General features: G+C 43.7%; 2 protein-coding genes, 1 long non-coding RNA gene, 1 other non-coding gene and 1 pseudogene across 4 annotated transcripts; 2 read left to right on the top strand and 3 right to left on the bottom strand.

Moving 5' to 3' along the window:
* Positions 1-26,055: 26,055 nt before the first annotated feature.
* LOC141041399 (uncharacterized) lies at positions 26,056-26,385 on the top strand. Its single transcript, XM_073507546.1, has one exon. The coding sequence runs from the start codon at positions 26,056-26,058 to the stop codon at positions 26,383-26,385; it is 330 nt and encodes a 109-aa protein (XP_073363647.1).
* Positions 26,386-37,765: 11,380 nt separating this feature from the next.
* Positions 37,766-37,837, bottom strand: TRNAT-CGU (transfer RNA threonine (anticodon CGU)). The gene has a single exon. It is a non-coding gene; the product is annotated as a tRNA-Thr (tRNA).
* A 3,057-nt stretch (positions 37,838-40,894) lies between these two features.
* LOC109746015 (WAT1-related protein At5g64700) lies at positions 40,895-46,098 on the bottom strand. Its single transcript, XM_020305129.4, has 7 exons — positions 44,759-46,098; positions 44,619-44,681; positions 43,837-43,953; positions 42,027-42,267; positions 41,785-41,943; positions 41,417-41,565; positions 40,895-41,336 (listed from the first exon to the last, which is right to left on the bottom strand). Exons 1-7 carry the CDS (start codon positions 44,929-44,931, stop codon positions 41,123-41,125), a joined length of 1,116 nt encoding a protein of 371 aa, XP_020160718.1. The 5' UTR covers positions 44,932-46,098; the 3' UTR covers positions 40,895-41,122.
* Positions 46,099-46,117: 19 nt separating this feature from the next.
* On the bottom strand, positions 46,118-51,415 carry LOC109746012 (WAT1-related protein At5g64700-like; annotated as a pseudogene).
* Positions 51,416-52,447: 1,032 nt separating this feature from the next.
* On the top strand, positions 52,448-53,755 carry LOC120973879 (uncharacterized). Its single transcript, XR_005769464.3, has 2 exons — positions 52,448-52,909; positions 53,020-53,755. It is a non-coding gene; the product is annotated as an uncharacterized lncRNA (long non-coding RNA).
* Positions 53,756-72,089: the final 18,334 nt, after the last annotated feature.

Here is a 72,089-nt window from a genome sequence, read left to right as displayed (position 1 = left end):
CTGTTGCCGTGTCTGAGCAATGGCTGGTGGCTCACGGATGCTCGTAGTCCTGATGGTACTGGTTGCTGGATAGCTACCATGAAGCGTATCATTGCTGGTATCTCCTTCAATAAGCTCGGCCGGTTCACGCTCTACAAGTGTTCCACTCATTCCCGTTCTTGCTAGATTGTTGCATGGCAAACACAAAGTGGGAAAATGTGGAGTTCTAGATGGGGATAGAGCTCATCCATGGGGGATGCTTTGGTGCGACTATAAAATAGGGTGTTGTTTGGCTTGTCCATACCACCACTTCTTGTGGCCAAAGGATGGTCATTCTTCTTCATCCCGACCAAGGAGGTAAAAGGGAGGCATCACTGCTTCTCCAAGGAGCTTACGACATGGAGTCACAGAGGTCTTGCCGTCCCAAGTTGGTCGTCCTCGACAATTGTGAGGTTGTGCTTGTACATAACGTGTTTTCCATCATTGTTCTACGGACCTCTTTGTAAAAAGAAGGGACTAGTTAGCCACTTTTTAGTTGTGAGTCCTTCTGTGACTTGGTACCTCCATACTTTTATTAAATACATGTGCATGCTCTAGAAGGACATCGGTCTCCACATTTTTTTATTAAATGCACATGTGTCATGAAGTACTAATTAATATCTTGAATTCTAATAAGCACAAGTTTGGTATATTCAAATAAAAAATGGTACTATGTAAGAAACCTTAGAAAATAAGTAGGAAGTCCTATTTATATAAAATATTTTCCAAAAGAACAAATAGGATCAATATTGTTTTAAAGACGACGCTCTACGTCGATCGATCGCCGCGATCTCCCAATTGGTTGCATCCCGCACCGTCTGATGTGTCGCCTCCCAACCATAAGTTGAGCCCCCTCCCCCACTTTGCCCCCCCCCCCCCCCCCTGCGCGCCATTGCCGAAGAAAAAAGCTTGATGTGCCGGCCACTACAAAAAAATGCTCGTGTGCTGCAATATGTGAGGAAAAGGCAGCCATTGCTGAGAATCAAGTGATGTGCGTGCTTCTGAAAAAAGGAGGAGGCCGCCACGGGCTAGATCGACAGACGAATGACTGGGTGAGTTTTCCCAATGGATAAGGAAAAAGGAAGGGCAGTGCATGGGCGCCACCAGCATGTGCATCGCAAGCGAGGCATCCTAGCTCGCTTGCGCCATCAATTCACCGATTTAGATGTTTTTTTCCTTTTTAAATGGTATGGCTAAAAAATCGCCATGACATCCATAACATGCTAGTTATGCACGGTTGCATGAGATCGGACCATGCTCAGTTACATCACGAGCTAAGATATGCGCCAACACATTGGTATGTTATTATGGCAAAAATAAGAATATGTGCAAGTTTCAAACGTTAAAATTGAAGTTATAAGCCTAATAATATAAATATAAAGTTTTGTTTAGATGAATTTGATTCAAAAGAATATACAAATATTATTTTTATGTTCTAAAGTCGGCCACACGAGCGAGCGAAATCGTGACTACTCCCTCCCAGTTTTTTCTAGTTGGTCCTCCCAGTTTTCCCCACCTCTCGAGATCGTGCGGTCGACCCTCCTCGTTTCCCTCGTCCCTCCCGAACCGCTGCCTGGCGCCTGCACGTTTTCCTGTTCCATCCACTATTTCTCAGCTCCCTCGCCTCTCTCCAAGGATCTCCCGGCCATTGCCGCACCTAACCAGAGCCGGCGCCTAAATAGCCCACCTCTCCCTGAAAGTGTGGCCGGAGCTGGCGCAGGCCTACCGTAGATCCGGCGGCCTTGAGCTCCACCGTCACCAACAGCGGCGACAACCGTACGGAGGCCAGACGGGATCTGGTGGCCTGAGAATGGTGAGAACCAGCAGCAGTGTTCGGCCATCAGATCCGGTGGAAGCTCATCTTGGGGCGGAAGCAGAGATAGCCACGCTGATTCGGTCGGTTCCTCTCTTGCAAGTTGCAACTCCGGCCAGTTCCTCTCCTCCTCTTGTTCTCATGTTTTATGTATTCATGTTCAGGTTGCACGAACTATTTGCAGCTCACACGGGATCCGACCTCGAGTTTGACTAGAGCCAGAGGTGATGGACTGCGCAAGGTCCGCACCCCCGCATCAACAACCTGGACATCCGTCTCCGGCGTCATCGGCGAGCTGCAGCCGGACGACCAGAATTCTGTCTTCCTCTATAATGAGCTAGATCATGATGTCAAATGCACGACTGCCAATGGTGGCCTCATCGGTGGTGCCATCTTGGTAAGAATTTTTTGATGTGCATAGCTGGCGTGCATTCCCTTGTAGGGGTCTGTGTGAATGTCACTTATGATTTTTGTCCTCTGAACTCAGAAAATATTACTAGAATGTACCGCCATTTTGTTTGCTCAGGTTTGGCATGTGCATGTGTTCTCCGTACTTAGATTTGTAAGAGCATTCACATTTACGGGCCTTCCTTTTTTAGTCTTGGAGATGCACACTAGGAGATTGCTTGATTTAACTACATATGAAGAAAATTAAACGTCAGGATCAGCTTGCTAAACGTAAATGTCATATCAAAGAAGTACATTAGCATTTGTGCTGTCTTTTTTAGCCAGCCACTGTCAAATTATTTATGAAGCCTGCAACTATTGTACAATATAACATTATCTATGATTTAGTTGCGGGAAATCCTTTACCTGTAGACACATGCGTTGAAACCTATATGGTAATGTCAAATATTCTATATAACATAGTTAAACAGTGCTTTGACTATGAGAAATGTACTTCAAACATCCATACTATAGTAAGGGAGCTTGTGCTTAGGTGCCAGTTTTCTTGTGGCACTAAGAGTATAGGGTTCCCGTTCACATTATGTATTCCTGCTAGGGATGGCATTTCATTCATTTACCTCTTTTATTATCTGCTTTTTCATGTGACATCTTGCTCCCATAGATTCAATTACTTTGCATGCTAGATATCAATTTTCTGCTACTTCAGTTTATATTCGCTTAGTTATGTCAACATTTAGAATAGAAGGATATAAATGTAGTAATGTTTCTTTTTTCTTTCCATGTATTAATTTTGACATGCTGTTTCAACTTTTCCATTCATTTCCTAATTTGACAACTACTCTTATCAACTCTTAGCGAGAGGGAAGCAACATTGGAGGCAGTCCGAACCGTGAGAATGATCACGATGCTAATGAGAACATGGATGATATGTACGGCACGAGGAGATGATACATATAGCGATAAACGTTTTGACCCATATAGTGATGAGCATTATGATCACTATAGAGATGATGGTGACGAGTCGAATGAGCTGCATAGTCGTGCAACAAAGTGAAGTTCCGAAATTTACGACAATTTAGGTTATATAAACTGTTCGGACCATTGTATGGAGTATTTTGTTTGGCATTACGATCTATGTATTCTGGATGAAAGACATTAGGCTTTTGATGATATATGCGTATGCACTTGGTCACAAGTCTTGGTAAATATAATACATGTTATTTGGTCATGTGTGTTTGTGTATGTATTTGAAATGCCAACAATTAAAAATATTCTCATGCTGAATCACACTTTTATGTTATGCAACACCACTTGGTGAAAGCAATTCGTGAGAGGTTAATAATAGCCGATGACCGGGATTTAGATTATCGATGATTTCCTAATTTGACGATGTTGTTGAATTCCCGAAGGGGTGTATCCACCATTAGTAATCATATTAACCAACGGTTTGACATTCCTCTTGGTCATTAATTATCGATGGGTCAAATAAGCCGTTGGCTATTACAAAAAGCGACAGGAAGCAAGCACCGTCGGAAATTAAATAACCGACGGGGGACCTTCGGCTATGAGTTTCGTCATGTAATGTGAGTAGGGTGTTGGCCACAACATGGTTGACGGCTCACCGTCGGCTTTATAACCGTTGGCCATGCAACAGTACCGTCGGTTATTAGTGCAATGGCCGACGAAGAATAGCCGACGGGAGATGGCCGACGGTGTACAGTCGGTTATAGCTTTACCCGACGGTGAGCTTAAATAATCGAGGGTAATTGCACCCTCGGTTATAATGGGATATCTAGTAGTGGGGGTAAGGTTATGGCTCGTGCCCTTGTGCAGCTGGCAAAGGAATTGAATCGGAGGGGGCTATATTAAAGGTTGCTTCATTGGACTAGATGATTTATTTACGCACATACGAGATGTGTTTGGCTCACTCGATTAGTACGAAATTTTCATGTTATAATTTGACTAAAAAAATCAACTGCACAACATAATCATGTTGTATTCCATGCCAATTAAGGTTTCGTGTGATTTGGTACATACATAGAGCATTGATGCCCCAAGAGAAATATAATTTGCTTTAGTTATGGTTTTTATTTCCTAATAACAAATTTAGCTAATAAAGCAAGGTCAATAATCATCCCCAAAATATTGTTGATCTGATTCTTAGCCGTGCAAATTAGTTCCATGACATCCAGCTTGTTTCCACAAACACAATATGTTTACAACTATAATGTATTTTACTTGGGCGATGGTAGGTGCCGGTCGACCGGTTCCAGTCTCAACCGACCGCCGTACATCCACACGGTCGAGCAGATGAAGGACGACCTCGATTAATTGACCAAACACTCAAGAAGGCATGGATGTGCAAAATGCCCCTATTATCTCAAGGCTGCTTTCAAAAGAAAAGACGATTGAGCTTGACAAGGTCAGAAGGATGAAAGGGAGGGCATGCAAATATACATTTGTGCTTTGTTAAATAATTTAATTTAACCTATTAATACACACTATTTTTTACTATCCTCAAGTGAACTCTAGGTTTAGCACAACATGTACTAGAAAAAATTGCTTTGTGTGGTGGATCATGGCGGTGAAAGATAAGGAACCCTAGGACAGGGGCTGGTTCTCACATATCGTTGACCAATGATCTAGCAACAAGATGGAATCTTAATCATACAATAGTACTTGAACAAATATCTGGTGTAAATTCCATTCTAGACCACCATTTGTCACCCCATTGCAATTTTCATCTTCATGCTAGAGCTCATAGTGCCGGTATCGTAGTATTCATGCACGTCATCCATGTCTTAATAGACAGATTGCTATAGATACCAATTGAGGCACAAAGGGACAACTTAAGTTTTTTTTAAAGTGTAAGTTGCACTATTTTGCACGCTATTACACCCTACTAGGCAAGTGGAGCAAACTCTTGCTGCAAGTCATTGTTAGTGAATTCATTAGGAAAGTTCATTATGTACAAATTTGTAAATATTCTACAGCCAATCTGTTGACCAACCAAAATATGTTTGCCATTTGCCAACATACCAATTAAGCCAAGGATAGCGTCCTTGCACATTATGTCATTTGAAATATGAGTAAAATCATATCGTTTTGATTAGCCATTTGAATGAGATACCAATTTACAAGAAGGAGTTGTGCCATATATATGGTTGGGAAACACAAGGTAAGAGGCAAAGCATTTTGTTTCTAGCTTGTGCCCATTAAATTCATAATATATAGTCTAAAGAGTTATTTACGAAAAGATACATCTTTACCACAAAACCCATCCCCCCGCTATAATCCTTCTGCATGACTACTTTGGGTCCTACTTACAAGAAAGGAATAAAAACAGGAAAATGATTGCAAGTCATATGCAACACACAAAACTCCAATTTATAGGAAAACCAAAATGTTGATATTTGGATTCATGGTACAAAAATACATAGCAATACAGTTGATATCCACTATACCTTTTTCTTTGAAGTGTCGTTATTTATCATTTACACTATCTGCTACATAGCAAAAACAAAGCAAAGTCAACTGTCCACCTACATAGCCCATCTTTAGTTAAGGTCGCATGCACCAACATTCATCAATGAACTCTTATATAGCATTTCCCTCGATGTTTGCTCCTATTTTCTCCTTTGTTACTCGACAAGCCGACCGGTGGTCAAAGTAATGTTGCCAGTGGCCTCGATTCTTTGACCAAGGACTCAGGAAGGAAAGTCTGTGTGCAAGAAGCTTCTATTATCTCAAAGTATCCTCCAAAAGAAAAGTAGTTTGAGCTTGAAAATTCTGAAAGGATGAAATGTAAGGCATTCTAATATTCATTTGTGCTCTGTTATACGTCTCCGTCGTATCTACTTTTCCAAACACTTTCGCCCTTGTTTTGGACTCTAACTTGCATGATTTGAATGGAACTAACCCGGACTGACGTTGTTTTCAGCAGAATTGCCATGGTGTTATTTATGTGCACAAACAAAAGTTCTCGGAATGACCTGAAACTCCAAGGAACTTATTTTTGGAAAATATTAAAAATATTGGCGAAAGAATCAAGGCCAGGGGGCCCACCACCTGTCCACGAGGGTGGGGGCACGCCTGCCCCCTGGGCGCGCCCCCTGCCTCGTGGGCCCCTGGAGCTCCACCGACCTCAACTCCAACTCCATATATTCGTGCTCGGGGAGAAAAAAATTAGAGAGAAGGATTCATTGCGTTTTACGATACGAAGCCGCCGCCAAGCCCTACACTCTCTCGGGAGGGCTGATCTGGAGTCCGTTCGGGGCTCCGGAGAGGGGAATCTGTCGCCATCGTCATCATCAACCATCCTCCATCACCAATTTCATGATGCTCACCGCCGTGCGTGAGTAATTCCATCGTAGGCTTGCTGGACGGTGATGGGTTGGATGAGATTTATCATGTAATTGAGTTAGTTTTGTTAGGGTTTGATCCCTAGTATCCAGTATGTTCTGAGATTGATGTTGCTATGACTTTGCTATGCTTAATGCTTGTCACCAGGGCCCGAGTGCCATGATTTCAGATCTGAACCTATTATGTTTTCATGAATGTATGTGAGTTCTTGATCCTATCTTGCAAGTCTATAGTCACCTACTATGTGTTATGATCCGGCAACCCCGAAGTGACAATAATCGGGACCACTCCTGGTGATGAACATAGTTTGAGGAGTTCATGTATTCACTATGTGTTAATGCTTTGGTCCGGTACTCTATTAAAAGGAGGCTTTAATATCCCTTAGTTTCCATTTGGACCCCGATGCCACGGGAGGGTAGGACAAAAGATGTCATGCAAGTTCTTTTCCATAAGCATGTATGACTATATTCGAAATACATGCCTACATTACATTGATGAATTGGAGCTAGTTCTGTGTCACCCTATGTTATGACTGTTACATGATGAACCGCATCTGGCATAATTCTCCATCACCGATCCTATGCCTATGAGCTTTTCACATATTGTTCTCCGCTTATTTACTTTTTCGTTGCTACTGTTACAATCACTACAAAACCCAAAAATATTACTTTTGCTACCGTTACCATTACTTCCATACTACTTTGCTACTAAATACTTTGCTGCAGATACTAAGTTATCCAGGTGTGGTTGAATTGACAACTCAGCTGCTAATACTTGAGAATATTCTTTGGCTCCCCTTGTGTCCAATCAATAAATTTGGGTTGAATACTCTACCCTCGAAAACTGTTGCGATCCCCTATACTTGTGGGTTATCAAGACTATTTTCTGGCGCCATTGCCGGAGAGCATAGCTCTATTCTTTCAGTCACTTGGGATTTATATCTGCTGGTCATTATGAAGAACTTGAAAGACGAGAAAACAAAAATTTATCCCTCAACTACGAGGGGAGGTAAGGAACTGCCATCTAGCTCTGCACTTGATTCACCTTCTGTTTTGAGTAAACTTGCGACACCTAAACCTGCTTCTGCTATTAATTCTTATATGTCGCTTGTTATTGATGATGCCACTTCTGCTATGCATGATACTTATGATGAAACTACTTCTATGCTTGATACTACTGTGCCACTTGGTGAATTTCTTGATGAACAACTTGCTAGGGCTAGAGAGAATGAAATTATTGAAACTGATAATATTGAAGATAGTGATGATGAAGACTCTCCCCCTAATAAATATGAATTGCCTGTTGTGCCTGAGGACTATGTTATGGATGAAGAAACTAAAAGAGACTTTCTTGCTTGCAATGATAGAAGTGATCTTAAGAAATTATTAGCTAAGCTGAAACAAAAAACTCTGAATGCTAGAATGAAATATGATCCTGCTTATGCTACTTCACCTATCTTTGTTACTGATAAGGATTATGAATTCTCTGTTGATCCTGGTATAATTACTTTGGTTGAATCTGATCCTTTTTATGGCTATGAATCTGAAACTGTTGTGGCACATCTTACTAAATTAAATGATATAGCCACCCTGTTCACTAATGATGAGAGAACTTGCTACTTCTATATCCGTAAAATATTTCCGTTCTCATTAAATGGTGATGCTAAGATATGGTTTAATTCTCTTGATCCTGGTTGTGTGCGTAGTCCCCAGGATATGATTTATTACTTCTCTGCTAAATATTTCCCTGCTTATAAGAAACAAGCTGCTTTAAGGGAAATATATAATTTTGTGCAAATTGAAGAAGAGAGTCTCCCACAAGCTTGGGGGAGGCTTCTCCAGTTACTTAATGCTTTGCCAAATCATCCTCTTAAGAAAAATGAAATACTTGATATCTTTTATAATGGACTAACCGATGATTCCAGAGATTACGTGGATAGTTGTGCTAGTTCTGTTTTCAGGGAAAGAACACCGGATGAAGCTGAAATTTTATTGAATAATATGTTGACAAATGAAAATAATTGGACACTTCCTGAGCCAGCTCCTGAGCCTATTCCTAAACCAACTCCGAAGAAAAGAGGTGTTCTATTTCTTAGTCCTGAAGATATGCAAGAGGCAAAGAAATCTATGAAAGAAAAAGTTATTAAAGCTGAAGATGTTAAGAATTTACCTCCTATTGAAGAAATATATGGTCTTAATTCATCACCTGTTGAAGAAACACATGGTCCTGATAACCCGACACAGGTAGTAAAGGTAAATTCTCTCTATAGATTTGATGAAGGTGATATTCCTCATTATAAGTCTGCAAGACAATGCTTAGATGAGTTCGACAATTTTATTGTTAAACAAGAAAACTTCAATGCTTATATTGGTAGATAGTTGAAATATAATTCCGATACGCTTGAACACTTGGGTGATTCTATGTCTAGAGTTAAAGGTGAACTTAAACTCATTAGTAAACATGCTTCTATGGTTACCACTCAAGTAGAACAAGTACTTAAAGCTCAAAATGATTTGCCCAATGAATTAAATAGTAAGAATAATGACTATGCTGTTAGAGTGGCTACTAGAACTGGTAAAATGACTCAGGAACCTTTGTATCCTGAAGGCTATCCTAAGAGAATTGAGCAAGATTCTCAGAGAAATAATATTGATGCACCTAGTCCTTCTAAAAAGAAGAAAAAGAAAAATGATAGGACTTTGCATGCTTCTAGTGAACCTATTGCTGAACCACCTGAGAATCCAAATGATATTTCTATTTCTGATGCTGAAACACAATCTGGAAATGAACATGAAACTAGTGAAAATGTTAATGATAATGTTCATGATGATGCTCAACCTAGCAATAACAATGAAGTAGAAATTGAACCTGTTGTTGATCTTGATAACCCACAATCAAAGAATCAACGTTATGATAAGAGAGACTTTGTTGCTAGGAAACATGGTAAAGAAAGAGAACCATGGGTTCAGAAACCCATGCCTTTTCCTCCCAAACCATCCAAGAAAAAGGATGATGGGGATTTTGAGCGCTTTGCTGAATGATTAGACCTATCTTTGTGCGTATGCGATTAACTGATATGCTTAAAATGAATCCTTATGCTAAGTATATGAAAGAAATTGTTACTAATAAAAGAAAGATACCGGAAGATGAAATTTCCACCATGCTTGCTAATTACACTTTTAAGGGTGGAATACCAAAGAAACTAGGAGATCCAGGAGTACCAACTATACCATGCTCCATTAAAAGAAACTATGTTAAAACTGCTTTATGTGATCTTGGATCCGGTGTTAGTGTTATGCCTCTCTCTTTATATCGTAGAATTGATTTGAATAAGTTGACACCTACTGAAATATCTTTGCAAATGGTTGATAAATCAACTGCTATACCTGTTGGTATTTGTGAGGATGTGCCTGTTGTAGTTGCAAACGTTACTATTTTAACGGACTTTGTTATTCTTGGTATTCCCGAGGACGATAGTATGTCTATTATTCTTGGAAGACCCTTTTTGAATACTGCAGGGGCTGTTATTGATTGCAACAAAGGCAATGTCACTTTTCATGTTAATGGTTATGAGCATACGGTACACTGTCCCAGGAAACAACCTCAAGTCCACAGTATCAACTCTATTGGAAAAATTCCATCGATTATTTTTGGAGGTTTTGAATTTCCTCTTCCTACTGTCAAAAAGAAATATGATATTCTTATTATTGGGGGTGTGCATATCCCCGTTGAGGTAACATAGTGTTATTCGAAATTTCTCCGGTTTCATGTTACTCAAAATTAGTTTGTTAACAAGACTTGATCAACCTTGTTAGTGGATTCCTTTTGATGAGCATGAGATGGATGAAGTTAGAAAGCACAACCTTCTGTACCCTCCTTTTACTTTCTGTTATTTAGTTGAAATAAAGTAAAAATAGTATTTCTCTGTCTGTTTTCTGAATTATCCATGCAATATAAAAATACCCCGAAAATAAAAGTTCTCCAAATGCCCTGAAATTGAAATATGATTTTTTCTGGAATATTTGGGAATATCTGGCACTGAGAACACAGCAGGGGGAGCAAGCACCTAGCCATGAGGGTCCAGGGCGCGCCCCCTGCCTCGTGGGCCCATGGTGGCTCCCCTCCACTTATTCCTGCACCCACACACTTCTTCTTCCTTCCAAAAAAATCACCATCCAGCTCAAGCACGAGTTCTAACTCATTTTGCTGCGATTTTCGATCTCCTTTCTCAAAGCACCTCTCACAAAACTGCTTTGGGAGATTGTTCCTTGGTATGTGACTCCTCCATTGGTCCAATTAGTTTTTGTTCTAGTGCTTTATTCATTGCAAATTTGTGCTGCCTAGGTGACCATGTTCTTGAGCTTGCATGTCAAATTTATATGGTTCCAAGTAGTTCTAATGCATGATATAGGCTCTAGGCACTTGTAGGAGTAGTTGCTATCAATTTTGTTGAGGTTGGTTCACTTTTATTTGAAGTGACTAAAAATTCCAGAATTTTTTTCAGAGGAAGAAATATGTTTAGGAAAATGTACCAAGGTGGCCCTTCAAGGAAGCAAGGACCCAGGCTCGCAATGCGCGATGTCGATGATGAGCCACCAAGGAACGCTCCAGTACGGCCTTGTGAATGGCCTTCAGAAGACTTTATGGATCGAGCAGGAATCAAGGAAGAATTTAACGCGTATTTGCGTGATGCTGATCTTGTGAGCTTCGAGGCAGAAAAGTGCCGCCAGTACCACTATCTCACTAGTTCATTTGTGAGGAGGTTTGAATATTCATCTTCACGCAATTCTCAAACTGTCCTGTTTGATCTCTATGAAAATTCTTATACTATGGACTTAGAGGATTTTACCACTGCTTGCAAACTTGCACAATGGGGTAGTACTAGTGAACCTCGCAAATCTGAATTTAGAGAATTTCTTGCTAGTATAACTATGGGGGAATCTAGAGATATAGTACAAGCTACCATAGGGAGCATTCATTTTCCTGTTATACATTATTTTGCTCTCTTTATAGGTAGATGCATAAATGGTAAAGATGAAGCATGTCACATGTGTGTCGCTGACCTCAGTGTTCTTAGGAGTGTTGTGTTAGTAGATAAATCTTATAATTTGAGAGCCATTGTTGCACGTAGGTTGCATCATAATAGATTTAATGGAGATTTCTTTGGCTGAATTTATGCAACCCACTTAGCTGATTTTCTTGGTGTAACCATACGCGATGTTGATATTGAGTTGCCTCCTACTTATCTAGACTTTAATGCTATGGTTCACCATCAGGTTGTCGAGAGGAATGAACCACCTCTCCAGTACCGACTAATCTTTGACAGGCGTCACGCCGTCAATATTGTTCTCCCTGCCCCTACTCTCTTTGACTTTCAGGCAAAGGGAAGACATTTTATAACACAGGGAGGAGGCAAATGAGTATGAAAGGAGGACGAGGGCAGCTCGCCTCCAAGCTGCAGCCCACGATGCAATAGCCGCTACATCGTAGTACGACCGCAACTACAACTACGGATATCCACCAGACCATCCCTGGCAATAAACCAACTTAGGCCAAAAGCCTAAGCTTGGGGGAGTATGTATTTCTCACCGACATTACATTCATGTTCACACACTCATTGCTAGATGTCGGTTCTTATACTCTTTCATTGTAATATCCATGCTAGTTTATTTTCTTTTTCTTGCTTTCTTCTTGTGTGTTTGATAAACCTTAAGAAAAACAAAAACAAAATTAGTTGTAGCATTTAGCTAGTTTACCTTTCTTGCTGTAGTCACTAGTAGAAAACAGGGCATAGGTCACAGGGCAGTTTTCACATTAGCCCCGGTTCAGTCACGAATCGGGACTAATGTGAGCATTGGTGCCGGTTCGTGAGCCCAGGGGGCCGGCCGGGGCCTCGTGGGCATTGGTCCCGGTTCGTCCGGCCCCTTTGGTCCCGGTTGGTGGGACAAACCGGGACCAATGGGCCACGCTCCTGGCCCACCACCCTTTAGTCCCGGTTCATACCACAAACCGGGACTAAAGGACTGGTCCTAGTTGCGGCCAGTGTTTAGTCCCACCTCGCCAACCGAAGGGCGCTCACACCAGTTTATAAGCCCGTCCCTCTATGCCTTGTTGAGCTTCTATTAAAGTGAAAATAGATGCCCTTATACAGGAAATTTGACTTAAATTCATAGTAAATTTCATAGAAATTTAGTATGAATTTAGGTTGAATTTTCTCTATAAGTGCATCTATGTTCATTTTTTATATTTATAAAATAAATAAACCTTAATAAAATAAATAAAACTAAATAAACCTTAATAAAATAAACTATAGTAACTACAATAAATAAACCTTAATTAATTAAGTAAAAATAGCAACAAGCAAAATAAATAAAAATAGCAGCAGTAAAATAAATAAAAATAAAATAATTAAAGTAAAAGACATAAGTAATTAGAAATAAAATAAATAAGTTTTTTGTTGTAAGTAGAAAGAAAACCTTTTCAGAGTTCATTTGAAATGCTTTTCAATTTTAGGGTCTTATAGCTCAAAATAATTAGTAAATGCATGAAAAATAACAAATGATGATGTGGCTTTGAATGGTGCATTTTGAACACACAAAAAGTCAGGAGTTCAAATAAGTTTTAAAAAATGAAATCCCTTTGTAACAGACGAGTTTCCGGATGAAATCCTGATACTTTGAAAGAGATTGTCCGTTTTGTACAAGAAGTGCATCCAGTTTTTGCCGTAACCCTCTCAACTTTCTTGCACATGCTATGTGGATGAAATGATGATATCATGCCAACTTTCAACCTTTTCAGAGTTCATTTGAAATGCTTTTCAATTTTAGGGTCTTATAGCTCAAAATAATTAGTAAATGCATGAGAAATAACAAATGAAGTCAGAAAGGATTGAAAAATGATGATGTGGCTTTGAATGGTGCATTTTGAACACACAAATAGTCAGGAGTTCAAATAAGTTTTAAAAAATGAAATCCCTTTGTAACACACGAGTTTCCGTATGAAATCCTGATACTTTGAAAGAGATTGTCCGTTTTGTACACGAAGTGCATCCAGTTTTTGCCGTAACCCTCTCAACTTTCTTGCACATGCTATGTGGATGAAATGATGATATCATGCCAACTTTCAACCTTTTCAGAGTTCATTTGAAATGCTTTTCAATTTTAGGGTCTTACAGCTCAAAATAATTAGTAAATGCATGAAAAATAACAAATTAAGTCAGAAAGGATTGAAAAATGATGATGTGGCTTTGAATGGTGCATTTTGAACACACAAAAAGTCAGGAGTTCAAATAAGGTTTAAAAAATGAAATCCCTTTGTAACAGACGAGTTTCCGGATGAAATCCTGATACTTTGAAAGAGATTGTCCGTTTTGTACACGAAGTGCATCCAGTTTTTGCCGTAACCCTCTCAACTTTCTTGCACATGCTATGTGGATGAAATGATGATATCATGCCAACTTTCAACCTTTTCAGAGTTCATTTGAAATGCTTTTCAATTTTAGGGTCTTATAGCTCAAAATAATTAGTAAATGCATGAGAAATAAAAAATGAAGTCAGAAAGGATTGAAAAATGATGATGTGGCTTTGAATGGTGCATTTTGAACACACAAAAAGTCAGGAGTTCAAATAAGTTTTAAAAAATGAAATCCCTTTGTAACAGACGAGTTTCCGTATGAAATCCTGATACTTTGAAAGAGATTGTCCGTTTTGTACACGAAGTGCATCCAGTTTTTGCCGTAACCCTCTCAACTTTCTTGCACATCCTATGTGGATGAAATGATGATATCATGCCAACTTTCAACCTTTTCAGAGTTCATTTGAAATGCTTTTCAATTTTAGGGTCTTATAGCTCAAAATAATTAGTAAATGCATGAGAAATAACAAATGAAGTCAGAAAGGATTGAAAAATGATGATGTGGCTTTGAATGGTGCATTTTGAACACACAAAAAGTCAGGAGTTCAAATAAGTTTTAAAAAATGAAATCCCTTTGTAACACACGAGTTTCCGGATGAAATCCTGATACTTTGAAAGAGATTGTCCGTTTTGTACACGAAGTGCATCCAGTTTTTGTCGTAACCCTCTCAACTTTCTTGCACATGCTATGTGGATGAAATGATGATATCATGCCAACTTTCAACCTTTTCAGAGTTCATTTGAAATGCTTTTCAATTTTAGGGTCTTATAGCTCAAAATAATTAGTAAATGCATGAAAAATAACAAATGAAGTCAGAAAGGATTGAAAAATGATGATGTGGCTTTGAATGGTGCATTTTGAACACACAAAAAGTCAGGAGTTCAAATAAGGTTTAAAAAATGAAATCCCTTTGTAACAGACGAGTTTCCGGATGAAATCCTGATACTTTGAAAGAGATTGTCCGTTTTGTACACGAAGTGCATCCAGTTTTTGCCGTAACCCTCTCAACTTTCTTGCACATGCTATGTGGATGAAATGATGATATCATGCCAACTTTCAACCTTTTCAGAGTTCATTTGAAATGCTTTTCAATTTTAGGGTCGTATAGCTCAAAATAAGTAGTAAATGCATGAGAAATAAAAAATGAAGTCAGAAAGGATTGAAAAATGATGATGTGGCTTTGAATGGTGCATTTTGAACACACAAAAAGTCAGGAGTTCAAATTAGGTTTAAAAAATGAAATCCCTTTGTAACACACGAGTTTCCAGATGAAATTTAAACTATTCAAATTTGGAAACTGATGGATTAACAGAAAGTTTGTAATTATTCTGAGCTAAAAGCAAAAAGAATAAAAAAATAAAGCAAAAATCAAAAGAAAATAAATAATTCAAAAAACAAAAAAATACAAATAAAAAAAATGCCGCCTAATGGGCCACACAGCCTGCATACGACTAGAAACCCATCTGCACATGGGCCAGGATGCAGGCCCGCAGGCCCAATAGGCCCAACATGGCAATGACAAAGGTAGGCATGTATAATGCCTGCATATTAGAGAGGAGCCCAGCACCTGAGCTGCAGCGCAGCTTATAAACAGGTGCTGAGCTCTCTCAGCTAGCGAGGTGGGACTAAACTTCCCACCGCACCGCGCCAGCACATTAGTCCCGGTTGGTGGCTCCAACCGGAACCAATGCTCCCCTTTGGTCCCGGTTGGTGCCACCAACCGGGACCAAAGCCCTCTGCTTCCCGCCCTTTGCGCTGGTGAAAAGAGGCCTTTAGTCCCGGTTGGTGGCACCAACCGGGACCAAAGGGTGGGTATTGGTTCCGGTTGGAGCCACAAACCGGGACCAAAGCCTTTGCTATATAAGTAGCACTTTGGAAATTTTCTGATTTCCATCGCCAGTGTCCCCCCGCCCGACGACGCCGCGAGCTCGATCTACGCCGCCAGGCTGCCCCGTCGTCGTCGTCGTCGCCCGTGCCCCCGAGACCACGCCATCGCCCGTCGCCGTCGTCCTCCCCCCCCCCCCCCCCCCCCGCCGCCGTCGCTGTCGGCCTCCGCCGCGCGCCCCCGAGCCGTCGCCCTCCGCCACCCTGTGAGCGCCGCCCCGATCCCCTCCTCCTCCTCCCTGTAATGGCCGCCGCCGCTGCCGCCGCGCCCCCTAGCTGTTGTAATTTAGATGTGTAGTTAATTTAGTTTAGATTTAGTTAATTTAGATTTGTAGTTTAGATTTTTCATATTTAGAAGTGTAGTTAGATGTGTAGTTAATTTAGTTATTGTAATTTAGATGTATTAATTTAGATGTGTAGTTTAGATTTTTCATATTTAGAAGTCATTTATGTATGTTCATATTTAGAAGAAAAAGAAGGAGAGAAAAAAGGAAAATAAGAAGAGGAAGAAGGAGAAGAAGAAGAAGAAGAATAAGAAGAAGAGGAGAGGAAGTAGAGGAGAAATAAATAAGAAGATGAAAAATAAGAAAAAAAAGAGTAGAAGAAGAAGAAATAGAGGAGAAGAAGAAGAAATAGAATAATATATTATTCTATTTTTTCTTCTTCTCCTCTATTCCTTCTTCTTCTCCTCTTTTTTTCTTTTTTTTCTTCGATCTCCTCCTCTATTCCTTTCTTCTTCTCCTCTTTTTTTTCGTCTTCTTCCTCTTCTTATTTTTTATCGGGTATGTCGTTGTCGATATATGTACCCCCCCCCCTCCCCGATAACTTTTAGTAAGTACTACTTAGAAAGTGTTTAATAGAATTAGTTAGAAAAATAATAGAACTAGTTAAACTAGCTAGTTTATTTGTAGTAAGTACTACTTTATTCTATTTATAGTAAGGAAATTAATAGAACTAGTTTGTTTTTTTAGTTAAAGCAATTATTCCCGCATCGACGTCGACGATGCCTATCCCGCATCCTCGTCGTCGACTCGGCGGAGGAGGCTGGCTTGATCAGAGGGGCCATGTCCGGGACTGGGCTCCGCCGGGCTGGTTTTGGGAGGTGCTACCTTCCGGTGGGCATAGGTTGGTGAGGAACCAGCCCGTCGTTAACCCGATCCTTGTTTGGTGGCGCTCGCGTGGGCCAGTGACGGTGCCGAGGCTTCCGGACACCGCGGAGGAGGTACGTCACCGTCTCAGCGAGGAGGACCAGCACGTCCGTCGCTACATGGTTGCGTTGGAGGGCAGGTTCGACAATACCTGGCAGGTTCTTCAGGGATCTCACTAGAGCTATGATCCTGTGATGGTTCCGTCCCTTTGAGTGTCCACAGCCCGCGCCGATGTCCGTCGGGCGCTACTGTTCTAGCTGTACTAGCGATGCTATATGTATGATAGTATTCGAGGTGTATTAGTGATAATATTCGGCGATGTACGGACGCATGGAGATGATGCAGTTTTGCTTATAATTGAATGCATCCTAATTTGAATACTACTTTATTTTGTGATTTGATTTTGCTTATTGAATGCTCAGAGTGGAAAACTACTCCGATCCTACTTTGAATGCTAAAATTGGAGAGCACTATGATTAGTTGATAGCTTATAGGGTTTTTGTTTTCGCAGAAATCTAGGAGCCCCCCCCACCCCCCGGCCGCTCCATCATCCCCGCCGTCGTCCCCGTCACCGCCCCCTCCGACATCGAGGTGAGACCAGCCAAATCCTCTTTTAGAAAGATAATTAAACGATATTTCGGGTTGACTGTAAGTCTGTCGAGACTCCACCATATATGAGAGGACGAAGAATCCCGACTGTTGTCGTGGGGGTAGCTTCTCCTTCGTTCCCGTGTGCTAGACAATTTGGTGTAATGCACTCGAGAACAAAAGGAGGAGCTACCATCACCGACGGTCGCAAATGTCAGAGAGGAATCAGTGAGGGAGAGTTCCACCATATATATATGAGAGGACGAAGAATCCCGACTGTTGTCGTGGGGGTCGCTTCTCCTTTGTTCCCGTGTGCTAGCTAGACATTTTGGTGTAATGCACACGGGGACAAAGGGAGGAGCGACCATCACCAACGGTCGAATGTATACACCACGTGAGCTGAGAGTTTTCAAGAAAAGACTCGACAAACCGATAGTCAACCCGTGATGAATAATAATGATCTAACTTAGGTTTTTTAGTACATATATTTAATTGTAGATGTTTAATATTTGAATTATATATGAACATAGGAAATGTCGTACTCGGACGACGAAAGTCTCCCGGGGGAGTGCGACTGGTGCCACGACGACCGAGGTCAGTGCGACAGGCCTCACCTGGACGAAGATCGGCGCTTCAGTATTAAGCTGGAGGAGACGTTCGATGTTGAAACGGTACGCAACGACGACAAGTGTTATTTTTTCGTAATTAAGCACGACTTCAACTATTTCAACGTGTACTTTTCATCTTTTACAATTCGGCTAGCTTATCCCATGCCATGCAAGACGCTACGTCTTGGAGAGGATGGGTTTTGAAGACCATGAAAGTATGGAAACAAAGAAAATTCACCTAAGGACCCATCATGATATAGATTTTGAAGTAAAGCTGTATAATTCTGAGAGCGTAACCCATTTTGGTTGCAAAAATTGGGAAGCATTTTGCAAGATGTATGGTTTTGATGAGGGTATGCTTGTCACCATGGATCTTGGTGATCCTGACATCGAGCAAGACAATATGGACATTTGGGTCCTTGTTGATACGCCTCCAATTCTACCGCTATGTGAGTTTCTCAAACATAGTTATTAGCTAATTTATATTGTTCATTTCAAAATAGTTGACAGCTTATTTTCATTGACAGCTTATTTTGATTGTTCAAACAATGTGCGAAACATGGTAGACAGAACCTACTACACCGATGGCTCTGAGTTAACTTATAAGGAGAAAACTCATCTGGTCGGATTTTGTACTGATATTGAGAATTACAATATCTACAATCAAACTCCTCATCATTATGGTCCTCCATACGTGCCACTAGTGCACGTGTTGAACTACGGTAACTACTATGGAGATACCCTGGTAAGATTTCTTACTATTACGACATCCGTGCATATTTTGCATAGTTCTAAAACTAGTGCATTATCATTGCTAACTATGAAGTTATTACTATGTTTTTCAACAGATAATCCCAGAGGATTGTGTGCCTCATTTGATGTATCAGAATGGTAGGCTTGATGTTTTGAATATACAACCAGGTCATCCTACGAATCTCAACTGTCCATACCGGATTTCTAAAAGAAGTGGAGACATGCAAATCAAAGAATGGAAAAAATGTATGGACAGTCGCAAGGAGCTTCTTGGAAGCAAAAGGAAGCGAGGCGCAAGAATTGGAGACAGGATGATCTCCATTCTCCATAATGGAGAGTCAAGGTCTATATTATTTTATGCTCTTTTACCTTAAAGAGGGTATTTCGGTCCTACCTAATACTAATGATCATGTGCTAAGAACAATTAAGTAGGGTTGGTTCGATGACTGTGAGGATGATGATCGTATGACTTGTTATTAATAACGAGTAGAAGTTGTATGATGATGATTAGTAGGACTTGTTATTATATATGATGATGCATGATGCGTGCATGAAGAGTTATTATATATCAGCGGGTGAAATGAACATGGATTGGATTGAAGTGAAGGCAACATGCATGTGGTGCGTGTCGAAAGTAGTACAATCCAAACTTGATCAAGTCCGGATTAGTATTACTTTCGACATGCAGCACATGTTGCCTTCACTTCAATCTAAGCCATGTTTAGGCATAGCAGTACGTAGCGTTGGTAAACCAAGCACGGAGGTATAAGAGAGGACACTTCTCTCTAATAGCTACCTAATAACAACCTAAATTAACCCCCCAAAACCCCTAAACCACCCCCTTTCAAAAAAAACAAAAACCTCAGCTCCTGCCAGGTGCTGACGCGTGGATGCCTATTGGTCCCGGTTGGTGGCACCAACCGGGACCAAAGGCCCTCCTGCCTGGGCTCCCCGCACCGGCCACGTGGACGGCCTTTAGTCCCGGTTCGTGTAAGAACTGGGACTAAAGGGCTAGGGCATTAGTAACGACCCTTTAGTCCCGGTTCCAGAACCGGGACTAAAGGCCCTTATGAACCGGGGTAAAAGCCCCTTTTCCTACTAGTGAGTAGTAATAATTAAAAGAAACCCAAAAAGATTTCCTGTTCTTTTTTTGCTTGTTGGGAGCTTTCCCGTATAATGGTTTACCTTGCGTGCCAACATGCTATTAAAATGGTTGTGATGTGGTATGATAGGGTGGTATCCTCCTTTGAATGATTTAAGTGACTCGACTTGGCACATGTTCATGCATGTAGTTGAAACAAATCAACATAGCCTTCACGATATTTATGTTCATGGTGGATTATATCCTACTCATGCTTGCACTCAATGTTTATTAATTTTAATGCATGTTCATGACTGTTGTCGCTCTCTAATTGGTCGCTTCCCAGTCTTTTGCTAGCCTTCACTTGTACTAACCGGGAATACTGCTTGTGCATCCAATTCCTTAAACCACAAAGTTATTCCATATGAGTCCACTATACCTTCCTATATGTGGTATCTATCTACCGTTCCAAGTAAATTTTGTATGTGCCAAACTCGAAACCTTCAAATAAAATTCTGTTTTGTATGCTCGAATAGCTCATGTATCAACCAGGGCTGTCCTTTTCTTCCATTCTAGGCGGGTTATTCTCAAGAGGAGTGGACTCCGCTCCTCACTCACGAGAAAATGGCTGGTCACCGGGATGCCCAGTCCCGTGCTTTATGCAAATCAAATCAAAATAATTGCAAACAAAACTCCCCCTTGGACTTTTGTTAGTTGGAGGCACTCGTTGTTTCGAGCAAGCCATGGATTGATGCTTGTTGGTGGAGGGGGAGTATAAACTTTACCATTCTGTTTGGGAACCGCCTATAATGTGTGTAGCATGGAAGATATCGCCATCTCTCGGTTGTTATGTTGACAATGAAAGTATGCCGCTCAAAATATTATTTATCTCTGCTTTAAAAATCGAGCTCTGGCACCTCTACAAATCCCTGCTTCCCTCTGCGAAGGGCCTATCTATTTACTTTTATGTTGAGTCATCACCCTCTTATTAAAAAGCACCAGCTGGAGAGCACCGCAGTCATTTGCATCCATTAATATTAATTTATATTGGGTATGACTATGACTGGATCTCTTTTACCATGAATTACAATGTTTAGTCAGTCCTTGATCTTTAAAGGTGCTCTGCATTTATGTGTTGCCGTCTCAGAAAGGGCTAGCGAGATACCAGCTTGTTATATCATATCATGATTGTTTTGAGAAAGTGTTGTCATCCGAGATTTATTATTATTGCTCTTTAGTTGATTATGCCATTGACATGAGTGAACATGAGACCTAAGTGTTATTGTGAATATGGTTAGTTATAATCTTTGCTGAAAACTTGAATGCTGGCTTTACATATTTACAACAACAAGAGCAAACGGAGTTTGTAAAAGTTTTTCTTTATCACTTTCAGTTTATCAACTGAATTGCTTGAGGACAAGCAAAGGTTTAAGCTTGGGGGAGTTGATACGTCTCCGTCGTATCTACTTTTCCAAACACTTTTGCCCTTGTTTTGGACTCTAACTTGCATGATTTGAATGGAACTAACCCGGACTGACGCTGTTTTCAGCAGAATTGCCATGGTGTTATTTATGTGCAGAAACAACAGTTCTCGGAATGACCTGAAACTCCACGGAACTTATTTTTGGAAAATATTAAAAATATTGACGGAAGAATCAAGGCCAGGGGGGCCCACCACCTCTCCACGAGGGTGGGGGCGCGCCTGCCCACCCTGGGCGCGCCCCCCTACCTCGTGGGCCCCCTGGAGCTCCACCGACCTCAACTCCAACTCCATATATTCGTGTTCGGGGAGAAAAAAATGAGAGAGAAGGATTCATCGCGTTTTACGATACGGAGCCGCCGCCAAGCCCTAAACTCTCTCGGGAGGGCTGATCTGGAGTCCGTTTGGGGCTCCGCAGAGGGGAATCCGTCGCCATCGTCATCATCAACCATCCTCCATCACCAATTTCATGATGCTCACCGCCGTGCGTGAATAATTCCATCGTAGGCTTGCTGGACGGTGATGGGTTAGATGAGATTTATCATGTAATCGAGTTAGTTTTGTTAGGGTTTGATCCCTAGTATCCACTATGTTCTGAGATTGATGTTGCTATGACTTTGCTATGCTTAATGCTTGTCACTAGGGCCCGAGTGCCATGATTTCAGATCTGGACCTATTATGTTTTCATGAATATATGTGAGTTCTTGATCCTATCTTGCAAGTCTATAGTCACCTACTATGTGTTATGATCCGGCAACCCCAAAGTGACAATAATCGGGACCACTCCCGGTGATGACCATAGTCTGAGGAGTTCATGTATTCACTATGTGTTAATGCTTTGGTCCGGTACTCTATTAAAAGGAGGCCTTAATATCCCTTAGTTTCCATTAGGACCCCGCTGCCACGGGAGGGTAGGACAAAAGATGCCATGCAAGTTCTTTTCCATAAACACGTATGACTATATTCGGAATACATGCCTACATTACATTGATGAATTGGAGCTAGTTCTGTGTCAGCCTATGTTATGACTGTTACATGATGAACCACATCTGGCATAATTCTCCATCACCGATCCAATGCCTACGAGCTTTTCACATATTGTTCTCCGCTTATTTACTTTTCTGTTGCTACTGTTACAATCACTACAAAACCCAAAAATATTACTTTTGCTACCGTTACCATTACTTCCATACTACTTTGCTACTAAATACTTTGCTGCAGATACTAAGTTATCCAGGTGTGGTTGAATTGAAAACTCAACTGCTAATACTTGAGAATATTCTTTGGCTCCCCTTGCGTCAAATCAATAAATTTGGGTTGAATACTCTACCCTCGGAAACTGTTGCGATCCCCTATACTTGTGGGTTATCACTCTGCATTACATAATTTAATGTAACATAGTAATATACTTTATTTTTACTATCCTCAAATGTACCTTAGGTTTCGCACAATGTGTATACTAAAAAATGCCTTTTATGGCAGCACCCATGCCATGCACACAAATACAATGGATCAACCTTAAATACATAACTTCAATCATGGGAGATATTGCGCTACAGAGTCGGGCAGGAGGGGGAGAACGCGGGGACAAATGAGAGGTAGAGAGGGAGAGCAGAGTTGGACAAAGGAGGGCAAATACACACATGATGTAGGTGAAGGGATAATAACAGCAGAAGGGGGAGGAACCCTATGACTAGGATCATGGTTATTTCTTATATACTAGGGCCCGAGCCGCAACACTAAGATGCGCCCTTATTCATGCAATCGTGATTGAACTAATATCTAGTGTAAATGTCATTTTTAGACCACTTATTTCTCAGCCCATTGCACGTTGATCTTCATGCTATAACTCATAATTGACTGATTGTTTTGTAGATACCAATTGATTTAGAAAAGGGCAACTTTAGTTTACAGAAAATGTAAGTTGCACTTTTTCCACTTAACTAGAAATGTTCAAGTAGTGCAAACTTTTATTGCAAATAAATTTTTTCAATTCTGGGCAACCCAAATCAGTGACCAGTTTTGAACACGCCTCACATAACCCTAGCTATCCTCTATACCTTTTCTCCGCCTCTACCACTGGCCCCGACCCTACCTTCCATCGCCGCCTCCCATTCGCCGCCCTGCCAGCCATCTGCCCCTCATTCCCCCAGCCTGCCTCCTCTCCCATCTCCTCCTCACTTCGCCCGATCTGAGTTCTGCCGCCGACACTTCCAACATCCTCTTATCTTCTCCGACATGACCTCCATGTCGCCGAGCTCCACGTCCATTTGCCATCCACCCTCCTTCCCAGCTACTCCAGCCACTCCCACTATCGTTACCGCCCCAAGGTAGGCTGCCACTTTTTATTTCTAGTTTTAATGCCTTTCGTGATTTGTGATGGTGATGAATGGTTGTATGATTGTGATGAACATCAAATATATGAAGTGGTTGTAATTTTTTGCTACTGGTTGCAAATTTACATGTTCGTATGAAATGTGATGTTATAAATGAGAAGAGAGATGAGGGAAAATAGAAGAGATAAAGGGAAGAGAAAAGAGAGAAAAGAAGGAAGAGAGAAAAACAAATATGAGATTGAGAATATTGCAAATTTTCTATGTAAATTTTGTATATGTGAAAACATCATATGCCATTGCTAATTTTGCTATGTCAAGAAACATTGTATGGCATTGCAATTTGTTCCTATTGCTATTGTTTATATGTAAAGAGACATGGTATGACATTGCAAAATTTTCTTTATTTCTTTTAGACTGTGTGTTTGTTCTTAGGTAAATAGTGGAGAAATACCATCAACGAGGAACCATCAGAAAAAATGATGATTTTTTGGGTGCACGTAGGAGGTGCACTAAAGCACTAATAAGCTCATAGTTTACCCTTCTTTGTAAAGAAAATTTCACTATGTGAGTCTTTCAATGCGTATGTGTGAATTAAAAAATGATTTGTTTGGCTAAAAACCATTGTGTGTGTGTGCGCGCGCGCGCGTAGCAATGTAAAACCTTTGTGGTGCAGCATTGATGACCCACAAGTATAGGGGATTAATCGTAGCCCTTTCGATAATCAAATTTGGTCTTCAAATTATGTATCGTGGCTAATGAACCATGTCTCAAGGTTGTCTTTTTTACATACAAAAATTTCAAATTTCTTTTAGATTGTGCATTTGTTCTTAGGTAAACAGTGGAGAATCAAGGAGGAACCATGAGAAAAAACAATGATTTTTTGGGTGCACGTAGGAGGTGCACTAAAGCACTAATAAGCTCATAGTTCACCCTTCTTTGTAAAGAAAATTTCACTATGTAAGTCTTTCAATGCGTATGTGTGAATTAAAAAATGAGTTGTTTGGCTAAAAACCATTGTGTGTGTGTGTGTGTGTGTGTGTGTGTGTGTGTGTGTGTGTGTGTGTGTGTGTGTGTGTGTGTGTGTGTGTGTGTGTGTGTGTGTGTGTGTGTGTTGGAATGTAAAACCTTTGTGCTGCAGCATTGATGACCCACAAGTATAGGGGATTAATCGTAGTCCTTTCGATAATCAAATTTGATCTTCAAATTATGTATGGTGGCTAATGAACCATGTCTCAAGGTTGTCTTTTTTACATACAAAAATTTCTTTTAGATTGTGCGTTTGTTCTTAGGTAAATAGTGAAGAAATACCGTCAAGGAGGAACAATCAGAAAAAATAATGATTTTTTGGGTGCACCTAGGAGGTGCACTAAAGCACGAATAAGCTCATAGTTCACCCTTCTTTTGACAAAATTGCCTCCATTCCATTATTCTTTCCCCTCTTTTCTTTGTGGGGGATTTCATTATTTACCTAAGAAGACTTAGACGGTCAACATGAGCCGAAAGAAAAGAAGCCTAAGACTACAAGCACCGAAGCCGACGAGGCAATGACCTGCTCACGGGCTAGGCTGCTAGGAATCAACCGAGGCCAAGAGAAAAATTCAAGAAAATCAGTGAGGAAAACCAGAGTGATCAATGGTAGCATTTTCCCCGCTTAAACAATAAAAGAAACACTGCCATTGCGAAGCTATTTCCACCTTGTGTTGTGAACTTAATTATATGGTGGGTTTGCGTGAAACTTGCCACCAAAGGGGACGGTGGTAGCCTGGTAGGAGGTTTTCATCTCATTGTCCGACTCGGAGTGTGGGATTGGACCTCTTCGATGTGTTGAGCCTGTTTCCTTTTCCTATTTTCGGTTTTGTGTTTTACTTCGTGAGAACTTAGCCTTGCCGTGGAACAAAATGCTTTTTTGAATTGTTTATAATTGGTGCCGAAATATATTTGAATTTTCTCTTATTTTACTCGTTTCATGAACTGTAATCGTCTATACGGCATTACATGGCCCTGGTTCTGGCAGATAGGTAGGTTGCAACAACGAAACATCATAAACCTTAAGGACCTCAAGCTATCGATCAAAAGCACTCCGCTTGTGCTGGCCATGGCTAATGTGGACCGACCCTGAACGTCAGTGGTTGGGCTCTGCCCTACCCTGTGACGAGTCGGATATGGCGCTATTCAGAGCTTCCACCTCCATCGTGCTGGGTAACAGCCACAAAGCTCTGTCCTGGCATGATGACTGGACCGGAAAGGGGCCCCTAAGAATGTTGGCTCCCGGATTATACAAAATTGCCACAAGAAAGCAGAGAACAGTGTCCAAGGAACTGCACGAGGATAATTGGATCAGATCGGTCGCCCGCCTTCAGTCCCCCATACACCTGCAAGAATTCATCTCGATCGCATCACTGACCTCCCAGGTTACACTGTCTACGGACAGGGAGGACTCCATCTCCTGGCGTTGGACTACAAATGGAGTCTACTCCCCAGGTTCTCGCTGACGAAGATTTGGGAGGCACATGCGGAACCCAAATGCAAGCTCTTTTCCTGGCTGGTGCTCCATGGCAAGATCCTCACGACCGACATGCTCGCTATTCGCGGATGGCCGCACGATCCTACATGCCCGCTATGTCTGGGAGCACCGGAGACGGCAACTCACCTCTGCAAAGACTTTCCATTTGCGATTGCGGTTTGGTCACACGTTCAGGCATGAACCGGGGAGGCGCCGACGAACACGATGACACTTCCGCCTCCCATGGGAGTCTCCGACTGGTGGGATCTGCTCATCTCTCCCCTGTCCAGGGACGAAAGACGCCGGCGTAGCGGTCACTTCCTGTACACCATTTGGAATATCTGGAAGGAGCGCAACCGCCGGATATTCATCGGAACCCACCTCACTCACCTGGAGGTGGCGGCCATCGCGCTCGACGACATAAGAATGTGGGCTTGCGCCTTTGGCAGGGCACAAGTGGCGACGGTATTGGGTGATTTGGTTCACTTAGCGTAACACAACAGTCCTTATAGGGGTTTTGTCAGGTTTCCCTGGAAAAACCTGTCATCTTTGTACATGAACCCTCTTTTTTGTCTGAAATGAAAAGGTAGTGCTCCTGCCGGTTCCTCGAAAAAAAAAGCAATTGTGTGTGCATTTATAAGGATAAGTATATGTATGTGCGTATGAGTCTCTATGTCTGTACTGTGTTTAAGAAAAAAAGTAATTCTCTGTTTTGTTGGGAACAATATGTGATTATGACATACAACACGCCAGCGCCATCTTGACTGTGGACGCACACTAGCTTTCCTTTCAGGAAGATAAAAGCTCTCCTCTTGGTTTTCCTGGCAACTCAAAAGCGCTATCTTGATCTTGATTTTCCTTACGACCTGGTGCACGCACGGCGGCAGGCTTCACTCCTGTAGCAGCGTCTCCAGAGGGATGCGGAGGGAAATGTCCAGTGCATTACACTCACCTCTATGAACGTACACATGCATACCCTACCCTTATGAGCACCTCCGAGAGATTGAGCCGGCGTATCATCTTAAAATTTTACGAAGTCATCGTAGGCGCCTCGTAGTCGACGGGAACGTCTCCTCCCACTGAAAGCGTATCGCCAGAAAACCCTGAAATAAATCCAAGATAAATGCAAGCACCAAGAATTGAACCCTGGTGGGTTGGGAATACCACTGTCCACCTAACTATCTTAACCACAGGTTGGTTCGTGAAGATTATTGAATTATGAATATGTATTAGGGCCTCGAAGGGCTGTTTATATAAGATACAAAACTTGGGGGGCCAAGGATAGTAGAGATAGATTACAACTTGAACTACCAAATATACAAACCGAATATATACTCTAATACCCCCCCCCCCCCCCCCCCCCCGTTGTCAACATCAGGTGTAACGATGTTGAGACTCAAGCGAATGCCAGTGAATGCTGCAGTGGGGAGCCCCTTGGTGAAAATATCAGCAAATTAAGCAGTGGTAGGAACATGAAGCACACGGACCTCGCCAAGAGCCACTTTTTCACGAACAAAATGAATATCAATCTCGATGTGTTTTGTGCGGTGATGCTGAACAGGATTGGATGCCATGTAGACTGCAGAAATATTGTCACAATAAACAATAGTTGCACGCTCGATTGGTCGATGGAGCTCAACCAGAAGCTGACGGAGCCACACCGCCTCGGCCACAGAATGAGCAACAGACCTATATTCAGCTTCTGCAGAAGATCTGGAAACTGTAACCTGCCTTTTAGAAGACCAAGAAACAAGATTGCCACCCAAATAAACACAAAAGCCGGATGTAGATCATCGAGTATCTGGACAACCCGTCCAGTCTACATTAGAATAAACTGTAAGCTTGTTGGAGAGAAAGAGTTAAGAAGAAGACCATGATCAATAGTACCTTTGAGATACCGAAGTATTCTCTTGACATGAGAAAAATGAGGAACACGGGGATCATGCATATATAAGCATGCTTGTTGAGCAGAATAAGATATATCAGGACGAGTGAGAGTGGCATATTGGAGAGCACCAGTGATACTGCGATATAGAGTAGGATCAGAAAAAGGTTCACCGTCGGCCGACAACTTGGTACCAACGTCGACCGGCGTACGACAGGGTTGACAGTCAGTCATCCCCGCAAGAGAGAGCAAGTCAAGAAGGTACTGGCGTTGAGAGAGAAAGAGTGTAGATGAAGTGCGGGAGACAGTGATCCCAAGAAAGTGATGAAGAGGACCAAGATCAATCATGGAAAATTCACGATTAAGAGAAGAGATAATATGTTGTAAAAAGGAATCAGAAGAGGCAGTGAGAATTATATCGTCAACATATAGGAGAAGATATGCAGTATGAGAGGAGGAACGAAAAATAAAGAGAGAGGAATCGGATTTAGATGAGGTAAAACCTAATGTGTGAATAAAGGTGGTGAAGCAATGAAACCAAGCACGAGGAGCTTGTTTAAAACCGTACAGAGATTTGTGAAGAAGACCAACAAAATCAGGAGAAGAGGAATTCTCAAAACCCGAAGGTTGTTGACAATAGACAGTTTCACTGAGAGTGCCATGTAGAAAAGCATTTTTAACATCTAATTGATGAATCGGCCAAGAGGAGGAGACAGCAAGACTGAGAACAACACGAATGGTACTAGGTTTTACAACCGGAGAAAAGGTCTCATCAAAATCAATACCGTGTTGCTGAGAAAAACCACGACATACCCAACGAGCTTTATAACGAGCAAGAGTACCATCAGCATGAAATTTGTGACGGAAAACCCATTTGCCGGAAACAACATTGACACCGGGTGGTTTGGGAACGGGAGTCCAGGTGTTATTTTGCTGAAGAGCATGAAACTCATCACGCATAGCAGAATGCCAGAGAGGATCGAGAAGAGCACGTTTATAAGAGGTAGGAATAGGGGAGACAGTGGGAATGGCTGTGAGATTAAGACGTCGTGTAGGGAGGTGAAAGCCACGCTTACCACGAGTGCACATGACATGATCGTTGGCCGGAGGTATTATAGGAACTGCATTGGACGGAAGAGGCGGTGTGGAGGAAGAAGAGGAAGAAGGAGAAGCGACAACAGGGGAGATAGGCGTGGGAGGAGAGGTAGCTGCCGTCAAGGGAGGAGTGGTGGGCGCGGAAGGCTGTGGTGAAGGAGGAGTGGGCGGCGCGGAAGGCTGCTGTGGAGTTATGGGAGGCTGCTATGGTGGCTGTTGCTCCGCGGCAATAGAGGTAGGAGTTAGACGAGGGAGGAGAGAAGATGAAGGATGGACAGGGTATGGTTGGGGCGTAGGTGATGATTTTGTGGCAGCGTAGGGAAAAGTGTGTTCGTCAAAGACAACGTGACGGGAAATAATGACACGACCGGATGAGGGATCGAAGCAGCGAGAGCCCTTATGATCATCGGAGAGACCAAGATAGATGCAGGGTAAAGATCGAGGCTCTAGTTTATGAGAGGTCGTAGAAGTGATGTTGGGAAAACAGAGACAACCAAAAACGCGGAGAGAAAGATAGTCGGGATGTGAAAGAAAGAGGGATTGAAAAGGAGTGTAGAGAGGACATGTTTTGGTTGGTCTAATATTTAGAAGAAGTGTGGCAGTACGTAGTGCTTCAACCCAAAAACGGGGAGGAAGAGAAGCTTGAATAAGCAAAGTGCGAAGAATATCATTGATGGAGCAAAGAGAGCGTTCTGCTTTACCGTTTTGAGGGGATGTATAGGGGCAAGAAAAGCGAAGGAGTATGCCGTGAGAGAGAAAGAAAGTGCGATTGCGAGTATTATCAATTCACGTCCATTGTCACATTGAATAAAGCGTATTGGAAGACCAAAGTGGGTTAGAACATATTGCCAAAAATTGAGGAAAATTGGGTGTACGTCGGACTTGGCTCGTAGAGGAAAGGTCCAAACATAATGGGAATAATCATCAAGAATTACAAGATAGTATTTATAACCAGAAACACTAGGAATTGGAGAGGTCCATAGATCACAATGTAGTAATTCAAAAGGAAAAGTACTAATAGTAGAGGAGGTACCAAAAGGTAGTCTAACATGTTTGCCACATTGACAGGCATTACAAAGAGAGGAATCATGAGAGACACTAGAACTAGGGATACAAAATTCCTGTAGTAATGATGATAGTGTAGCTTTATGAGGATGACCAAGCCGACGATGCCATAGATCAACTGATGCAAGCATGGCGCGAGGAGTGGAAGTGGGGGCGCCATGAAGAGGATAAAGATCGCATGTGCTATTGTACCGAGCTAGAACCTCCCCTGTTTTCATATCCTTCACAGATAAACCAAAGGGGTCAAAGGCAAGAATAACTTGATTATCGATGGTAAACTGACGAACGGAGATAAGATTAGCAATTAAAGATGGGACTACAAGAATATTACGTAAAAGAAAATTGTTAGAAGAATAGGGGATGTAAGAGTCACCGGTGCAAGAGACAGGAATAGTGGAACCATCACCGATGGTGGAAGAAAAAGAAGAAGGAAAACAAGCTGACAAAAAATTCATATTTGAAGACATATGCGTGGATGCACCAGAATCGAAAATCCAATCCGTACCTTCGTTGTTGAGGGTGAAATTGTTCATGGCGGCGATGAAGTCAGCCTGATCCCAGCTTGGCGATGTTGTCGAAGGAGAGGGGGCAGGCACGTTCATTGGTGCATGCTGACCGTATGCGTACGGTGACGGGGCCGAAAGAGCACCGGGCGCATAGGGAACCAGGGCGTAGCCGGGCGGAAGCACGGGGGCGCCGGGCGGGGTCGGTGTAGTGGTGGCGGTGTAGACGTGAGCCGGCGGTCGGGGTCCGAGGAGACCAGGAGAGCCGGTGGCAGGACGATGGCCCAGGCTCCAGGATCCCGTGTATGCTGGAGGAGCGCCGTAAGGAGATGGAGCAGACCAAGGCATGGGCCATGCCTGAACCAGCCCGGTCCAGGGATCTTGCTGCGGGTGCCATGTCGGTGGAGTAGATGCCGGTGTAGACGATGATGATGACGCTGAAGAGCTGGCGGAGCGAGGCTGGGGCGGCCGATAGACGGGATTCTTCCCGCGGTAGTTAGGGCTCGGGCGCCAGCCTGGAGGCGGCTGGGCAGGTGCCGGCGACAGAGTGGATGGAGCTGGCGCCGAAGACTTGGTGGTGGCGTGAAACACTTGCGGGCGAGTAGCCTTGCGAGCTTGGTTCTGAGCCTCGAGCTGAAGGAGAGAGCGGACCTCGCCGAAGGAAGGGTAGGGCCGCAACATGGGGATGAAGGCCACCTGTTTCTCAAACTGCTCACCGAGGCCGACGAGAAGAGCGTTTATGAGGACGCGGTCGTCGATGTGATCACCAAGCTGCCGGAGTTCATCACTGATCAACTTGATCCGCTGGCAGAAGACGGTGACCGGAGAGTCTCCTTGGGTGATGGTGCGGAGCTCGGTGTGGAGAGCGTTGATACGGGCGTCGGAGTTGTCTTGAAACAACTGTTGAAGAGAGGCCCAAAGCTCGGCTGCGGTGGCGTCGTCGTTGGAGACAAGATTGAAGAGCTCGGTTGAGATCCGAGTATAAATCCATTGGATGATCGTGAGATCGTCCTTCACCCAACGAGGATTGGCAGGCTGCGGGACAGAGGATGGATGTATATGGTGGCGTAGACCGCAACGACCAAGGTGGATGTGGAAGAGATGGCGCCAGTGGTAGAATTGTGGGCAGCGAGATCAAGTGAGATGGGTATGAACGGTGCAACATCGGCAATTGTATCTGCTAGAGAGATTTGTGGTGGCGGAAGGGTGTATTGGTGGTGGGTAAGAGAACTAGGGTTGGAGGAGGAAGAAGAGACGGATGGCGATCTGGCGGCATTGAACTCAGCCGCGGTAAAGAGAGGCCACGCCGGGAGAGGTGGAGGGGCCGGCGGAGAGGCCATATCGAGGAGATAACCTAGGCGACGGATACCATGAAGATTTTTGAATTCTGAATATGTATTAGGGCCTCGAAGGGCTGTTTATATAAGATACAAAACTTGAGGGCCAAGGATAGTAGAGATAGATTACAACTTAAACTACCAAATATACCAACCGAATATATACTCTAATAGTTCGCTCTGGCATTTTGTTCTGAGAGTACAAGTGTGTGTGTCTGGTACTTGCCAGGCGGCAGTGAAGAGGTAATGTCAATTCCATTGGGCAGGTTAGCTACTGAAGAAATCGGAGTCGTTAAGGCCCTTTGCGGAGACAAGCAGGACCTCTAGCTTCATGCATTGAATGAATAGAGCCTGGGGTAGGTGCACCCTTTAAAAAAATAAAAAGAAGTAATTGCAAATATTGTTGAAATCAAGATTATTTTAACAACAAACTTGGTCAAGTGTTACACTCGCGTGTTTCTTTACGAAGAAATGACTTACATGGTATTGTTGGCGGAAAATTGGTTTTCTCGCTCAGATTTTTCACGGGAGTTATTCTTGGTCGAAAGTTTTGTACGAGTGCACCAGTAGGACAAGTTTGTTTGAAAATGTTTCGAATATTTATTTACTTTTTCCTAAATTGCTAAAAAAAAATCTTGAAAACTCTTTTATCAGGTTCATCTACAATCAGGTGTATCAGGGTATTTTCAAATGTTTTACAACATTGTGCAAAGGACACCCAAAAAAGAGAACAATACATCCAAATCTAGCCATCTTGCAGAGGACCCCAAACCATACGAGTTAATTACATGGAAGTATCATAATTGGGGTATTACACGCAGATTGACACTAAGTTTCCTAATTTTTACATGTTAGTACCATATTTGAGGCGGTATGTTACAAAATAGTCTAAGCCGCGTATAACAACGCATTGACGGTGTATCCGACCGTCAGAGCCCGCCCATCGGGTGCTGATGTGGCATGTTCTTTTGCAGATAAGACCCTCATTTTTTTATTTAATCGCGCATCAAGGATTCGAACCCGCACATTGCGTTCGAGGCGTATGCGCGCTAATCACTGAGCCACTGCGGCCCTTGCTTTAATTTGCAGGCACATTGTTCTTATCCTCGCCAGAAAAAAAATGATAAAATTAAAAGCGCGTGGGCACACGCGAGTGGCGAGTAGCAACCCAAGACGTGGAGTTCACAGCGCAACGCCGCTGCCACCATGCTACCGTGTCGTTTGATTTACATAGCACGTGTATAAAATTTTATACTTTCAGTATTGTCGTTTTTTTATATGTTTTTTATGTATCTCTTTTATATTTTCTCAGATCCTGGGTATTCTTCGGACCTTACATAGTGTGCATATTGTATATAGAAAAATCACACACACACACACACACACACACACACATACGCGAAAAAAGTTATAATACGAAAAAAGTTCCTCATATATTTAATAAATGTAATGCCGCAGTTGTGGTATTTCTATGCAATTAATTGAAACCATATGCATGCAACAAGAATGCAATTGGATCCTAACGCTAGAGACCTCGCCGGAGATGCGATGGCAACCGGGTGCGGCTATGTCTCGCTACAAACGAGACAGTGTCTGCTCTCGCTTGTCTCGCTACAAACGAGACAGAGTCTGCTCTCGCTTAAGCCACCGGCAATAAATGGGCCGGCCCAGCTCATGGGAGAAAATGGACTTTTTTTACCTTTTGTATTCTTTTTATAATTTCTTTTTGTAAACACTTCCAAAAATTCTATACATATATATTACAAAATATACTTTTCATAATGTTTTGAAAAATGTTAATCATGCATTTGAATTATTTTTAATGTGTATATAAAATTTTTTGATCATGTAAACGAAAAATGTATACAAAAAATATACAATGGGCGTGAAAAATGTTGATCATATATTTAAAATTAAACAAAAGTATTTGGAAAATGTTGACCATGTATTAGAAAATGATGAAATCTTTTGATCATGTGCATGAAAATATTAATAAATATTTTTAAAATGTTGAAAATTATTTCAAGAATGCTAATCAATCATTTAAAAGTGTTGTGTATAGAAAAAATGTTGGCCATGCATTAAAAAAAGTAAATCTTCTATTTGAAAAATGTTGATAAGCAATTGAAAAATGTGAAATGTTCATAGAAAAAATGTTGACTGTGTCTTAGAAAAATGTTAATCTTCTAGTTTAATTTTTTTGGAAATAGTTTAAAGTGTTTATAGAAGAAATGTTGACCATGTGTTCAAAAATATTAATCCTGTATTTCAAAATTGTTACTAAAGTATTTGAAAAATGTTAAAAGACGTGTATACAAAAATGTTGACTATTCATTAAAACAATGTTAAATTTGTATTGGAAAATGTTAAATGTGTATTAGAAAAATGTTGTTGACATATTAAAGAATGTAGAATAAAAACGAAATAATGAAAGAACACTGAAAAAATAAAACCCAAAAAAGAAACAAAATAAACAAGAAGAAAAAATAAAATGAAAATAAAATCAATGAAGCAAATGTAAGAAGAATTAAAAAAGGAGAAGAAAAAAGAAAAGAAACATCCTGGAGGAAACAAAAACCTGGGCTCCTTTCGCCTCAACTACATCCCGCCCTATTACATGATCAGAATCCCGACCCTATCTTGGTGGCTAGCACCATTGAAATCTATCTAAGCTCGCAGCGAGAGTTCCTACGGGATCACTTAATGCAAGAAATAGCATTCGCGATGGCACCCAGGGGCGGAGCCAGCCCAGCCCGGGCCACCTTTGTACACTGTAGCAGATGTGTACAGTAAATACTGAGTTTGGGCCTCACGCCCCAGGCCTGGGCCCTGGGGGCCTGGGCCTGGATCCGCCCCTGATGGCAACCATCTCAAGCCACGTCCATGCCATCGCATGGCAAAGCAAATAGGCCTCCCATCTGGAGGTTGAGGAATGTGATCAGAAGAACATGCCGGCAAAGCCACCGGAGGCTGGCTAACCACCAATCCACACGAACAGCTCCAATGTTGTTATAATATGAGGGGGCAATTTGTGCAGTTGTGCATCAGTGGATGATTCTATAAAGTCAATGAATCTTTTCATGGAATCTATTCATTTTAGCCAGCTTGGCGCGACAACATATTCTTTTTTTTTTTGAACTGTACATTCTCTACCCGGTCTGTTAGTCATTATTCGAAAATTAGGAAGGATTAGTTGTCCTTGCGTGTCTAACTGATGGCCTAGCTAGAAATGCACCTAAATATACTCCTTTGTTAAGCTCGCTGGAAGTAGTACACACATGATGCTCAAGGATAGGGAAAATATCAGGTCATAAAAGAGCTTTGGTGCTACCATGATATATGCTCAAGCGAGTCGTTGGATCTGAGATCTAAGGGTGCCAGTCATGCTCTTGGAGTTGCGTGTAGATATCAGATCCTTGGAGGGTTTTGCTGCAAGTTGCAGGAGCTCTGCCCTTGACCGTTGGATGTTGGATCTCAGATCCAACGGCTCGCGGGATCTCGTATCACGAGAAAATCTAAGCTCTCGTATTACCTGATACTCACTCCTCCAGGATAGTCGCCGTGGCTGTTCCCGACAATCAATCAGTCAACACTGTATTCCCGAGCGTGGTCCGACCTTCTTGCAGCATGTGTGTTCCTGCTTGCGTCATGGTGTGTTTCGGTTGTTTGCTTGTCGTCGTTAGAGCTGATGTGAGAGCATTAACGACGGTTTCCCGCTTCATCGAGCTCAAGCACTGGAAAATCAACTGAGGCCTCAGGAGTTGGAGGGTAGGGAGTTTGTGAGGACGGCGGAGAGGAGTGGGTGGAAGAAACATGTGATGTTGGGCAGGTGGCGTCCCATCTCCAATAGGTCGAATGCCACTCTAACGGCTCGTCATAATCCGGACTGGACAGGCGAAGGCCGATGAAAAACTTGGGCACTGGAATGGGTGAACAATTCAAATAATGCAGACCAGTGTTAAGGGCAACGTCAAGGCGCCAACGTATTTTGTCCGCACGCGTCCGTTTGGGTCGAAACGGACAGAAATCACGGCCAACGAGCCGACACAAACGAACAACCGTTTTTCGTTCGCCCATGACCCATTTCCGACCCAATTTGGGCCAGGTTTGCGTCGACGCGAACACTGCGTGAACACACACGACGCCCGCCCTTATCCTCCTACTGGCCTACCCGTCGGTGGCACAACACCCGTTCTTCCATCCCTCCTCCACACCCGCCACCTGCGGCCACATCGCCATCGCCCCCTGCCTCCCGCTTGGACACTGCACAGGCCGCCGCCCACATCGACACACTTCCCCCGCCTTGACGCCCCATCTGATGCCCACTCTTACCGTCGTTGGTGGTCTCCTTTCTCCGCCGTCATAGCACCTCCCCGGCCAACCTACCGCCTCGATTCCGCATGCCTCATTCCACGGCAGCCTCCACTTCGACAGTCCTGCTGCCTGTGCGGGGTTCTTCACTGGCCGACTTCTCCATCACATCCGCAAGATGTTAGACGCTTTGCCCGCAAGGTACCGTGGATAGTGGAGATGAGTTCTTTTTCAACAACTTTATGTGTTCATCGAACGATGAGGAATTTGTGGTTGTGACTATGGTTTGTCAGTGACCAAATTGCTAGGTAGCGGCGCTCCGGCTTTGAATCGCAATAGAGAGACCGGTCATTGCCTACTCTTCACCAATTACTTTCAGTGCACGTCACACTCTCCAATCCCAGGCTATTCCGGCGGCGATTCCGGATGGCTAGACATCTGTTCAACCATATTTTTATTTGGTTGTAAACTACTTGATTTAGAAACTATGGGCAATGTTTATATTTAATGCAAAAAATATGTAAAAATATGGCCTCGCAGACGAAATGTGTTGGCCGGTTGGGTGCACTATAACTAGCAAAACGCGAACAGGGCCGGACGCCGCCCCTACGGCTGACCCAAACAGACAAAAAAGAATCAAATCCATGTCATCTGCGACGACGCGTTGGACTTGCCTAAGGTCTACGTCACCAGCTACTTCTCCAGTTGAACTTGAATACAGGAGTGACTTATGTCCCTATCACTACTGATAAATATGACTGGAATTTTTATGTCACGTTATTCATATTACTGATCAAATTGATGATTAGGACTCACTCGTGAACCAAAAAACGTGAGCACCCATCACTCTTCCCGGCCGCCGTTGTTCTACTCGTCTTCTTTTCTCCGATGCAGCTGTTTTTGGAATAGTGAGAAATTTAAGAAAATAAATGGCAAGTGTGCTAGCAAAACTTACATGCCAAAATAACTAGACATGCAAGTCTATACCATGGAATATATTGTTAATACATATTGAATTTCATGCAAACACAAACACCAACGTGGAGATGATCAGAACACAAGAATTAAGTAACAAGAATGGGAAAAATATACTACCAACATCGAGATGATAAGAACATACTAAGAATTAAGAATATAAGGAATGAAAAAGCTAGATCATAATAAATATTATTAAGCCCCCGGTGAGGATCGAACTCACGACCTTTCCCTTACGAAGGGAACGCACTACCACTATGCTACGGAGGCATTGATGATGAGAATGAAAAATGCTTTAATTCAATTAAGAACACGGTCAACGTAGTGCGGCGAGGACTTGTAGTGGAGTTTGGTTTGTGCGATGTGGGTGAAAGAACGACCACAAATAACCAAAGGCAAAACGAAGATCAGAGGTACCCAAAGCAAATGGAAGTTGAAGTGCAGTAGCAGTAGCAGTACATATACATCTTTCTGTTTAGATATTGTCCGCGTGGATCGTAGGCGTTATCTACCCTACGGCTGTGCGACACGATAGCACGGCAACATTAACGTGTACACGTTATATAGTGTGACCTAGGAGGAGGGTACGGTGCACGTTTGGGCCCTTTGACGTTGCGCGTCGGGCTCCTTCCCGTGGTTATCCATCGGCAGGGGTACATGCGCTGAACTGAAGCAACTAATGGAGTTGGCGCCGGTAGTTCCTCGATGGATGGTGATGAACACGACTTGGCCACTGGTATCGCGTGTTAGACGATTGTCTCTAGTGGGCATCAAATCGTATTAGGGTGATGGTTGAGGTGTGCCCCACATCAGTGCAGGCGTTAGAATGCTCGATCTTGTTTGTGATGGCAGATTTGGTGTCTTAGCAAACAGCCGATGTGTGGAATTCATCTTGATCTACGATTCCGGTGCTGATCGAGGCATTCTAGCTAAACTTCTTCTTCAACAAGTCGGTGACGAAAACAAAGAGGACTTCTTCTTTGGTGATGCTCTTGGAGTACTTGGTCCTGAGTTGTGGGGTGAAAACCCTAGGTTGTACATAGCAGTCACGGTTTACGCTCGCTAGTTGAAGACACTGTTAGAAGGGATAGAGAGGGATTGGTGGAATCCATGATTATTGTTTGAGCCTTGTGGGCATATATATAGCAGTACATGATCTACTTGGAGTACAAGACAGGGCAGAATACTTCCTAGTTTATCCTATGTTTCGAATACAATTGCGGTACTCAACATCCTCCCACAGTCACAACGGTAGCGACGCAAACGGTGAGACTGAAGAAGAATCCGAAGGCAAGCCGACGGACACCCCCTCACAGTCGTAACGGTTAATGCATCACGGAAGTCGTGGCTGGAGTGTAAACCGACAAGGTTGCTTAAGCAAGGCGGTAGCCCTTTGTGCCGTTGTCGAGGTAGCCGAGAGCGTAGGGTGGTGTAGCCGTGGTCGAGGTAGCCATGCGAGCGACGCCATGGCCGATGTCGAGTCGGGATGGCCGGCATAAGAAAGGCTATGGGTGCCTTTTCTGCATGCAGTATTCGGTGTGTGAAGGGCCAGAGCAATTCCTTAGCGCATGAACTGGCTGCGTTAACCAGGAGCACAAGTGATCAGGTGGTAATCGCCGACGTCCCGCACAGCCTACGATCTCTGATGTTAGCTGAATGTAGTGTGTCCCCCTGAGCAGTTTTGCCCCACGTCGCCCCCGCTCGGGCGACTCGCACGGGATCGCAACCCTAGCCGCCGGGGGCTCCCAGTCCTTCCATCCCTCCCTCCGCCGCCGGCCTATAGCCCGGGGGCTGACGGCGGTGGCGGGGGTCTTCCCTCTCTCCTGCGCCATGGAGGCGGTGCGGAGCCCCGCGACGTGTGGTGGCACGGCCGATCTGGCCTTGGTGGCGTGGCGGGCCTGCCTTGACCGGCGGCGGCGCGGCGGCCGCCTCGGCCTAGGGCGGCGATGGTGGCGGGTGCGGCGGCCGGCCCTGCTTCGGGCAAGCGGCCTTGGCTGCGTTCGGCGGCGGTGACCGGGTCTGCGGCGACAGACCATCTGACCTCGGATCTGCGGTGGCGGCAATGGAGGGCCTGATGGTTGAGTCGGCGCCATGCGTGGTTTGCCCTCCGGACAGATCTGGCCTGGCCGGTGCGGCCTGCTCGATGTGCGGCGGCTCAGATCAGCGGCGACCCGTGCACATGATGCTTGATGGAGGTTCTTCGAGAGGATCCGGGTGAAAACCTCGTTCTCGGCTTGATGCCAAGACCGGTGTTGGCGGCACTCTTTTGTGTCATTACCTTTTTGAAGGCATCGCCGTGGAGAAGCTCCAGACCTCTATCCGCTACCTACGGGGGAAACCCTAATCAGTAGATCGAATGACGGCGGCGCATTGGTGTCGTTTCCTCCTTGGGGGCGTCATTCTTGGAGGCGTACACAGGATCGAGGGACCAGTGGGCGGCTTTTTTGGCGGAGTGGTGCTTCATCCTACACATTGATGACGGCGGATCTTGGCGGCGTGGCGTAGTGGAGACTCGGCGCCCGATGCGCGGTGATGGACTCGCACAGGAGGAGGTAGTTGTCTAGCGTCATGGTAGCATCGATGACAGAGTGGCCTGACAAGGTAGAAGCCTCAATATGCTCTGAAGACGGACCTGTGGAAGATGGCGGCGACGACACATGTGAGTGCGTCAGATCAGTTTATGCCCTAGACCTGGTATGTGGCTCGGCTGGGGCTTCTGGCTTTTGATGATAGGCTTAGGTGAGTGGTCTGGGTATTTGGCCCAGCTAGCACCCCTTTATCATATGGATAGGAGTAGTGGCATATGTTGCCAAGATGGCGGATTCAGACATATTGTTGTAATACTTTGTAAGGTCCTCGAGAATAATCAATAAAGTGGCCGCATGCATTTCCTAGATGCAGAGGCCGGGGGTCATCCTCCTTTTTTTTAAAGAAGAAGAAAAAAGAAAGGGGAGAGATCGAGGAAGAGAAAGGAGGGGAGGGGCGACCCTTCTTGGCGACGTTGTAGGAGAACTATTCTTTAAGAAGGCCATCGTGGCTAGATTTATTGATTTAAGAAAGGCATTACATCATCCACAAGTGTCGAGACCAGGCAGCTCGGAGGCTTCCATTCCAACTAAGAGAGGTCTTATTACAATAAAAATAGTTAGCTAGAACATACGCTGCTTTATTAAAGGGCTGCTTTATTAAGGGGCAAATGACGTTTGGGCCTGGATAGACAAAGTGAGGCGAAATCTCAATTTATTGTATTTTATCCAACTATGAACAAAAGTTTGCTATTTAATCAAATAAAAAGAAAGATGTGCTGTAGGAGCAAACGGGGCAAAGTGCCAAGGAAAGTGTGGCATTTTCTCAAATTGTTCAATCTATAACATGCAAGTATAACCTCACACAGAAAATATCCATCACACGAACCTTAAGCCCTGAACAAGCAATTAAAGCTGCTATAGCTGACTCGCAGAAAACAATATTACAGATCTCTGAATGGTTTCTGGTGGGCTGACCTGAAGCAAAAGCTTTCATACACCCATAATAACAACGCTTGCTGGTCACAGTTCAGTTTGATGTATCAGTTCTCTCTTTCGAACCTGGCACTGGCTTGATTGAATCCCGCGTTGCTGGAACTGGCACACCGCTTTCTTGTTCCTCCAAATCTAAGCATGATCCATTTTCTCCGCTACCTCCTTGCTTGCAGAGAGCTACTTGCTCTATTCTCTTCCCCCAGAGAACATTGTACAGGCCAGCAACCATGAGCGCGCCACTTATTACACTGTTAATCAGTAGAAGAAAATATGAAGATATTCTTGGGTGTAATACTTCTGGCTAACAAGCAAACATTAAGAAATGCACCTTCCAAGGGTAACAGCTTCTCCTATGAGAAGTGATAGAATGATTGTGATAACCAAAGTTAGGGGTACTGTCATGGCCAGGAATACTGGGCCGCACCTACCAATCACCCAGATTTGCAGGTAGTTTGCCAATGCAGTAACAAGTACGCCCTACAATGTAAAGTAATTTCACAGGGTCAGGATTTTATGTTCTACTTCCACGCTACCATTCTTCTTAAAAACACCATGTATGGTTTTCGGGTCCGGTTTCCCTCATTAACTGGCCCAACTCTTTTCTTCTTAATGCAACGCGGCTGGTCCCTCCCCTTTGACAAGGTTCCGAAAAAAAAATCAAGGATTTGCTGCTGCTGAGGGGCTTCTTATACTTACACAATAGATGATCGCCACAAGACCTACATCCAATCCCAACTTCCATCTTGAAAAGTCTCTCTCCATCACTAGAGCCATAAAAAATGATTGAACAGTCGCAAAGACAATCTGAAGGCTCGTGTTAAGCAGCATGGACGGATACTCCTCCAGCAAAGGGCCCTAGAAGCAACATGGAATAAATAAGCATCTGAACATGCACACACACCTGAATCTGTAACCTGTGCACACAGCAAGATGCATACCTGAAACACTGTCCAAAGGGCAAACATTACAGTCGCAAGAGACTGCAGGAGAATTCCCAATATCCAGCTCCTTGAGGGATGTGTATCAACTCGACTTGGGTGACGAAAAATAGGGTGATGGACGATAGATTTGAGCTCCGGTCCTTGGTATAACGCTAGTACAGTAACACCAGCCGCACAAATCACTATACCAGAAACTTTCACAATCCCATGGAAGCTCTTTAATTGCAAAGACTCCATTCTATCATAAGTAGAACAATAAATCACTCACTTATCCACCACTTTTTTATCATAATATTGTGTATAAAGCAAGTTTAACCTATTTTCAGTCCCACTGTCGTTACTACACTATGTTCATCAAAGCACTCACATCTACACAAAAGTAGGTTTACACTACTAAATATTGGTGGTAAAGATCAGAGTTGGCGGTGGTGCGTTCACTTCTTAAGTTATTTGAATCACCACAGTTGTCGTCCATTTTCCAGAGGTTATACATATGGTTGATTTGACTAATGTATATTTCGAGATGATGTTTTTAAAAAGAATTATGAACGCATGGGCTATGTGTCACACGTTTAACCAGCCGACAATAATATGTAGCAAAAAATAACTTCAGTAGCAGCACATGAGCATTTAGCTAGCTAGTATTTTTTTATTAAGTTCAAAGAAGCGCACGTAAACAAATTTCACAACGGTACTTAATTAGTGTCAGTTAGTGCAGAGAAATAAATAGGTATACCCTAATAAGTATCAGCACCCTAGTAAGTATCGCGTAACCATGCAATGCGACTACATACTCGGTAAGGCCGGAGAACTAAGGGTTGTTGCTCAAATTTCACACGAACGTAAACAATAGCGACTGATTAGCACTCTCACTATAAATAAATTACCACTCAAAGGTTTTATCTCCACCCTTTATAACACTCAAAGGTGTTTTCTCCAACCATTGCACACACAACTCAGCTAGTGATATCATCCGCTCTACTTGTAACTCGGCTGGACCCCTAGCTTGCCTAACTCATCCAAGCTAGGGGCCTCCTCAAAGTTATCCGGTCAAAAAAAGGATATGCAAGCTTGAGCGTGGTTTAGAACCAGCCAGGTTGGGTTTGGTAGGGCCTGGGAAGATGTGCTATAAATAGAACATATAGAATAGAATGAAGTACTTATTAAATTTCTTTCTCTGAACAAATGTAGTTTCCCTTTGCCAAAGAAAATTTATTTATATCCTTCATCAAACATGAAGAGTTATTAACACCACAATATAACCATTTTGTTCGGCTGTAAACATCTCTAAATTTTAATCTTCTATTTTTAAATAGTTGCAACCCAGTAACTATTTTTCCTAAGCATGCAACACTTCTACATCAACAAATCATGCATGTCTGCCAAATCATTTTCCATCACAGCATATTTCTCACAATTATTCACGTCATCAACCTAATATCAATGTTTTCGTCCTACCATCTGGCGGCAACGCGCAGGTTATCTTCTAGTATCAACTATCAACTATGTATGTCACAGGGTCTTCCTCTCATAATCACATATTTGTGCAAAGCTATTCTTCTGTATTCAATGCAAATAGATTATATATAGATATATTCATGGAATTTATGTGTGGATATCACAAGTACTCCCTCCATCCCATAATATAAGACTGTTTTTGACACTACACTAGTGTAAAAAATATGGGACCGAGGGAGTACAAATTTGCTGAGCTTAGTTTGATACATATTTAAATTTTAGTTACAACAAGGCAAGATAAAAATGTTCTACCCTAGGATGTAATGCAATTATTATTAAAAGCACATACCCCAACAGAAGAGCCAAAAAGAAAGTTAACACTGGTAGGAGATTTAGTACTGCAGAAGCAGAAGTTGCTGAAGCATAATTGAGGCCAACACATGATATGTTAAGGGAAGCAGACATCCTGGGAAAATGAAACAAAGGAAAATTATTACTAAGTGATTTGCATACTTAAAGAATAAGATGTGTAGCATTTATGAAAGAAAAACTCAGTAAAAGATAGCTAAGAAACACCAAGGGTCTGTTGTAAGAAAAAAAATGCATGAGATGATTCTACACTAACTATTTACATCATTCTTAGCTTTGTGCAACGCTCCTATAGAACGTTAATTAGTTAACCTGATTAAATAGCTGCTTTCTGCCCACAAGGATGAGCAATAATTTTCACAGTTAGTCAAACAATTAGAAATATATATTAATCTAGATTGCCATTGATGAAAGCGATGGCTATAATACACTGAAACCAAAAGGTCCAAGCAAGAAATTAATGAAAACTAAGTACATTTTTATATTGCAAGGGTACACATGGATGCACATACAAGAGCTTCAAACATAAGTTTCGATAAGAACCAATAGATTGATACACTATAGGTTAGGTTAGTGTCACCATTTCACACATGTATACTCCCCCCCCCCCCCCCCCCCCCCCCCCCCCCCCGGCAAAATAATATACAAAAAAGAGTGAAAAAATAACACATTGTTGCAAATAATGTTTTTATCTAACAGTGAGATTTGATAGACAAGAAGGTCAAGTGTAGAACAGCACTTCTGCCTTATACGTTGACCTACCCATATAATGCATGCACAAATAGTTTCAGACAGACTTTGTATGACAGTCGCGGGGCCGTTTTCCTGCAAAAATAAATCTCTGTGAAAATTGCCCAGATGACATCCAGATCCAGGTAAATAAGCTGCAAAAATCTTCGTACCTTTCAATTGCAAAAGCAATGGGCAGTAAGAACATGGTACCTATTAAATGCCTGTAGAAAACGAGAACGTATGTACTTGTACCTTGGTTAAAAGCAACTTTGGTAAGTATCTGCATAACTGCATAGATAAACCTTAAGAGAAATGAAACAGCATAAGGTGCTCTGTTTCCCATGACTCCCGTTTGTTAGAACTTCAAAGATGGTTGCTTAAATACTACTACTTGCCCACTGCAACACTTCGTCAAGCATTTGCCATCAGGATACTTAATCAAACCTTCGCTGTCATAAGGTTTGTTCAGAGATGACTTATAGGTATCCACTGAAGAAAAAATACATTGTACTTATGCTTTACTATCAACATGCCACACTAGCCTCTCACTTTAAAAAGGTTAAAAAACGGCAGAAAACTCCTTTTAGGTCTTACAAGTTGGTTACATCATACTTCACAACATCAAAACTTTACACTGCAAAAGAAACATTAATTGCAACTAATTAGGTATGTCAGTAACAAGGTGCTTGTGTACTTATTAGAATGGATGATGCATCCACACCCAACGCACAACTATGTTGGCTTAAATGAAAAGTCATGTGCACTGACAGTATTATTCATCATAGGTTGTTCATCTTCCTAGAGAAAAATGTCACTCAGTGACTAATGCTCAGTGAGTCATTTGCAATTGTATATTCTATAGACTTTATTCTGTTTGAAGAGGTCTTTTAGTGGTTGCAGGATACAAATGCGTCTTATGACGGGGGAGTGAGTGGCAAAAGTGACACATGATGTGGGAAAGGAAAAGGGCAACAGTAAACAAATGCATCTCTATGAACGGTGGAGAGATTAGTGGCAAAAGTGACGCATGTTGTGGAAAAGAATAAGGCAGCAGTTATGGACGACAAGGAGTAAAATCATAATAGGACAAGCTGTATTAGTGTCTATTGCCATGTAAACGGCACTAAATCCAGAGTAGCTCTTTTTTTCGAAAAGGAGGATAGCCCCCGGCCTCTACATCAAGTGATGCATACAACCATTTTTATTAGATATTAAGTAGAGTACAGGCAACCAATGCCTGAACCATTACAAGATATTAAAGAAACACCTACGACTAAGTCGACTTTTTCCGCGGCAATGCCTTCAAGAAGGAACAAACGCCCTTGTGCCATCGTCATCACGTCCGACCAAAGATGGCCTAGACAAGGATTTTCATCCTGGTTGCCGAGATCAGTCAATGAAGACCCGTACAACAGCAAGTAGTAGATAACGCCCTCGACGAGGCAATGACGCAAGTTCGTCGCTACTTCGCCCAACCAACAAAGGTAGAAACAAGAGCTTTTATACACCTATAATAACAACGCTTGTTGGGTCACAATTCTGCTTGATGTGTCAGTTCTCTCTTTCGAAACTGGCACTGGCTTGATTGAATCCCGCGTTGCGGGAACTGGCGCACCGCTTTCTTGCTCCTCAGAATCAAAGCATGATCCATTTTCTCTACTACCTCCTTGCTGGCCCACAGCCAGTTGCTCTATTCTCTTCCCCCAGAGAACATTGTACAGACCACCAACCATCAGCGCTCCACTTATTACACTGTTATCAGACAAAAAAATTCAAGAGATTTTTTGGTGTACTTCTTCTGTCTAACGATCAAACAACCTTCCAAGGGTGACTGCTTCTCCTATGAGAAGTGACAGAATGATCGTGATAACCAAAGTTAGGGGTACTGTCATGGCCAGGAATACCGGGCCACGCCTGTCAATTTTGCAGCACCCATGTGGAAGAAGAAATCTATATTTTGATACCTACCCTACTGGAAAGACCTAGATATAAAGTAATTTACCAATACGGAAACAAATACGCCCTACAATATAAAGTAATTTGACAGAGATCAGGAATTTTTGTATTCTACGTCCAGGGTAACAGTCTTCTAATGAATCAATGATTTGCTTCTGCTAAGGGGATTTTAGTACTTACACAATGGATGATCGCGACAAGACGTACATCCAATCTCAGCTTCCACCTTGAAAAGTCTCTCTCCTTCACTAGAGCCATAAAAAAGACTGAACAGTCGCAAAAACAATCTGAAGGCTCGTGTTAAGCAGCATGGATGGATACTCCTCCAGCAAAGGGCCCTAGAAAGTACCATGCAGGCTAAACTTAGGGTGAATAAATTAGCATTTGAACATGTACGCACACCTAAATATGTAACAGCTTGTGCACAAAGCAAGATGCATACCTGAAACACTATCCAAACACTAGTAGAAAAAGGACCTTGCGTGAGACACATTAGTCCCGGTTCGATTTTGGCCAGGTACTAATGGTACCATTAGTCCCGGTTCGACGGCTATGCATTAGTCCCGGTTCGTGTTGAACCATTAGTACCGGTTCGTGCCACGAACCGGTACTAAAAGGGTGGTGGCAGGCTGGCATCAGGCCGGGGCCCCACGAGCCCCTTTAGTCCCGGTTTGTGACACAAACCGGGACTAAAGGGCAATTTTCAAACTCTACCCTCCTGTATCGCCATTTCAATTTTGAAAAAACCAAAAGAAAATAATAAAAACTTCAAAAATTAAAATCCTTTGAGATGTAGTTATGTTACTACATCTGCTAGTTAGAAAAATTTAAAAACTTAAATTTGGACATGTTTTACAAAAAAATGTGATGAAAAAGTTAAACGACTATATTTTTTGGTATAATATATCAAACTAAACTCCAGAGGGTTAATATGATTGACAGCTTACTATTGTCAGGAAAACAACAAGTGCAGACTTGGAAACTAAGGGGAATATAACTCAGAAGTTAAGCGTGCTTAGGCTGGAGTAGTGAGAGGATGGGTGACCGGCCGGGAAGTTAGACGATTTGGAATGAGTGATCCACACTTGAGCAGTTATGAGGGGTGATTAGAGACTAAATCGTCAAATAATTCAGAAAATTAAAAATCAGAAGAAAAAAATCAATTTTTTTCTAAAAATTCAAAAAAAAAATCTTTCGTCCCGGTTGGTTGGTTTTACCAACCGGGACTAAAGGCCCCCCATACCACGGCGCGGGCTCGTGCCACGTGGTGGGCCTTTAGTGGCGGTTGTTGAACCGGGATTAGGGGGGGCTTTAGTCTCCACCTTTAGTGCCGGTTTCAGAACCGACACTAAAGACCCTTACGAACCTGTATTAAAGCTCCATTTTCTACTAGTGAAAGAGCAAACATTATAGTCGCAAGAGACTGCAAAAGAACTCCCAATATCCAGCTCCTTGTGGGATGAGTATCAACTTGACTTGCATGGTGAAAAAGTGGGTGATGGACGATTGAGTTGAGCTCCGGTCCTTGGTATAATGCTAGTAAAGTAACACCTGCTGCACAAAGAACTATACCACAAACTTCCGCAATCCCATGGAAGCTCTTTAATTGCAAAGATTCCACACTACCATATGTAGAACAACAAATAATTCACTGATCCACATAATTTGATCATAAAAGTTAACATTGCATAAAAAGCTGCTAGTGAACCTATTTTTCAGTCCCACTACTGTTACTACACTGTGCTCATCACAGCACTCATATCTATACAATAGTAGGTTTACACTACGAAATACTTAATTGGTAAAGAGTTGGTGGTGGTGCGTTCACTTCTTAAGTTGTTAGGAATCACCACGGTTGTCATCCATTTTCCCGAGGATATACATATGGTTGATTTGACTAATGTATATTTTTAAGATGATGTTTTAAATTCTGTGCGAACTCATGGACCATGTAGCACAATTTAAACAACTGATAATATATGACAAAAATTAACTTCCATAGTGACGCACAAGCATTTAGCCATTAGTTTTTACTAAATTCGAAGAAGCGCTCATAAACAAATTTCACAATGGTACTCAATTAGTGCGGAAAATAAAATGGTACACCATAATAAGTGAGGGATGCTGGACAAATTTCACATGAACATAACCAATAGCAACTGATTAGCACTCCCATTATAAATACATATAAATCTCTATAACTATTTTATCACAAGAAAGTTAATGAGATAAAAAGTTACAACTCAAAGGTTACACCATAATAACTATTTTATCTCCACCCTTTATCATACTTGAAGATGCTATCTTCAACCGTTGCACATTTACTCAGCTAGTGATATCATCTACTCCACTCGCAATTGGGCTAGGCCAGGGCCCCTAGCTTGCCTAACCTAGCCAAGCAACGAGCCTAGGTGGATATGGGCCTCGCCCCACAGTTTCTCACTCAAAAAACAAGGTTGGTCAAGCTTGTGCCTGGTTTAGGACTGGACAAGTTTGGTTTGGTAGGGCCCTAGAAGATCTTTCTATAAATAGAACATATAAAACTACATGATTTATTAAATTTATTTCTCTGAACAATTGTAGTTCCCTTTGCAAAAGAAAATAAATTTCTTTCATGTTAGCTAAACATGAAGAGTTATTAACATCGCAATATAAATGCCTTTGGATATATAATTTAAATAGCTGATTTATATTTTGTTTGTATCTAAACATCTCTAAACTTTAAATCAACTATGCCCGTGACAAACTTAAACTTATCATAATTCACACATTTATGCAAGATATATGTATTCTTTTGTATTCATTGCAAATAAATATATATGATGTCATATTCATGCAATTGATGTAAGGATATTACAATACAAATTAAGTAAGCTTAGTTTGATAACATATTTAAATTTTGGTTACCACAAGGAAAAGATAAAAATGTTCTATCATTAGGAAGTAATGCGTTTATCATTAAAACACATACCCCAACAAAAGAGCCATAAAGAAAGTTAAAACTGGCAGGAGATTTAGTACTGCTGAAGCATAATTGGCCAACACATGATATGTTAAGAGAAGCTGACATCCTGGGAAAATGAAAGAAATGAAGATTATTAGTAAAATAATATGTATAAATTTTATTAAAAAAAGAATCAATTAAGATAACTAAGAAATACCAAAGGTTTGTTGTAAGATAGAAAATTTATGATATGATTCTACACAATAACTATTTAGTACATAATTCTTGGTTGTGCACAACACTTCCGTTGGAAGTTAATCAATTAACCTAAGTAAATAGCTACTTTCCCCGCAAAGATGAACCACAATTGTCACAATTAGTTGAATCAGATAAACTAAAATTATCTGTCGGAAAGGCCGGATTGCCATTGATGAAGGTGATGGGTATAGTACACTGAAACCGAAACGACCAAGCGATGAATTAATGTAAATAAAATAAATTTATATATTGCAAAGGGTAAGAACCAAAAGAATGATACAATTATGGTATTAGGTATATGTCTAACAACTCCATGTCACCATTCCTCACATGATACTTTAATCCCTATAAAATACAAAAATTATGATAAAAGAATACATTGTTGCAAACAATTTTTGTAATCCAATAGTGGCATTTGATAGAAAGAAATTCAAGTGTACTACAACACATCTTCCTTGTACTTTTACCTACCCATATAATGCATGCACAAATAGCTTCAGACAAACTTTGTGTGAAAGTTGTGGGGCGGTTTTCCTGCAAAAATAGATCTCAGTGCATGCTTCCTAGATGACATTAAGATCTAGCTAACTAAGCAGCCAAAAATATGCGTACCTTTCAATCGCAAAAGCAATGGGCAATAAGAACATGGTGGCTATTACATGCCTGTAGAAATTAAGGACGTATGTACTTGTACCTTGGTTAAAAGCAGCTTTGGTAAGTATTTGCATAACCCCATAGATAAACCTTAAGAGAAATGAAACAGCATATGGTGATGTGTTTCCCATTACTCTCGTCGTTAGAACTTCAAAGACGATTGCCAAGATATGTTGGGTTTCGTCCATGGACCTATCGCATAAAAATAGACGAACAAACAGGATAAGAAACTTTTATCCAAGGGATCGTATCGTGCGCTCCTTTTCTTGTCTTCATTTCTCATTTTCTGGTGTTTCTTACACGGTGCAGCTTTCATGTGTGTATATACACAACACAGCTAGGTCCAAGACGCAAACCCATCACGTTCGGTAATGAAGTTTAGCACTACACGAACTAGTACACGTACACACCAGATGGCTACATGTCTTAATCTGACTAGTGCTAATCCTACTCATGCTAGGACACGGCCAATTCATGGCATGCAAGCCATCACACAAACGGACACGATTGCTACGTGGAAAGTAAACTGATTTAATCTAAACTTTCCTACTTTGTTAGTGCTATAATACACGTAGGCGTGTTTGGATTACTCCAACAAAATACCAGTACTTGCCCACACGTCAAATATCCGGCATCAGAAAAAAAAATTGAGGGGGCATCGGGGCGTTTAATCAAGGCTTTCCAAGTTACATAAATAGATCTAGTTGGCTTAGCGGCTCTTCTCTTGTATATCATAGTCTAGATCAATGATGAAACATGTGTATGTGACCATGTAATTGCATGTATTCGAGACTTGTAATAACTTGTACCGCTATTTTGAGACGATGATGAGAAATTTGTGTTGGATCATTATGATGATGATGATGATGATGAGACTATGTTGTAGCACATAATGATGATGATGATGACGATAACACATTCTTGTCTCATATAGTTTCAATGTATGTGTATGTTGCTACCATATAAAACATGTATAAATACTGCATAAATACACACACAAAAAAATATATATAGAAAACTTAGCAGTGGCACGAGGTAAGAGGGTAGCAGCAGTGCCAGGGCAGCGCTACTGCTACACAGAGTTAGCAGTAGCGCGAGGTTCAAACCATTGCTGCAGCTAGTTAGCAGTAGCACTTGGTGGACCCGCGCTACTGCTAACTCTATACTGCCAGAATAGTTGCAGCGTGCCCCTGCGCTACTGCTAGGCTTTTTCCTAGTAGTGGTAGTAGATGCATTTCCATGATTTGAGGGGCAAGGCGCATTTTCAAGGGGGCACGAGTTATTTTTAAACTAGGGGGTACGAGTGTAACACCCGTACTAGTTGAGAGTCTGGGTCTGTAGATAGTCGGCCTTGGGCCATGTGGACACAATGTACAAAATGCAGGCATCATTGGCTAAAGTCCCAATGGCGCGCTAGCGGCCCCTGAGTTCTTCTTTCGGTTCCCTGGCGGTGGGGGTGGTAGAGGTTGGTTGCGCGATCTCTATGATGAAGACCACCGCAGCGAGGGTTGGTCGCTCCCTTGAACCCCGTCCCTGCCCTGTCTCTGCCGACAAAGAGTTGCGCCGACGATCCCGCTCACGCCTGACCTCATCCTCGCCCGCCGGCTCTTCATCGCGTGGCCTCTTGCCATTGTTGTCGGAGAAGCACATCCTCTCCTTCTCCATCTTCTCCAACCTATCGGCGAGACCCTCCGCCCCTCTGCAAAAATGTCCGTGCGCCCGACCTCACCCTCTAATATCGCGTTTGGCAGCAGGAAACACTAGTGTGGCCTCGCTCACCGCCCTTCTATATCCACGGTCGTCGCTTTATATGCAAGCATCGCACCGGCTGCACGAGGCTGATTGAAGCTATTTGACTCACCTCCTGCACCGCGTCGGATGGTATACTAGGTCGGGTAACCAGATAAGTGAAGCTAAACCTGAAACGTAGGCCAATCGACTCCCCCCCCCCCCCCCCCCCCCCCCCCCCCCCCCCGCCCATCTCCACACCTTCGCCTCCATCAACATATTGTGCCAACCCGCACGACCCATTTTGCACCTCCATGGGTAAGACCAACGAAAATATATTTTAGAGCAGGTGCGCCCCGGCCCGCTTATCTGGTGCGTACATACGCCTCGTGATATGTGCCAGCCGCTACCGTAAGTTTGCCAGGCCACGGTTATATCGGTCGGGTTAGCAGGTCCTTCGTCCGTGATCTCGCCTACTACATAGCGTAGGGTACTGTTCATCAGCTAGAAACGAGACAAACAGCTATGGGACACGGCCCGTGACTCTGGTCTATATGCGCCCCCCTTTATCTCTAGGAGCAGGCTAGCCGGCGGGGGAGGGGGATTCAGCAGGGGCAGAGAGGCCGAGGGGACCCGATCCTGAGCGAGACGCAGGAGGTTCTGGTGCGGCGAGGAGGCACCGGGACGGGCGGGCCGCCGGGGAAACCCAGCGCCGGGGCGGCAGCGGGCACCGCCGCCCTCGACATCTCGCCCAGCCGGCCATTGTACGGATCTATCGAAGGTAAATACCTCACTTCAGCCGTGCGCATGGTTTCTCTGGTTGTCGGGATGTACTTTGCCATTGGGCGCATAGCAGGATGGTGATCATTCATGGATCTATTTGCGCTGCAGGCCAGATTGGAAACGGAGTTGGGGCAGCAATAGATCTCAGGTGTTCATCTGCAATCCGTCATCATATGCAGGTAAGATGGCAGGCTGGCTTGATCTGTATTTATCGAACGGGGTTGGGGCACATTTACTCTGGCTGTCTTGACTAGTCTTGGTAAGGTGGATCGAATGGACATATTAGCTGATACGTTCCTATCGTGGATGAATCAATGTTTACAGTTAGGCTTTTTGGGTGTATGGGATGGGCCAAGGTGCAAGTCTGAATTTCGACAATATGTAAAGCTCACCAATACATAAGGGCTATTAACAGACTAAGGTGTGCGAATAAGGTGATCTGACTTGACCGCGCCATTGCTATATTTGACTCTGGATACAAATCCTGTACAGCTTCCGATTTATCTATCCAGGGTTCTTCTGACGTGAGGCAGAGAGCAGACCAGAGTCAGTCCAACCTGGATAATCATGCAGGTACTGTATTCTTGCCCCAGTATCAGTCGCAGTGTACATGGGCTTGGTTGTGAAAGGTGTACAGAAAGTGGGTAGTTCTTGGCGCAGATGACTAGATTTTGCAGATTGCATTTATGATGTGCAAAGTACAGCCATGTACTCCTTGGATGCAAGATACAACATTGGTTGTTTTTGTTCAGTGGAGAGTGCGACACGATTGATGATGTGTGTAGCACGATTGCGGCAGTACCTCCATGTCCATCTATTTTAATGTTTATGGAAATTATACTGATGTGGAGGTTGTTGGCTCTAATTGGGATTGAGGGGCTTAACCTGTCAGCAGTATCGTACTTGGAAGTACCACAAAAATGCATGTTTCATCGTATCTGCCAGCGGCTCCGTTTATGCTATTCACGGCATATTGTTGATTTATCTCTGTTTTGTTTTTGCCCAGAATTACAGCAAAATCAACAAACTGCCCACGACCTTGTAAAAAAACTGCCCACGATACCTGAAGAATACGAATCAGACAGGGGAGATGGCTACATATAATGGTCCTACTTACTGATGTTCAGTACATTTTCACTCTTCACTATGTGAAATAAGCAGAAAAGAGTGAAACTGATTATTACAAACTGAAATATTTCTACATATTTTAAAATACTTGAAATAAGAACAGAAGAGTGAAAGTGATTATTTCACAAACTGACTACTTTGGAATAATAATTTTCATAAGAAAGAAATGCAAAACACCGATCATGTGCTTGGCACATAATGGTCATGTAGATTCAACGTTTATGGGAAAGGTACACGATGCTCGCACATGCCAGAAATAGGTTACTTGTGCGAGGTACAAAGTCGGGGGTTTATCATGTACACTAGTACTTGGTACAGCACGGGATCCATTTTCAAACGTTCATGGGTAAGGTACATGATGAAGTGATCGTGTACTTGGCACATTGTACATGTTCGAGATGCTTATGACGCCCCTGGTTTGTACAATGCCCATTATTCTTATTAAATACTCCCTCCGTCCGGAAATACTTGTCCTAGAAATGGTTGTATCTAGACTTATTTTAGTTATAGATACATTCATTTTCAACCATTTCTAAGACAAGTATTTCCGGACAGAGGGAGTATTATATATATGCGATCACACTTTTTCTATGGGGGTAAGAGCATCTACAACCGGACGTCTCAAACTGTTCAGCCTTATCCTACATGGCCACATCCACTTTCCCCCTTTCCGTGCCGCTAGCCTGATCCCATCATCCACTTCCCTCCCTCTCGCCATCCGCCTCTCCGCCATGGCCCGGCAAAAGAAGACCACCTATGCTATGCTATTTTTTTAATATTTAGAACGAAGGCTCAAGAAGAGCCCGGCTTTGAATTAGCAAAGCGGCTGATACAAGGAGCAAAGCGAAACACACTCAAAGGCAGCAACAATAGCAAGCAGATGCAACGCCATGCTGCGGCCATCACCCTACAAGACAACCTACACCAACAGGACTAACTACGGACTTGAGAGGATGCACCACTTCTTCCACCTCCAACTCCTCCTCCGGATCCACTCCATCCGGAGGTAGCCCCGCGGCGATCCGGGCTTCGCACCTTGCTAGGATCTGCTCAAGGAGTTGTAGCCGGCGCTCCGGCGATAGAAATGGGTGGGTCCCTTATCCGGTGACGTGGGGGCATGGCTATTACTGGTGGCGGATGGGGAGTGGAAAGTGGTGGCGCGACGGACGGGCGGAGCAAAATGTGGAGGGGTAGGGTTTCGGTGTCGACGGTCGGCTTAAATAGTCGGGCTAGGCACTACGCGGCACGCCGGAGCGGCGCCACACGACAACATCGGTCCGACGGAGGAGAAAAGTTTCAGACCGTCGGTTTTCCGGGCGATTCCGCATGGGACCCCGACGTCAGTCCGACCTGGCGGATGCGCCCAGGCGCCCCCCATATTCGCCCCATATTTGGGCTGGATATGAGGATGCCGGTCAGCCCGAACGTTTGAGGCCCGTTTGGTGCTCGGCCGGGTCGAAATTTTATGATCGATCGGTGACCGGGCGGGCGGCCCATCCGGGCGTTTATGGCGGGTTTAGAATTCCCGGATGTAGATGCTCTAACAGGAGTCCGTGTACATCTCTCATTTTGTTTTAAGTACACGTACGCATAGCTCAAAATAGAGTAGATTTAACTGTACGATAATAGCAATACATGAACCGCAAATGCTCAACAAAGGTTTTTTTTCATGATAGGAAACAAACACGTGACACGCCTGACATTGGCGACATGGAAGACTACGCATATTACCCTGTCCGGCCGGGCGTTGGAAAAAAGTCGTCTCAGCTACATCTCGTTTCACATGCAGCTTTATTTGATGCGGGATTCTCTATGACAAAAATTGCGAATATGATGTACAAATGACCACAGAAGATCACCAACGACTCACTGCACGCATCACGGGCCGACGGCCTCACGGGCATGGCTCCGCATACTTTGTGAGCGGAAACGACCAAACCTGTGCAGAGCCTAGGCTCGCGTCGATTCAGCCTGTCGCCTAGGCTCGTAACAGCCATCTGCCACGGTAACAGGAGTAGAGGTAATAGCACCCAGGTACCCTATCTTGCACCCAACGTGATGATTTAGTATTAAAGTTGTAAAACTTAACCAAACCATACCTCAACTTGCAACCAATGTGATGATTTAGTCCCAGGCCAATCAGAGCTCGCCAATTGGCTGCCAAGTGGCTGGACCGGTCAGCGCGCGCAGTTTTGCACAAAACCCCCTGCCGTTTCACTGAATCAACCCGCAGTATAGCACACCTGAATTAAATCTGTCGGAATCGAGTTCACGTCCGGGCGAGAGCTGGTCGCTGTCGGGCCGACAGAGCTCACGGGCTGGCGGGGCGATGGTGACGTCATCGACGGAGGCGTCGTCGCCGCCGTTCGCCGGCGGCGTGGAGACGCCGGCATCTGCTCATCTCGTCCGGCCGTTGGGTGCATTCCCTCCTGATTACTGTGAGCTCGACGCCCCGTCTCTGCTCCTCTCCTCTCCTCTGCTCTGCTTTGCTCCGCTGGGCTCGTCGCCCCGCCGTTTGCAGCTCGAATCGCGTCCATTTGTGCTCGAATCGGGGTCTACTAGTGGTGTTTTCTGAGTAGGGTAATGTATGGCGAAGTGGAGCTAGGGTTTCGGCCTAGGAATTTAGGTTTGGGTTCGACACGATAGCTCGGGTTTATGGCGGACAAATTAGATGTTAATGCCTTTGTAGTTGGCTTTTCGTTCTGCTTTAGCATGTTCTGTACTCAAGCATCTGTCCGTGTTGTGAAATTTAACTCCTTTTTGCTGTTGAAGTTGTTTTGTACAGAATATAAACTTGGCTATTTTGTTACACCATTTAGTGATTGTTTTGGTAATGCTAATGGTATGTGCAGCTAAGTTTCAGTGAATTGAATGGTTTGTGTTAATGTTGTGCTAATCTTGTATTTCATTTATGGTTAGTTTATATAAGTTCACTGAATATGTTCAATTATCTGTAGTTCAGTTACTACAGTTCCTGAAAACATTCAGTTAACTACAGTAACTGAATATGCTCAGTTAATGTTGCACTAGCTGTGATAATGTTCAGTTTGTGTAGTTAACTGAATATGTTCAGTTAACTGAATGTTTTCAGTTACTGTAGTTAACCATGTTCAGTTACTGTAGTTAACGGAATATTTTCAGTTACTGTAGTTATCAGAATTTTGTCAAGTACTGTAGTTAACTGAATCTTCTTGAGCTTACTGTAAGTTAACTGAATATTTGTTTCTCAACTGATGCATTTTGTTTTGAATACAGTGTGTGATGCAGCAAATGGAGAAAGGGTGGACAGTCCATTTTTTACACTGGAACTTGAGCATGGTGGAATTTTCTGTGGCCCAATCACAAACCTGGAGTACTGGAACCCTTCTGTTGAGGTGCTAGACTTTGTTGACTCTGGCACTTTCTCTTATGCATTCCTTGAACAACACTTGGTTTGGTTGGGATATCCTGTGAGTGAGCACATCATTTACTTCAGCAAACCAAATAAACCAATCTCAGATGGTTTGATCAGAATTAGCAGTGATGATGATGTGCAGCATATTATCAGAGCTAGTGCTGAGCATAAGATGCTTGTAGTCATGGTTGACCATACAGATTTCATCAGCAACTTCAGGTCTGACTTGGTGTGCACATTGCCCCTATCTTTCATAACATCAACAACAAGTTTTGCAGCAGGAAGTGCATCCCCTTCCCATAGCCTAGTTTCAGTCATTGTAGAAGATCCTTTGTCAGAGATTGCAGCAAATGCAACAGACCCAGAGAGTTTGCTTATTGAGGGTGCTGAGCAGAACATGCTAACTGAAGATCCCTTGTTAGAGATTGCACCAATTGGAACAGACCCACATAGTTTGCTTATTGAGGGTGCTGAGCAGAACATGCTAACTGAAGATGGAGAAACAGTTATTGAAGATGTAGTTGTTTCAGATTCTGATTTCAGTGACAGTGACTATGACATAGATGATGGTGATGATGATCTTTATGATGACAACATTGACTTTGATGTTGATGAAGAAGTTGATCAGGATGAGGATGATGTGGAGCCTGAATACTTGCTTGAGGATGAAGATCTCAACCTATCAACTGAGCAAGCAGATGAACTTAGGTACAAGCTTAAAGCTTTCAATGCAAAGGTGGACATGATTTCCCCTGTGTTTAAAGTAGGGATGGTATTTGCTGATGTGGTTGAGCTAAGACATGCACTGACTGCATATTCAGTTAGAAACAGAGTGCAGATCAGGAAGATAAAGAATGACAAGAGGAGACTTGAAGCAGTTTGTGAAAATGGTTGCCCATGGTTTCTGTATGCTGGCAATGACAACAGGACAGGGGGGTTTGTCATCAAGACTTACTATGGAGAACATATATGTCAGAAGAAATGGAAGATAAGGTCACTGACAGCAAAATTCCTGTGCAGGTATTTCATAAATGAGTTCAGAGATGACCAGAAAATGTCACTAGGTACATTTTCAAGAAAGATCACCAATGAATTTCATGTCACCCCTAACAGATGGAAGCTAGCTAGGGCAAGAACTGCAGCACTTAAGGAGATCCATGGTGATGAAGAAGAGCAGTTCAGTAGGCTTAGGGACTATGGTCATGAATTGAGGAATACCAACCCTGGGTCTACATTTCTTCTGTCAACTGATGTTGTTAGAGACAAAGATTTCCCACAGGGCAGGAAATGTCTGAAAACTCTATATTGGTCTTATGATGCATGCAAAAGGGGTTGGCTCAAGGGATGCAGGCCTATTATTTTCATTGATGGTTGTCACATGAAAAATAGGTTTAAGGGAGTGTTGCTTGGTGCAGTGGGTATTGATCCTAATGACTGCATTTTCCCCATTGCAATGGGTTGGGTGGAAGTAGAGTGCACCAGTTCTTGGGAGTGGTTTCTCACTACATTGAGAGATGACCTTAACATCACAAATAGTGCTCCTTTCACTATTATGAGTGACAAGCAGAAAGGTTTGATCAATGTTGTGCAAAAAATCTGGCCAGATGCTGAGCATAGGTTTTGTGTTAGGCATATTTATCAGAATTTCAATGAGAAGCACAAAGGAGAGCAACTGAAGCAAGATCTGTGGGCCATTGCAAGAGCACCAAACAGGGTTAAGTGGAGCCAAAACTATGAGAAAATGGATGGACACAGTGCAGCTGCCTTCCACTGGACTGAAAGACTTGATCCAAAGACATGGTGTAAATCATTTTTTAGTGTCTTTCCCAAGTGTGATATTCTGCTGAACAATAACTCTGAAGTTTTTAACAGCTACATTCTGGAGGGCAGAGAGATGCCAGTGCTGTCCATGCTGGAATACATTTTTTACAAGATCATGCAAAGGCTAGTGAGTAAACAGAGAGAGGCCATAGAGAATTGGGCAGGGCAGAGAATATGCCCAAAGATCAAGAAGAAACTAGACAAGAACACTGAGTTTGCTGCTAATTGCCATGTCTCTGAAGCTGGCCAACAATTGTTCAGAGTTCAGTCTGGTAACTCTAGTTATACAGTTGACTTGTGCTTGCACACTTGTGACTGCAGGAGATGGCAGCTCTCTGGAGTACCATGTGGCCATAGTATAGCATGCTGCAGGGAGGAGAGAATTGACCCAGTGACAATGGTTCATGACTGCTACAGTGTGGAGAATTATCTGAAAGCATATGGATACACTCTGGTTCCACTTAAAGATCCAAAGCATTGGGAGAAACAGAATGGAGACAAAGTATATCCACCAGTTTTCACTAAACAGTTGGGAAGGCCAAAGAAAAACAGGAAGAAAACACCAGAAGAGAAGAGAAGCAGGAATGGTGTTAGATATTTGAACAAAAAAGGTGTGACAATGCACTGCTCAATTTGTGGCAGAGCTGACCACAACAGGAAAGGGCACTACAAGTGGCAGGAAGCACTAGTTGCAGAAGGAGTAGAGCTTGTTGATGATAACTATGATGATCCAACATTTCTTCAGGTATGCTTCTGTTGCATCTCATTTTGCACAGTTGGCTCTAATGCATGAACTCCCAAAAATGAGCTTATCTGAACATCTTTATTTGCAGAACATCTTTCCAAGCAGGCCAGCCTAGGTTGGATCCTACTGAGTCACCAACTAGTATGGTTTTTAACATGGCCAGCAGGGAAAGAGCAAGATGACCTTCTCAAAGGGTCCATGGCCCATTGCCTGAGCTCTCTTCATTTGTTGCTGCTGCTGGGCTGAAATACCACAACCCAGGGTGACTACAGAAATGAATATTGCTAGGCAGACCAGGGCAAGAACTACAACTGACATTGCAAGAGGAAAGAAAAGGAGAGGCAGAGGAGAGGTACATCCAAATGCAAGAAGAGGAAGGGGAGCAAGTGGAGTTTCAGCTCTAGGAAGAGGTGCCAGTGCAGATGCAGGGTCAGTGGAGGGAGCAAGTGCAGGTGCTGGGAGAGGGAGAGGAGCAAATGCAGGTGCTGAGAGAGGAAGAGGAGCAAATGCAGGTGCTGAGAGAGGGAGAGGAGCAAATGCAGGTGCTGGGAGAGGGAGAGGAGGTAGTAATGTGAATGCATGGAGAGGAGAAAATTCAGATGCAGGGAGAGGAAGAGGAGGCCAAGCAGGTGAGAGGGCATGGTGGCTGATGTTTGGAGATGACATTGCCAGTCATATTCCTGACCTAAATGCTCCTCCTGATGATTTTCCTGCTGCCTGATCTAGGGGCAGTTCTCAGGCACCATTTTTTGACAAGGCCTATACTTATGTAACTCATAAACTGGCCTTTTTTGTTATGTCAAACTGTGGCATATATTGCCTCCTTGTTGATGGCAAAATGTGGCATATATTGCCTAATTTCTGGATGGCAAACCATGGCATACATTGCCCTTTTTGTAATTAAATATTATAACTAGGAGTTAACTGAATGCTGGAATACATTTGAATCTTGGAAGATAACTGAATGTTGCAACATATCTGAATTTTGTTGTTCACTGAATTTAACTGAATTCTGTGGTGTTATCTGAAGTGAATTTTGCTGCTATTGACTGAAAAAAAACTTTAAAAATTGTTTTGGAATCAATATTGTTGTTGTTAAGTGAGTACTGGAGTGAATACTGCTGTTGTTAATTAAAAATATTTTTTGAAAAAAATTGTTTGTCCTGGGTATCGAACCCAGGAACTGTGAATAGCAAACCTAACTGCATTGCCAGTGTGATAGTAGTAGTGATTTGTTTAGATAGTACCACACACTATAGTTAAGCACACCCACCGTTCCACTAGCTCGGTCGCTCCGCCGATTCGGTTTCCTAGGCCTTTAAAGCCAACCACCTCAACTCCACTAGCTCAACTCCACTCAACTCCACCTCGCTTCCAGTCCACCCACGTCGCAGCTCGCTCCTCGGTCTCCCTGCCACCCCACTCCACCAAGAAAACCCTCGCCGCCGAGCTCCACGCCGCCGCCGCCACCATGGACAACACCCCCGCATGGCAGAGGGCCATCGAGGATCTGGCCAGCGACGACGACGCGCTCCGCACGGACCTGAAGGAGATTGCGCGGTGGTTCCCCTCCGGCGAGATGCTCCTCCACCACGCGCGTGGCCTCGTAAAGGTCATGACTGACGACGAGAAGCGTCGCGCCATGCCCGCACCCGGCGTAGCTCCGGTCCTGGTCTTGCGCTTCGCGATGGCCGAGACGCGGTCCGACGATCCGAGGCAGCGCGCGCGGTGGTGGATGTACCGCTCCGCCACCATGCCATCGCCGCACCCGGATCCGTTCCGTGTTGCCTCCAGAATGCAGCGCGTCGACGACTTCGTCCTCGCCCTCCCCGCGCCGGTCAACACCGCCTACTGGGACCGCTTCAAGCCCGACATGCTAGTCCACGACGACGTCTCCGACGTCCAACCCTCCTCCGACGATGAATCCTACTCCGACGACTCCGACTCTGACTCTGGCTACAAGCCGGATAGCGAGTCTTCAGGCGAGGAGATAGAGGTGGTGGTGCTATCTGACGACGAGCCGGAAGACGTCGTCTGCTGCCTCCCGTCGTCGCCGACAACGAGGGCGACAGAGACCTCCCCATTGACGTGGACCTGCTGCCAGAGGTGCCTGACGGGCAAGCACAGGATGGCTCGAAGAAGAGGAAGAAGCCGACGAAGATTCAAGTTGCAGGGGAGGTGCGCCGCTCCCAGCGTCTGAAGGAGCTCAAGAACTGAAGAACTAAAGACTGCGGAATGTAGTTAGGTATGCTGAGTAGCATATAAGTTAGCATATCAGTATGGGTTGAACTTTTGGTATGTGTTGAACTACTGCTGCAACTGCCTATGGGTTGAACTTATGCTGCAACTACCTAAGTTATATGTATATGTTGCCATCTGTTGCTTTCATATGTTGTTGGTGCTGTTGTTAGTTGTATATGCTGCTACAAAATGTTGCTGTTCAGTTAAAATGAGTTTACTGAAACAAATTCAGTTAAGCTTACTGAATACAAATACAAATTCAGTTAAAATGAGTTTACTGAAACAATTCAGTTAAGCTTACTAAATACAAATATAAATTAAGTTAAAATTAGTGTACTGAATACAAATTAAGTTATACTTACTGAATACAAATTAGCTAAATTTAGCCAGTAACTAATATTAGCCAGTAACTAATATTAGCCAGTAACTAATATTAGTCAGTAACTAAATTGGCTTGTTTTTAATTCCCTGCCTAATATTTACCTCTGCCTACCTACCACCCACCCTTCTTACTTCTATATAAAGCATACCCAATTGGCACAAACACCAGTCAAAGCCAAATCCCTCACTTCTCCTCCCCCCAGCCGCCAGAGAGAACCCTAGGAGGACATGGATCCTGGAGAGGTAGTAGATGCAGAAGAGGTACCCAGTGGAGCTAGGCATAGAGAGGCAAGAAGGTTGCAAAGAAGGGAACTGGCAGAGAGGATCCTTGCAGCACGCAACCGCAAGGATGTACAGCAGTTCCTGGAGGCATTCCCACCTGGATCAAACCCTAGTGATGATGATATCATCTACTGGGCAAGGAGGAGGGCTAATCTCCATCCTTTTTAGGTCACTAGGATGAGGTGGACTAGGATTCTCTACCCAGATGATTGAGCTCTTAAACACCCCATTGCTCCTGGCTCTTCTATCTATGTATGAATGCACTGCATGTCAATGCAACTCTATCTATGTATGAGTGAGTGTTTTATCTATGTATGAGTGAGTGTGTTTTATCTATGTATGAGTCAGAGTTTTATCTATATATGAGTCAGTGTTCTATCTATGTATGAGTCAGTATACTCTTACTGCAATGTACTAAATCTATACTACTTATTCTCTGTTTAGTTCCAATTCTACACATTTTTACTAGAGTTCAGTTAAACTCATGTTAACTGAAACAAATACAGTTAAATAACTTATCTTCAGTTAAAGTCATGTTAACTGAAACAAATACAGTTAACTCTATAGTTAACTGATACAGTTAACTAGAATTCAGTTAGACTCATAATCCATTTAGCTATAAATTCAGGAAACTGGACATGCAAACAGAGAGAGACAAATTGAGTTAACTAAAAGCAAATTCAGTCTAATAACACCTTGCAACAACATAACTTGGGCAGTCATACAAATTCAGTTAACTAAAAGCAGTCATACAAATTCAGTGCCTTAGATGATACTGGCATACAAATCAACCAAGTTCAATAAAGAAGTACAACTAATTAATAGCTCCAACTTAAGGCAGCATTGCACCAACAATGAATTACTCAAATTCATCTAAGATCTCCTTCAACCTCTTTATCTTGCTCTTGGTCTCCTCCTTGTGCCTGAATAGATCACCAATCATGTACTCTAGTTTCTTCTTCTCCTTCTTCAGCTCATCCCTCTGTGACACCACTTTGTCCAACTCTTCTTTCATGTTGTCCATCTGTTGCTTCATCTCATCCCTCTCTTTGTCTGCCTTAGCCCTCAGAACCTGATGAATGCTAGTGGTAGATTTATCAGACATCTTCTTCTTCTCAAGCTCTTCCTTTAGGTCAGAAAGAGCAAGTCTTGCATTGCCCAATTCAGTAATTGCCTGCTCCTTGTCACCCACCATCTTAGCAAAATCTAGTTTAAAAAACCTCAGATCATTTTCCATCTTTTCCTTCTCTTTCACAACCCTAAAATTTTCTTCAGCAAGAACTACACTTTCCCTGAGCCTTAGCTTGTTCTCATCATCATACATGCCCCAAACCCTGGCTAAACTCATCTCACTACTAGAAAAAGGCCTACTAATGGCGCACCTAATCTGGCCATTAATGGCGCATTAGTGGTGCGCCATTAGTAGCACGCCATTAGTATATTTTACTAATGGCGCACCACTGGTGCGCCATTAGTATCTGGTATACTAATGGCGCACCCCAGATGCGCCATTAGTATATACAACAGTGCGCCATTAGTATGCCTCCCAGGGGGCCATGTATACCCAGGTGCTTTGGCATACTAATGGCGCACTACAGCAGGATGCGCCATTAGTAACTTCGGCATACTAATGGCGCACTGTTTAGTGATGCGCCATTAGTATCCTTTGGCATACTAATGGCGCACTATGATGTGATGCGCCATTAGTATGAATATTAGGTTTTTTTTTATTTTTTTATTTTCTGGTTTTTGCACAGGTTACAAAATGTATAATTGGACAAAATATAGACAGCACACATCAACAACAGATTCATCGAATACAATAGAAGATTAGTCTCTGAATACAATTCATCATTTTAGTCTCCGAATACAATTCATCATATTAGTCTCCGAATTGAAAAGACCGAACAAAATGTATAAGTATGAATCATTATATTACAAGTCTCGAGACCGCGAGTTTGTCTTCACATTACAAGTCTATATCGATCATCTAAACTACCATCACATAGAAGAGAGCTGCGGTCATCACGATGAGCATCATCACGATGAAACTCGTCTTCATCCGGTTCCTCCAACGCTCCCTCCCCTCTCCCGCTAGATAGCGGGCGTATCTAGATTCGGCCTCGGCCCTAGTGGCGTACCCTTTGTAACTGTTACCGCTGAATCGGTGAACCTGTCTCCGACACTCCTCCCAGTCGTCGTAGACTCCGGGAACCTTACCCTTGTACACGACATACCACGACATCGCTATGCAGTAGCCAAACGAAACGTTAGTACCAATTCACAGACAATACATAAGCAATATATAAGTATGCAACAGAACGATCGGAAGAGAAAAGCAAGACATTAATAGCATCGATTACATCTAAGTTGAAGGACTCTCGAAACCAAAGAGACATACTACAAGTTCATTAAAGTTTAATTACAACATGAGCCAATCGATGTTTCAGAACTAGACACAGCATCACTGCTTTCGACTCGACTCAAGGGACCGGAGCGTGGATGAAGCCGCCGTCTATCGTGGGAGTCATGAAACCACGGGCGTTGTCAGCCTGCATTTGTAGGATTGTGTCGATGTCATTGTTGGACGGTTGATTTCTGAGGTAGAACTGCCCCGAGGTATGAAGGACATCTTGATGGATGATTTCCGCAAACTCCGACTGGATGCGAAAGAATTCTTGTCTGATGTCCGCGTCCTGGATTGCCGACACGCTCGCGGCCCAATCTTTGAGTCTACTCGGTAGCAGTAGTTGATGATGGTCCCGTACGATCGCCCGCATGTGATGGATGGCGTTGTAGGCACCCTTCTGACCGCCAGGCGGCTGCTTGACGCAGCAGAACGTCGTGTTGTGGGAGAACACGTGCTTGCCGTACTTACGAATAGGCCTGGTGAAGGTGCCTCCAGATTTGACGTAGCCGGGGAGAACATCATCAAGAACCTTCTTGACATTTGTGTAGTCTACGTTCGACTGACGGTCCGGGTCGAAATACGTGGCCATGGAATATTTGGGGCTTAGGAGGATGAGCGTGCAATGTGTGTCACTGCAGAAAACACGGAATGTTAAAAGAAAAACGATCGAAATCTAAGAATTCATATGTTACGGGGCGGTTGAGGGGAGGACTTACTCGGGAAAGTAAGGCACGAGGAAGTTGTCCTTATCTTGGTTTGCCAGAATGACGCCTTCGAGGTAAGAACTCGCGACTTGCCGGTCCCCAGCGCTGCCCAAGATCTTGGCACGCATGTAGAAGGGGTCGACTATCACGATGTCCGGGGTCTTGTCGCGAATGATCCGCATCTCCATACTCAGCGAAAATAGCCGAACGAAGATGTAGTGCAGCGGATGAAGGTTCAACATAGCGTGGATGTCATCAAACCGCAGGACGATCGTACCCCCGATGGAGTTATCCACAAAGCCCTTGCCCTCTGGCACCTTGGCCGCGAAAACCGGGTATGCCACATCCTTCTCTCGGAGACGCCGCTTCTCCAAAGAAAGAACACTGTCATGCAGACTCCGCATAGCACCGGTTGCAGCATCGAGCATATTTCTCGGTAGCATCGGCCTACCCGCCACATGCACCCTCCTCGAGATATCCGCAGTTGAAGGTGGCCCGTCCTGAGCACGGATCGTACTCGGTGCCGGCTGGCCCGCACCCTTGTTAGTCTTTCTTTTGCGTGCCTTCTTCTTGATCTCCTGTAATGGGACCGAGTTCTGCTCACAGACCGCCTTCTTGAGTGTGTTGGGGCTGATCATATTTGGCACCTTGCCTATCTGAGGCTCGGTGAAGTTGGCAGCTGGAGGCGTCTCCTGAGAGCTGAACTGCAGACGACGCCTGTTGCAACTTGGCTTCTCCGCGGTACCAGCTAGATCGCACACGTCTTTTGTTGGGTTGGGTTCTTGAGAAGGAGGCCCCATGAAGTCGCCACCATCCCCATGATCGGCAAAGTACTGATCGACGTTGGCAAATGTATCGTCGTCGTCGTCGTTCTGATCCTGTGCCATATGCATGTTTGGATCCAGTGGCATAGGGATGTCCGGCACCGTTGCGGCGGTCTTGCCATGGGGCCGACTTGGCGCCGGCACGACTGGCGGTGTTGTCTTTGGGGTGGTGTCCCCCACCCCCAAACGAATCTGGCTCTTCGGCCAAAGCAGGGGCCAGCTCAGGCAGGCGCTGAGGTTCATCACGTCATCATCGTCGACCCCCATGGGTCGAATCGGAGGTAACACCTCGTCGCAGCCTGGCAGCACCCGAACCAGTTGAACCCTAAACAAGTTGGGTGGCATCTGGGTACCGTGGAACAAGGGGTTGCCCGGTTGAACGATTTTGCCCTTGGCGACATCGACCAACTCGTTGTTCACGAAGTGCAGGAGAGTGCACGGAACGTCGGCGGCGCCCTGCGAAAACATGTAGGGCATTAGGGATGCCCAGTCAAAGGCAAGGAGATGAAGTCCTCGGCCGAGAGAGGCTTAATTAGTTACCGTGATGATGGCGTCGAGCTCGGCTAATGTCGAGGCACCGCCAACGGCGGGCGTGCAGTTGACGGAGGGGCCGCTTGCTGCAGAGGTGCCGGCCGGCGTACACCCGGGTGCATTAAGCTCCCGTGCCGGCGTCGGAGACACCAATGCCGGCTCCGCCGGAGACACCAATGGCCCCGCCATCGCGTTCTGCGAGTTGCTGGCCGTGAAGCTAGGAATCGGGGGCGGCCCCTGTTGGCCGCCCGCAATCCACGCACTAATCCCCTGGATCAAGGTAGGCACAATGGCGGTGATCGTCGCTCCAAGTTGTTGTTGCACTTGCTCTTGGACAATCTCCGGAATCCGCGCCACCTGTGCCCTGAGTTCTTGAACCTCGCGCGCCTGGCTTTCCGAGCTGGTCTTTTTCTCCTTTCGCCCAGCAGTGTCATAGTATGACGACCATTTTGTCGACAAGCCTTTGCCGGCCACACGACCAGCTGACGTCGGCTTACTGAGCTTATCCTTGTTCTTCATTACATTCAACGCCCTATTTAGAGTGGTGTCCCAAGGGTTGCTCTTAGTCGACCCCGCGCTACTGCTTTCAGTCGCCTGCGGAAGGAATGTGAACCATTTAGAAATTTGGCTTCATTAATTAGAATGCAACCATATGGAGCTAATTACGAGGGGGTGTATTCCTTACCAGAACAAGCTGAAGCGCCCTGGTCTTCGGATCCGTGGTAAGCTCCTTTGTTTTCGGGTCCTTCTTGTACCGGGCCCTGACAAAGTTCCTGGTCTGCTTGTCACCGTATTTATCGAAGAGGGGCGGTAGGCCTTGCTCGGCACGGTCCGCCTCCTCCTTGTCCCATATAGGCTCCGCCACTCTGTAACCGCCGGGACCGAGTGTGTGTTCCCCTAAGTTCAGCTCCCGCATTTCTTTCCCCCACTTACTTGATTCGGAGTGTGCGGTGCTCGAGCAATTGATCTTGAAGTCGTTGTAGTCATCTTCGGTGATCGAAGGACTTTTCTCCTTGATCTTCTCATAACTCTCACCTTTCTCGATCATTCTCTTCACATTGCTTTTCCAAGTAGACAGGGCCTTGCTCATCTTCGTGAGGGCAGCATTGTTCACTTTATTCCCTTTGAGGCTTGTGTTTTCAAATTCAGCGGGGAACTTGTATCGTTCGTGCAGCTTCGTGAAGAGGAGGTTGCGCAAATTCCCTCGGTCAGGATGCCTCAGGTTCTCGGTGTTGATCGAGACGGTGCTCCGGAGAATGCACCCGAGTTGAAGCGAGTACCCCTTGACTATTCGTTCGGGCGCCGTTGGATTCCCGTCGGAGTCCACTTCAGCAACTTCCTCCTTGAGGGTGCGGAGCACGGTCGGGCGCCGGTCCTTCCGTTGCCTCTTCGGTTGGCTGCCATCTGTGCGTGCGCCGCCATCATCAGTGGTGGCATCCTCGGCGGCACCATCAGTGGTGGCCTCAGTGGGGTCATCCTCGGCGGTACCATCAGTGGTCTCAGGATCGGTGGGGAAGGCGGCGTCCTCATACAAGTGAGGTTGTTCCTCCATCTCCTGGGACAGCTTCCAGAATGGCTTGTCGACGCCCGAACCCCCGGCCTCATCGTTGTTGGCCATGTTTCTCTCTAAATAGGAACAAAGTTTGGTCAAAAAGTTGGTTATTGTCAAGGAACAAGATCATGGTCTCATCATTTAGGGTTTGTCGACACCGAGGCATCCTAAAAGCTAAGCTTTTATCATTGAGGGTTTTTCGACGCCGAGGCACCCTAAAAGCCTAAGCTTTCATCATTTCGGTTTTTATCGACACCGAGGCACCCTAAAAGCCATGCATTAGTCACAAGTACGCCGGGGCACTTGATCCTACTTAATTACCTACTAAGATACCCCGCCCATGCATTAGTCACAAGTACCCCATATGTCCTATTTTTAGCAAAGTCATGCTAAAATTCACGGAAAATTTCAGCATGACCTTTGCTGAAAATAGGACATATGGAGTACCCGAATTTGCCGGAACGGAAGTTAATCGACATTCCGGCAAACTCAAGGGCCTCTTGGGTGGACAAGGCAAAAAAGGCCTCCATCACAACATGGAAAATACACCAAGCAGTATCATCTCCAAGCAGTATCATCTCCAAGCAGTATCATATTTGTAATGACTGAAAATATTTAGTTCAGGAAATATTTACTACTGTAGTTTCTGTTACAAACAAAAAAAAGACTGAAGTTTGTCCTAGCTATATTTCAGGATGATTTTTCAGTTGCTCATGCTTTTTACAAATTGTAGCTACTGTTTTTTATACCTAAACAAAATTGCCCTAGCTATATTTGCTACTGTTTTTATACCTAATTTTTTGCTACTGTTTTTTTAATTTGCTACTGCTTTTTTTATTTGCTACTGTTTTTTTATACATACACCACCAAAGTCCAAAGAGTAACCACTTATTAGCTACCAGGAGTAAGTAAGTAACTAAATACACTTGTATAACAAAATAAATCAGAAACTTAGTTTTCAGTGTAATGAAACTAATTGCACATGAAAGAACAGGGGTAAATATTGTTAACAGAAGACATCCAAACAAATATATTGCTCTTTATGAGGTTATGAGGTTACAGAGTACAAACTTAACTTGAGAATGACAGTGTTCAAAATAGTCAATGAAAAATTCATCAGTACTGAACATAATTAACAGAAGTTATTTTGATGGTATATAAGAATATTTATGGAACAAACAACATGAAGATAGCTGCAATCTTAAACAAAAATCAAAGCACACTTGTCTGTAAAAAGCTAACAAACTATGTGATGCTTCCAGCTAATATGTTCAGAGAACAGGAGCATGAGAAAAAATAACAGAAACTATATGATTTAACTGGTTTCAAAACATGAAGTCCTAAAAGCTCTTGTTTTTGACTTTGCATCCACTGATAAAGAAGAATCAGAGTAGTGAGCAAGACTGTAAATGTTCTGAAAATTAAAAGAAAAGAGTGCTGTCTCAGAACTCAGCAGTTACAGCAGGAGGTACTGTATTTACTTGGAAACACAAATATGTTCTTCATTATCTGCTCATTACACCCAGAGGTTATTTTTTGGCAAACAAAATTGAGAAATTTTAAGACACTACTGAGTTAATATTAGCCGTTGATTTTTTAATTTTCTGTTTTTTGCACAGGTCACTAGCTTCAGATTTTTTCCTCAGGTATAAGTTGATGCTTTTCTTCATATTTGCCATATGAAAAAATTAGGATGCTATCATCCTATATTTTTCCATGCTAAAAGATTGTGCCATGTAGAAAATTGCCATGCTAATCTTTAGATAAATACAAATAGAACAAACTCTTAGATAAAAAATTGCCATGCTATTTTACAGAACAAACAAACATTTTGCCACCTTGATACATAACTGAATTTTTGTGTAGTAGGTTCAGATCTCATTTTTTGAGCTATCACACTTTTTTTTGTTTACACAGCTACAATCTTTTGCCATGGCAAATCTTGGGACCATGGTCACATGGCAAATGTAGGATTGCTCTTAGCTAAAAACACGGCAAATGTAAAACATGGCAAAGTCTGAAATTTCCACAACATGTCAAACTTATTTCAAGTACCATGGCAAACTGAATGTTTTTATGAAAGTTGCCATGGCAGACTTTGCTATGAGTAGTTGCCATGGATAGAATCTCTACGAGTTTTTGACATGGCCAAATTCTGGAGTAATTGCCATGGCAAAATTCTGTAGTAGTTGCCATGGCAAAATTCAGGCAAAGTGCACCAGCGATTTTTTTGCATCTCTTAATTTCTAGTTGCCACACTAGTAGTTTAGTTTGGTGGTTAACAGGCATTTAACCATTCGCCACACCAAATTTTTGCTCTACTTTTCTAGGAGTCACGAATTAGATATCTGAAGCCTATATATGTCTCATCCTTTTGCATTCTTTCATTAATCTATAGAAATGCCTAAACTATCTGGTGATAAACAATTTGTGCTAGATAGAGAAACAAATAACTGCGGGCGTAGAAGACGGGGGCGTAGAAATATTGTTGTATTAGGAGCAGAGAGGGAGAGGTGGGAAATGGAGGCGGGGGTGATTTGGATGGGGTACCTGCGGGCGTAGAAGACGGGGGCGTCGTCGGGGACGAAGACGTCGACGCTGTGGATGTTGGTGGTGGTGCGACGAGGTTCGGGAGGAGACGAGGACGACGGGGCGGCGGGGCGGCGGCGTCGGGAGAGGAGAGGGCGGCGTCGTGGCGTCGGGGCGTCGGGGCGGAGACGAGGACGACGGGGCGGCGTCGAGGCGGCGGGGCAGCGGCGTCGCGGCGTCGGGGCGTCGCGGCGGAGACGAGGACGACGGGGCGGCGTCGAGGCGGCGAGGCAGCGGCGTCGGGAGAGGAGAGGGGAAGGGGATCGAGGGCGAGGGCGAGGGAGAGAGGGGATAGGTTATCCAACAGGTACATCCATACTAATGGCGCACCTCACCCTGGTGCGCCATAAGTACATCCATACTAATGGCGCACCTCACCCTGGTGCGCCATTAGTATTTTTTTTGATTTCTGCTCGAGCCAACAGGTTATCTTCCACCTTACCTGATCCACACCAAGTTCCCTCTACTAGCTCGACTGGTCAGCAGCCAGTTCTCACACCAAGAGGTCCTGGGTTCGATTCCCAGGCTCCACAATTTTTTTTATGCATTTAAAATGCTATTTGATATTTATTTGTG

Source organism: Aegilops tauschii, chromosome 2, assembly GCF_002575655.3.
Source record: "Aegilops tauschii subsp. strangulata cultivar AL8/78 chromosome 2, Aet v6.0, whole genome shotgun sequence".
In the NCBI taxonomy this organism is placed as follows: Eukaryota; Viridiplantae; Streptophyta; class Magnoliopsida; order Poales; family Poaceae; genus Aegilops; species Aegilops tauschii.
The sequence above is the reverse complement of the archived record's forward strand: the minus strand, read 5'-3'. Positions and strand labels throughout refer to the sequence as shown.

Bases quoted from the DNA above. Each gene is read 5' to 3' on its own strand.
- LOC109746015 (XM_020305129.4), bottom strand. From the start codon at position 44,931: ATGGGAAACAGAGCACCTTATGCTGTTTCATTTCTCTTAAGGTTTATC. The intron at 44,682-44,758 runs GTACGAAGATTT...TTATTTTTGCAG, and splicing joins ATTGCTTTTGCAATTGAAAG to GAAAACGGCCCCGCGACTGT. The intron at 43,954-44,618 runs GTAGGTCAACGT...TCATTTTCCCAG, and splicing joins TTTGTGCATGCATTATATGG to GATGTCTGCTTCCCTTAACA.
- LOC141041399 (XM_073507546.1), top strand. From the start codon at position 26,056: ATGGCGCTATTCAGAGCTTCCACCTCCATCGTGCTGGGTAACAGCCAC.